This window comes from Narcine bancroftii, chromosome 3, assembly GCF_036971445.1.
Source record: "Narcine bancroftii isolate sNarBan1 chromosome 3, sNarBan1.hap1, whole genome shotgun sequence".
Lineage (NCBI taxonomy): Eukaryota > Metazoa > Chordata > Chondrichthyes > Torpediniformes > Narcinidae > Narcine > Narcine bancroftii.
This window is the reverse complement of record NC_091471.1, coordinates 122,990,687-123,062,775: the sequence shown is the minus strand read 5'-3', so window position 1 is coordinate 123,062,775 and position 72,089 is coordinate 122,990,687.

Below are 72,089 nucleotides of genomic sequence, written 5' to 3'. Positions count from 1 at the left end.
GGTGATGGCTGTCTTTGAGGATTGAGACTGTTTTTTTAACACACAGCCTCATGTGATATAACAAACCATATAAACCATATAACCACTTACAACACAGAACAGGCCAGTTCAGCCCTACTAGTCCATGCCGTAACAAATCCCCACCCTCCTAGTCCCACTGACCAGCACCTGGTCCATACCCCTCCAGTCCTCTCCTATCCATGTAACTATCCAGTCTTTCCTTAAATGTAACCAATGATCCCGCTTCAACCACGTCTGTCGGAAGCTCATTCCACATCCCCACCACCCTTTGCGTAAAGAAATTTCCCCTCATGTTCCCCTTATAATTTTCCCCCTTCAATCTTAAACCATGCCCTCTAGTTTGAATCTCCCCCACTCTTAATTGAAAAAGCCTATCCACGTTTACTCTGTCTGTCCCTTTTAAAATCTTAAACACCTCTATCAAGTCCCCTCTCAATCTTCTATACTCCAGAGAAAAAAGCCCCAGTCTTCCCTGTAACTCAAACCTTGAAATCCTGTCAACATTCTCGTGAACCTTCTCTGCACTCTCTCTATTTTGTTTATATCTTTCCTATAATTTGGTGACCAAAACTGTACACAGTACTCCAAATTTGGCCTCACCAATGCCTTGTACAATTCCATCATAACCTCCCTACTCTTGAATTCAATACTCCGATTTATGAAGGCCAACATTCCAAATGCCTTCTTCACCACACCATCTACCTTGAGGGTACTATTTACCAGAACTCCTAAATCCCTTTGTTGCTCTGCACATCTCAATAGCCTACCATTTAATGCATATGGCCTATTTAGATTTGCAAATCAAATCAAAACCTTCTCAGATATCTCACAAAATATAGCTGCTGGCAAGCCTTCTTTGTGAATGCATCAACGTGGAGACTCCAGGACAGATCCTTATCCTTATAAGTGCTATATTTATTGTAATTTTAATAATTTCTTGGTTAACTCTTTAGGTTGCAGCATAATTCATATCCATAACATCTTGTTCAGTGCAACATAAATGAATATTAAAATGGAAAGCATCAATAGGATGTAATACAAATTTACAAGAGAGAGTTCTGGATTTTTCTGTCAGAAGCAAAGTAAACGATAAAAGCTTCCTTTCCAATATTGTCCGCTGTCAGGTGTGAGTTGTAGTGGATCTGCAAATGAGCAAAAGTGATGTCAACAATCTGAACAGCCAATCGTGTTGAAGAATTCACACAGACCTAAAGATGGGAAGCAACTAACATGTTTTGAAACTATTGTTTTGCAGACCATGAGATAAATAATAAAACAAATTAAATTAAGGTAAAATATATGATTAAAGTAGAACATTCCTCCTTTTTATTCATTGATGCTGATGTTAAGAATCTGCTACATGTGTTAGGCTAGTAAAATAATGCTTTCATTAGTGTAAATGTGTATGTAACGCTTCCACCAGCGTTGTCTCTGCTCCATCCTCAACATTCATTTGAGCGACTTCATCCCTAACATCGAAGTACTCGAGAGGGCAGAGACCGACAGCATAGAATCCACGCTGCTGAAGATCCAACTGCGCTGGGTAGGTCATGTCTCCAGAATGGAGGGCCGTCGCCTTCCCAAGATCGTGTTGTATGGCGAGCTCTCCACTGGCCACTGTGACAGAGGTGCACCAAAGAAGAGGTACAAGGACTGCCTAAAAAAATCTCTTGGTGCCTGCCACATTGACCACCGCCAGTAGGCTGATATCGCCTCAAACCATGCATCTTGGCGCCTCACAGTTCGGCGGGCAGCAACCTCCTTTGAAGAAGACCGCAGAGCCCACCTCACTGACAAAAGACAAAGGAGGAAAAACCCAACACCCAACCCCAACCAACCAATTTTCCCTTGCAACCGCTGCAACCGTGTCTGCCTGTCCCGCATTGGACTTGTCAGCCACAAACGAACCTGCAGCTGACGTGGACATTTACCCCTCCATAAATCTTTGTCCGCGAAGCCAAGCCAAAGAAAGAATAGACCATGACTTCCTTTGGAATTGCTACCTTAACAGTACATATGAAATAAAATATAGAAAAGAAAGAGAAAGAAGAGAGGATGACACCAATATGATGATAGAGTAACATCCTCATCCAGTGTTGTTTTTTTTTGTTCTATCAATGTGGCATCTAAAGGGATATCCATTCAGTTTACTAATGAAAGTTCATTCGCAAACCATATCAAAAATTTGCATTTCCCTTTGTGGATTCCTATCACCATAGTGACACTGACATGGAAGGGGAGATGTTTGCAAAGCCAACAGTTCACTTTACTTCACAAGAGATTCCTACCAAGAATATTTAAGAACACTGGTCTTTCTATCAATCTCTTGGCTATAAAACTGCTTGTTTTGCCATGAAACACAATTAGCAGTGTTTTGAGGAAATTTATCTCTTTGCATTGATTATATTTGAACACTTTACTGCCATAACATATTGGAATATTATATTTATCATTACCTCTTTATCTGCATGCTACATAAGCATATATGTTTAAATATAACTTCTAGTTATGTACCACTTTCAAATTTAGTCTTCTTTCTTGCTATCTGATTCACATTGCTTTTTAGCTGCCAGCAGAATAGAAAGAAATAACATACTTCCTTATAATTTACAGAATAACAATTGCTTAGAAATGTGTTTATCTTTTTGCTCCTTTTCTCAAAAACATCGTCTAAAAAGTAAGCCCAACTTTATCAGACTATCTTTGCACTCAGAGGTACAATTGCGATATAATAATTCATTCAAGAACAGTTTGTGTCATTTGTTGCATGCTACTGTCCATGAATGAGCAAATCTATCAAAGGAAAAAAGAGAATAAAGTTAGGAATCAAATCCACAGTGGGTACAATATAGTTGTTCAAGCACAGTAAAAATAATCCCAACACAATGAACTGCAGTGTAAATATGTGAACAATCATTTATAATTGTTGTTAAACAGGAAAGTCTACAGGCACTGCAGTTGTAGTGCAATGCACAGAAGTGCACATCATACAGCAGCTGGTGTGGTTCATTCAAGCAAATACTGGCACATTTGTGGCTTTGGGGTGGTGAGTATCTAAACATGGAAGTCTGCACTTGCTGGCAGTATTCTACCAGTGAATCTGTGACTGCTGGTGTTTTAACATATTCCAATTCACTGGGGAATCTTCAAACTGATCCTGTAGCAAGTTAGACATGATGCAGAATCATAATCCTATTCATTTGAATTGGGAATCTGGAGCTGAGAGAAAGAAAGGCTTCTTTTCAAAAGCTTGTATTCAATGTATGGGTTTTAATTATGTTATTTTTTGAGGTTCATTCTTTTTTATATTTCTCTGTTTTGTTTAGATTTTATATAGTTTAATTCATTTTAAATTGATATTGAATGGTTCTAAATGTCTGAGATAGTCAGTAGCTCTGATAGACAGCCAAATTTTTATTCGGTTTTACCCACAGAGAAAGGAATTCATGTCTGTTAAGAAGTCAGGACTTGTTCTACCTCATGTATGTGTCATGGAACCCATGGCATAAAACAGCACAACACAGGACATGCCTTTCAGCTGCTATGTTAGTGCCAAACAGCACCCAAGGTGAAAGGCAACTCTGCTAGTTGACACCTATTCTTCTATTCCCTGCATATTCATGTGCTCACCTAGAATCCTCTTAAATGCCACCAGAACTCCTGACAGTCTGTTCCAGCCACCTTCCACTCTCTGGTTAAAAAAAATTGCCACACACCTTCTTGAAGCTCTCTGCCACTCACCTTAAATGCATGTCCTCTAGCATGTGGCCTGGTTCTACTAAGTTCTAGAGCCATGCCAAGGTTTCCTTTTTCTCACTGTACCCATTTCAGACCTTTGTTTTCTTTATCATGTCTTCTCGGCTTCATCTGCCAATTGGCACTCTATTCAAGATATTTTTTGTAATTGTCCATATAGCTTCCTACCATATCCCCACCATGTTTTAATATGTTAAAACACAGTGAGCCGCTATCAGTTCATTTGGAAATGGGATTGTTTGGCCAAGCATGCATTTTTATCTCTACACTTCTCCCCAGGTGTCAATGTGCAGTTGCTCACTCATTTTGTTTTGTAAAGAACCTATGATTGATTGGTCAAGTGAATCTTATTTCTAAAATATAATCCTGTCAATATCTAGGATAATAAAAATAAACTATATTATTAATGAATCTACAGTAAAATCGTGGGATCATGCATCATATTTTGCTAATTGCTTGTTCCTTGGATCAGATTATTAGTGCTGCAAAAAGTAACATCTTCAAGGTAAAACAGTCTGATCTTATTTTGTAACTCTCAAGAGCATCACACAATAAGATTCCATTGTTTAAGTAATGAAGCCTGAGGAATCTGGCATGGATTAACCATATAAATGTTACCAATTCAAAATCTCTTCATCTTTTGAACGTATTAGTGCCTCTGCAATAATCCTGTCTTCGACTGCAATTGTAGAAAGCAGTGAACACTACCTTGAGGAAGGGCTCAAGCCTGAAATGTTGGTTATACATCTTTACCTCCTGTGGATGCTGCGAGACCTGCTGAGTTCTTCCCCAATCTCAGTCCTGAATTATTTTCTAAAAGGAACTTTAGATACATTTGAGTAAGTCTTTAGGGTGTGAAAATCAAACCCAATAACTGTCATCAGATAGGGTCAGCTTTCTGGGCTGCGTGATATACTGACATGCTTTATACCTCATCCCAGAGAATAATAAGCTTGTCAGGCTCCAGACCATTTCATGATCGGTAACTAAAATGGAGCTATTCTTGGGTAATTTGCCCATGACAAGATCACCATAAACACATTTGATTTGATAACAATACCCTTCCACTGATATGAATGGAATTTGTACCCTTTGACTGAAGCATGTAAGTGGAGTAAGATTGTTTTTTTTAGATTATTAGCTGGCTAGCACTCTACTAAATTTCATCCAATTGAACTTACAATACAGCTCAATGTGCTTTTGCAACAAAAACTGGTTGGAGACCAAAACAAAATAGCTATTCCATATGCTAGTCACATTCTCACTGTCACAGAGAAACACCATGTTACACTTGACAAGCAGCTGCTTACAATTCTAAACACAATTTCGTTTTACAGTTATTATTAGACCACAAGGCCCTTGTTAAGCAATGACCTGACAACATGTAGGGCATGTTATACACTGGAATTGGATGAATATGAGTGGATGTTTGAATATGGAGGAGGATTTAATCACAGTTATACAGGTTGCTTATCACATTGACTCCCACCAGGAATCCAAGTCCCTGATTGTAATACATTTCTCACTGACTTCATAGAGAATGTTACACCTCAAAATTCACAGAGATGCCAAACTCCTATTAGAATTTGATGCTATAGCTCCCCAGAGGAATCACCAGACAACAATGTCATGGAATTTCTTCTTTAATGATATCAGAATTCTTTTCAGTAGCTCTCAGGAGATGCAGAAATGTATATAGATCTTAAGTGAACTTGAATGAGGCAATATGCACACCTATTGTTAGAATTTTATCAATTTGGTAAGTACATAGCAAAGTTTTAGAAGTAAAATATGTCTGAAAAATGACGGCTATTTCCAGATCTGAGAAATGTCAGAAGATGATGTGACATGATTAGCTTAATGGTTAGTGCAATGCTATTAGAGCATCATTGACCCAGGTTCAAATTCACCACTGTCTGTAAGGAGTCTGTACATCCTCCCCGTGTCTGCATGGGTTTCCTCCGGGTACTCCAGTTTTCTCTCATCTTTCAAAAACTTATGGGGGTTGTAGGTTAATTAGTGTATTTGGGGGGGGGGGGGGGGGAGGGGCCAGAAGAGGCTCGTAGGCCAGAAAGGCCTGTTACCTTATTTCAAAATTGAAAATTATCAAGGTTGTTGCAATGTAATTTTAAAATAGTCATTCAGAGGTTGGGAGTGGCAAAAGCAAAAGAAAGAGAGAACAGAAAACACCGGGTAACATTTTTTTTCAAAAGGGTTGTTTCTTGAAAAAGAAATGAGAATTCTGATTGACACCTTCAAGCTGAACACAAAGGTAATTTCAGATTTGCTGTAGGAACTTGGAGAAACATTAGATGAACTTTTATTGAATTTAACATTAAGCATATACTCAAATGTTACAGAATGTATCACAGCTATGGTGATATTAACGAGACTTTTCTGCTGCTTTGAATCATCCTGAAGACATGAATGCTGTTGTTAAGAACACTCACTATGCTATGTTCTGAAGAACATATGTGTCAATCAAAGGAATACCAAAGATCTGGCACAGAAGAGAAATACTGGAACTTGGTGAATAAAAAGCTCAAGTATAATAACCTACAAACATATAAGACAGAAAGATTGATTTTAAGATCTAGACAACTGTATTATGAGCTGGGTGAGAGGGCCCATAAAGTGTTGTCCTGGCAGGTGAGGGTGGAGGAGGCTTCAAGAACAATCAATGCAATCCAAATGGGGGAAGGTAAGATCTCATATAAATCAAAGGAAACAAATGATACATTTAGAAGGTTTTATAAAGAATTATATAAATCTGAATTGGTGTGTGAAAATCAAGCCCAGTAACTGTCATCTGATAGGGTCATCTTTCTGAGCTGCATGATATTCAATCGGTCCCTGTCTTTTTTGGGAATCACCGTGATAATTGCTGTTGAGAAAGACTCCAGGAGGGTATGCATCTTTGCTTCCTGATCTACCACCTTCATAAGAAGGGGCATTAAGAGATCATTGAATACTTTATAAAATTCAATGGGGAAACCATCCTCTCCCGGTGACTTGCCAGCCTGCAAAGTCATCAGAGTCCATGCTATCTCATCTTTGATGAAAGGAGCATTCAGCCTCTCTTGTTCCTCCTGTCCCAAATTTGGTAGTTCCAATGGGTGCAAGAAATCATCTATTTTGGTAGGATCTCCCCTAGTGTGAAAGTAAAGACTTACTTCAGTTACTCAAATATATCTAAATGTTCTTATAGAAAATAATTTTATGTACTGTCAGGATTATAAGAATAATGCAAAAGCATTGACCAATAGGTTGGCAGAATATTTGCCAAGATTAACAAACCCAGATCAAATGTTTTTTTGTAGTAAATAGGCAATAGGAAACCAATATAGCTAGATTGCTTAGTCTGGAACACCTGGCACAATCAGGAGTGGACCCATGTAGATTTTGAAGTGGAGAAGGTCTATGACAGATTAAAGTGGGACTTTTAGTTCAAGGTATGGAGAAATTTGGATTGGAACAAACATTTATTAATTGGGTTTGGGCACTTTACTACAAGCCTCAAGTGAAAATTATAACAAATGGGTTTGCCCATGTCCCAAGTGCTGTTCGTATTAGGCATTGAGCCACTGGCAGAAGCCATTTATTGGGATCCAGACATAAAGAGATTAAAGGCGGGCCAGGTGGAACACAAAATCAACCATTTTGCTGATGATGTGTTAGTATATTTGATGGACCCTGGGGTGGGGGGGGGAGGATAATTGGCCAGACTAAGGACCACACTGGAGGATTTTGAGAAGGTTTCGGGATATAAGGTTAATTTGGATAAAAATGGGATAATACCTTTAACAATTGGGGATTATGTGCAGTACCTTCAAGGAAGTCAATTAAAATGACCGCAAGAAGGCGTTAAATATTTGGAGATTAAAGTAGATAAAGATTTACATAACTTATACAGTCTTAATTATCTCCCATTGCTCTGGATGATTGAGGAGGATCTGGTTAGATGGAAGACTCTGCCCATAACATTGATGGGCAGAGTCAACTGTGTCAGAAGGAAGGTGATGCCAAGGGTCCAATATCTTTTTCAATCATCACCCATTTAATTGTCTTAGGGTTTTTTTTATAAAAAAGCCTTTAATGAGTGAGTCAGAAGGTTCCTGTGGAATGGGAAAGTGACTAGAATCTCCATGGAATAGTTGACATGGGATTACAACTTGGGGATTTAAAAATTACCCAATTTCACAAAGTATTACTGGGCAGCTCGGGCAAGGTTTATCACATCATTCCTTGAGGGAGGGGGTACCCCTCATGGACGCAAATTGGACTACATTTGGTAGGCGATGAGATAGCTGAAGAATTCATATATTGGTGGGATACCACATTACTCTCAAAGAACACAGATAGCTCAATCGTAAAGCATTTACTCCAGACATGAAATAGAGAAAAAAATGTATTGGATGGAAGGTGGGAATATCCCCAAAATGCCCTTGACCCAGAATAATTTAAAACCCTTAACTCTGGCTAATAAAATCCTGGACACTTGGTGCCAGAAGGGATCAGGTATATTGAGGATTGTTACAAAAGGAGGCAGCTTATGTCATTTGAGCAATTGAGAAATAAATATGATTTGTCCAACAGAACATTCTTCTGCTCTCTTCAAATAAGATCTTTCTTAAGGGAAAAATTGGGACCATCTATGACCCTACCTAAATGTAGCGACATGACCTGAATGTAGCGACATGGAGATTCTAATTCAAAAGGGGAATGTGTGTTCATGAATTTCTAAGATGTATTACACATTCCAAAGTGAGGGCCTGAAGCTGGGCTTACACAGATTGAGGAAGGGTTGGGAGTCGGACTTGGACACAACAATCAATGAAGAGTGGTGGCAAGACCTGTGTCTGAACAGTGTGATGGAGTGGGGGGGGGGGGTGGGTGTCATCCACTCCAGATACAGGTTGGTGCAGTATAATTTCTTATACCAGTTGTACCTCACAGCACAAAAATTGCACAAATCAAAGGCTGAAATTTCAGAAATGTGCTTTAGGTGTAGTGTGGAGGTTGGAACTTTTGTCCACTCCATCTGGCTATGAACAAAGGTGGACCTTCTGGGAGGACCTGGGGGATATTCTGAAAAAAATTATATAAGTGGATTTTTGACAAGATCTGGAGTTTTACCTTCTGCGAGATATTGGAGACGTGAGTTTTAAATTGTCCAAAGATCATATTCCAGAAGATTGCCTTGGCGGTAGCCAGAAAGTGTATAGTGATTTCATGGAAGCCTGACTCCTTACTAAATATTACACAATGTAATATGGAAATACAGAGTTGTTTTGTCCTGGAGAAAATAATGTACAATCTAAGGAAGAAGCACAACACATTTGTTAGAGTGTGGCAACCTTACTTAAAATATATTGGGACACAGATTGATTAGCCCCCCCCCTGCACTTTGAAATAGGGGAACGATAGCAATAAGAACAAAGTGTATATATGTGACAGAGTGGAGATCATGAGAAAGAAAGTGAGACAGATAATGGTAAACCACATGGAAGTAAAGTAAATGTTTATTATTTGAAGATGATCTGTCCAGATAAAAAATGAGATAGAGATACATGAGAATAGGGGACGAAGGGAGATAGGGAGGGACAGCGGGAAAGAATGAAGGAGGGAGACAGACTCTGAGTGTGTGTGTGTGTGTGTGTGTGTGTGTGTGTGTGTGTGTGTGTGTGTGTGTGTGTGTGTGTGTGTGTGTGTGTGTGTGTGTGTGTGTGAGAGAGAGAGAGAGAGAGAGAGAGAGAGAGAGAGAGAGAGAAAGAAATAAACAGTGCTGAAACTCTGAGGCAACAATAGAGCAGTTTCTTGAAATGTGAAATATAAGGGAATGCCAGAAAAACCCAGCAAGACACATCTAAAGAGAGAAATGCTATATTAATATCATAAGTTCTGAAACAAGAAAGCCTGCAGATGCTGTGATTCTGGTTAATACACAAAAGTGCTCTTGAATCTCAGCAAGTCTCAAGCAAGACTTGTTGAGTTCCTCCAGCATATTTGTATATTAATGTTGATGACCTTAGATTGGAATAAACTAATTTCCACCATGGATATTCGATCCATGTACACCTTCATATGATATAAGCATGATTTTCCAGCTCATGGTTTCTTCCTAGAACAACTATCCAACCACAAACATTTAAAGGGATTTTTTGGAAATACAGAATGGGTAAATTCTAATGAGGAAAATTCCAAGAGGAGGAGATATTATTCATGGTCAAAAAAGGGAATATTAGATCAAAATTAATGATAAAACAGAATATTGTGCAAAGATGGGTTACAGATCAATGGACTGGCAGTATATCTTTAAAAGAGAATGACCATAAGTTTAATGAGAAAGATTACGTTAAAGTAAGCAAATGGTAAAACCAGATAATAAAAGTTTCAATACCAACTGATAAAAGATGTTAAGAAAATATGTGTTGGTCCCACAAAAAGTGAATCTGGAAATTAATAACAGTAAATGAGGAGAAATTAGATGAATTACCAAAGAAATAGATTAATATCCCAGAAAAAAATTGCAAGTTGAGAATTGAAAATGGAGGAAAAACTTCACAAATTTATAATCCCAGGAATTAATATCTAGTAAATTGCTGAAGTTGTGACATCATCCTTCAAGATAATACTACAGTAATGACCATCAACATGTTTTACAGAATTTGAAACTAAATCCAGAAACTGCTTGTCCTCCATTGAAGGTTCTTGAAAACATCCAGGAAAATCAAGTTTAGACTGCTGTTCCCACATATCATTAAGTTTCACAATTGAAATTCAGTTGACATTCACATTCAACATCTCCTGATCATTATTCATTTTTCCTCCTAATGGTTCATTAATCGTCCATCCAAGAAACGTTCTCACAACATAAGGACTGTCATTTTGACTCCTTATTACTTCTAGAGCTTTGAGAGCTTTTGGTACATTTAATCCAATTAACATCTCAAGCTTGACATCAATCCTAGGTAAGCAAATATCTTTTAGATGAGCTCACTGTTTGATATCATCCTGATAGGGAATATTTTCCTTATTCACAGGCATAGTCTTCTGAGTATATACACTTGGAAGATCGCAAAATTAATTGTTCTTCAATCCAGCAATTTCTAAACCTGAAACAATATCAGTTTCAATGTTCATTTCATCATTCGTTGTCTTCAATAAGACCTGTGATCTTTTTTCCATGAAGATTAGTTTATTCATTAATTCAACAGTACAAAATGATGCGGCACCTCCTGGATCAAGAAATGTGTGGGTCTTCAGTATGAGGGTCCCTTTTTTAGCTTTAACCTGCACAGGAACTATTGATAGGGCTCTGTCACCGGTCTGAACTGAAGCTGAAGTATACTTTTTGACTCGTTAATCTTGGATTCAGATTGTTTGACTTCCTTCTCAACTTTACCTTGTTGAGTATATAGTAACTTGGGATGGTTTAAACTGCATACATCACAACTGAGTTGCTTATTACAAGTTTTGCTGATGTGTCCTTTACAAAAGCAGTCAAAACATATTCCATTCTTCTTTAAAAAGGTTAATTTCTTGTCATACAACTTTTTCTTAAATTGTGAACATCTTTCTAAAGCATGCTTATCTTTGAAATACAAGTAGCTTTTCTGAACAATCAGATCTTCCTTTGCCTTTGTTTCCTTGTTCTTTCCTGTGCTTGTATCTGACACAGCAGTAACTAAGGTACTTCCCTTTGGTTTCTGTTGAGGTAATGACTTAGACTTCTTTACATCTTTCGGAAATATTGACGTATCCTTAATACTGGAACAGGGTTAACATGCACATGCCATTCCAAAAATGTATAACAGGCGGAACCAGCAGAAAAGGACAAGTTCTACACCGACCTGCGCAACCTCATCCAACGCACCCCTACAGCCGACAAGGTTGTCATCCTGGGCGACTTCAACGCTCGTGTCGGCAAAGACTCAGAAACCTGGCCAGGAATCCTGGGCAAGCATGACGTCGGCAAGTGCAACGACAATGGGCGCCTCCTGTTGGAGCTCTGCGCAGAACAGCGGCTTGTCATTACAAACACCCTTTTTCAGCAGAGGGACAGCCTTAAGACCACCTGGATGCATCCCCGATCCAAGCACTGGCACCTCCTGGACTACATCCTGGTGCGAGAAAGTGACAAACGAGATGTGCTCCACACCAGGGTCATGCCTAGCGCGGAATGCCACACTGACCACCGGCTGGTTCGCTGCAAGCTCAACCTTCACTTCAAACCAAAGCCCAGGAACAATAAAGCCCCCAGAAAGAGGTTCAATGTTGGAAACCTGCAGTCAGACGAAGCGAGAGGAAACTTCCAGGCAAACCTCAAAGCAAAGCTTGACGATGCAACCCGCCTCACGGACCCGTCCCCTGAAACCCTCTGGGATCAGTTGAAGACTACCATACTGCAATCCACTGAAGAGGTACTGGGCTTCTCCTCCAGGAAAAACAAGGACTGGTTTGACGAAAACAGCCAGGAAATCCAGGAGCTGCTGGCAAAGAAGCGAGCTGCCCACCAGGCTCACCTTACAAAGCCGTCCTGTCCAGAGAAGAAACAAGCCTTCCGTCGCGCATGCAGCCATCTTCAGCGCAAACTCCGGGAGATCCAAAATGAGTGGTGGACTAGCCTCGCCAAACGAACCCAGCTCAGCGCGGACATTGGCGACTTCAGGGGTTTCTACGAGGCTCTAAAGGCTGTGTACGGCCCCTCACCCCAAGTCCAAAGCCCGCTGCGCAGCTCAGACGGCAAAGTCCTCCTCAGCGACAAGATCTCCATCCTCAACCGATGGTCAGAACACTTCCAATCTCTTTTCAGTGCCAACCGCTCAGTCCAAGATTCCGCCCTGCTCCAGCTCCCTCAACAGCCCCTAAGGCTAGAGCTGGATGAGGTTCCCACCCTGGATGAGACATATAAGGCAATCGAACAACTGAAAAGTGGCAAAGCAGCAGGTATGGATGGAATCCCCCCAGAAGTCTGGAAGGCTGGCGGCAAAACTCTGCATGCCAAACTGCATGAGTTTTTCAAGCTTTGTTGGAACCAAGGTAAACTGCCTCAGGATCTTCGTGATGCCACCATCATCACCCTGTACAAAAACAAAGGCGAGAAATCAGACTGCTCAAACTACAGGGGAATCACGTTGCTCTCCATTGCAGGCAAAATCTTCGCTAGGATTCTACTAAATAGAATAATACCTAGTGTCGCCGAGAATATTCTCCCAGAATCACAGTGCGGCTTTCGCGCAAACAGAGGAACTACTGACATGGTCTTTGCCCTCAGACAGCTCCAAGAAAAATGCAGAGAACAAAACAAAGGACTTTGTTGACCTCACCAAAGCCTTCGACACCGTGAGCAGGAAAGGGCTTTGGCAAATACTAGAGCGCATCGGATGTCCCCCAAAGTTCCTCAACATGATTATCCAACTGCACGAAAACCAACAAGGTCGGGTCAGATACAGCAATGAGCTCTCTGAACCCTTCTCCATTAACAATGGCGTGAAGCAAGGCTGTGTTCTGGCACCAACCCTCTTTTCAATCTTCTTCAGCATGATGCTGAACCAAGCCATGAAAGACCCCAACAATGAAGACGCTGTTTACATCCGGTACCGCACGGATGGCAGTCTCTTCAATCTGAGGCGCCTGCAAGCTCACACCAAGACACAAGAGAAACTTGTCCGTGAACTACTCTTTGCAGACGATGCCGCTTTAGTTGCCCATTCAGAGCCAGCTCTTCAGCGCTTGACGTCCTGCTTTGCGGAAACTGCCAAAATGTTTGGCCTGGAAGTCAGCCTGAAGAAAACTGAGGTCCTCCATCAGCCAGCTCCCCACCATGATTACCAGCCCCCCCACATCTCCATCGGGCACACAAAACTCAAAACGGTCAACCAGTTTACCTATCTTGGCTGCACCATTTCATCAGATGCAAGGATCGACAATGAGATAGACAACAGACTCGCCAAGGCAAATAGCGCCTTTGGAAGACTACACAAAAGAGTCTGGAAAAACAACCAACTGAAAAACCTCACAAAGATAAGCGTATACAGAGCCGTTGTCATACCCACACTCCTGTTCGGCTCCGAATCATGGGTCCTCTACCGGCACCACCTACGGCTCCTAGAACGCTTCCACCAGCGTTGTCTCCGCTCCATCCTCAACATCCATTGGAGCGCTTACATCCCTAACGTCGAAGTACTCGAGATGGCAGAGGTCGACAGCATCGAGTCCACGCTGCTGAAGATCCAGCTGCGCTGGATGGGTCACGTCTCCAGAATGGAGGACCATCGCCTTCCCAAGATCGTGTTATATGGCGAGCTCTCCACTGGCCACCGTGACAGAGGTGCACCAAAGAAAAGGTACAAGGACTGCCTAAAGAAATCTCTTGGTGCCTGCCACATTGACCACCGCCAGTGGGCTGATATCGCCTCAAACCGTGCATCTTGGCGCCTCACAGTTTGGCGGGCAGCAACCTCCTTTGAAGAAGACCGCAGAGCCTACCTCACTGACAAAAGGCAAAGGAGGAAAAACCCAACACCCATCCCCAACCAACCAATTTTCCCCTGCAACCGCTGCAATCGTGTCTGCCTGTCCCACATCGGACTTGTCAGCCACAAACGAGTCTGCAGCTGACGTGGACTTTTTACCCCCTCCATAAATCTTCGTCCGCGAAGCCAAGCCAAAGAAGAAAAGAAAAGATAACATCCTCAAAAGAGGTGTCCCTTCTGTGAAGCATATTAAGCTCTGCAACTTTGGTTCTCCATAAATCCTTCATCTTATCAGGCAATTTTTTTTCTTGTGGCTGTGTAACCCTGGTTCTGCTGGAAGGCTAGGTGCCAGCCTTTTGGGTATGTCACTTTGAGTGACAAATCTTGCAGAAGCCTGCGCTAATGCTGTCACTTTGGCCATATTCATAGCATGTTGTTCCTCATGCTCTAGCCTTTTCTTTTATCTATTCAATAATCTATTTTTTTCTTCAATAGCCATTTGTAACCTATTAAGTTGCTCTTCTTGCTCCAATTGTTGATTCCTCATTTCAGCTTCTTGCCTAAGTTGCTGATTCCTGATTTAAACCTCCTTATCTTCTAAAGCACACATGTCAAACTCAGGCCAGCGGGCCAAATTTGGCCCGTGATATAATTATATTTGGCCCGCAAGATCATATTAAATATGTATTAGAGCTGGCCTGCTGGCCGCCGCGCCAGTATAGCGCATGCACAGCTAATACTACAAATCCCAGAATGCTTTGCAAATGCGTTGGCGTCAGCCCGCTCATCGCCCCCACCTCCTCTCTTTACTTTCATTAGCATCTGCGACCTGTCGCCCAACTCACATGTAATAAACCCCTTACGAAAAATGGCCAAACGAAAGACAGAAAACAGGACCTTTCAAGACATGTGGGAGGCAAACTCTGACCCCAGAGTTTGATGAACTTGCATCTAAGAAGAGATGCCAAGTATCTGCATCAGAGTAAATCCAAGCGAAGCTTGGATTAATATTTTCTTTGGTTAACTTTGGACTGTTCATAGTTGAAAGATTGGATTTTCATTGAAGCAAGTTGTTATTTTTTTGACTTGTTGGCTTGTGAAAAAAAATACATTTAAAAGGAGCTTAAAGGCCATAGAGAAATATTATTTACTGAATATTTTATTTCTCATTTGTTAATGCTTCTTCTGGAAAGAGTTTAACCAAAAACTATTATTAAACATTTATTTTAATAAGAAAAAGTTTAACATTACATATGTTGAAAGAAGAGAAAACATGCAGATGTTGTTGAAAATTTTCAATAAATATTTAGTTTGGTCCACGACTTAGTCCAAGTTTTTAATTTTGGCCCTCTGTGAATTTGAGTTTGACACCCCTGCTCTGATTCTGATTCCCAACCACTGTTTTTGTGCACAGACAGTAGCCAAGTCTGTTTGTGCCTTAGCATGTATAACTGATATGCTTGAAGCATGGGAGGCTGTACTTCCTCTAGATGGCTTTGAAGACTTTGAAGATATTCCTGTGCTTATAACCTTGGAAATACGATCATCAGGATTCACATCTGAACTTTCAGATACCGCTGATTGAGCCTCTATCTTCTGCATTTCAGCACCAATTGGACTTTGCAACATACATTCACCTGTTCCAGTTCCACTAACCCTTAAACCAGTGAATGACGTCTGCAATGCCTTGACAGAGTCTTCTTGTTAGCTAGTTGAAGCCGCTTCTCTTTTGTCTACTGGCTCAGTCCACTTTGCTGGCTCAACTCATGATCAAATAGTTCCTTGAGAAGAGCTCAAGGTCTTTAGCCTGATGAGACTTTTTATCCATCCAGGGTTTTTCCACACTGCAACCTGGCTTCTACCCTTGGTTCTCCAGGTTCCTGAGAGCTGGTGCTGCTGGCTGAATTGTTTTTGTGGTTCTGCACACAATCTTTTTTATCACATTTATAATAAAATATTCTGGGCTTCCTGCCAATTCTGCTACCAAAACTCTGGCTTATCTTTTTCAAGATCGCAGTTGTCTGGCCAGACCTTGGCTCAATTTCAAACTTCGCAGTTCACAGACAAGTTCTCAAAGACTTATGGAATATTCTATTATTACAGCATGGATACCTTGATTTTAAATAAAGTTATTAATTCTTTTAGACACATTTTACAAGCTTTTATTCTGAACAAAGTTCACAATTAAATTTTTCTTTGGATCAAAATATACATGACACTTTCCTTATTGTAATGTATCCTAATTTTAGAGTATCATCTTCCAAAGTGTGAGCTGCGATATCCCAAATTTAGATCTCTTTAATCCAACAAATCAAACTTTGTGGCTGTTACTTGATATAGTTTTAATTTGTTGATAAAACAGATAAACATTTTGCATAGCTTCACATAAAGACTTTCTTAATGATGAACAATAAAGTATTTACTGTAAAATAGAGATATAAAATATATATAAAGATTCAAATGATATAAAAAAGTTTTTAAAGAGATACAAAATGGTATTTAAAGAGATACAAGAATTCATAGAAAAATTTCTCATGCTCACTCTTCCTTAATACCTTGTAGATGAAAGTGGTTATATCATAGTTACTATGGTTACATTACAAACAATAGTTGGCTTAAAGAGACAGGAACAAAATTAACTAAGAATCAAAAAAAATACAAAAATAGTAAATATAAGTTTAGAAATCAAAACTTTCAGCTTCCTGTGAAAGATAGATTTTAGTAATAGATCTATTTAAGTAACCAGTCTTGGTTTTAATCCACACTTGCCAAATGTAACCTTTCTTGTCTGGAACTGTACCAACGATTTACCCCAGCAACCAAGAATTTCTTGGTGAAGAATCGTCCATGATAATTACAATCTCTCCACATACAAAAGTGTGTTTAGCTTTAGACCATTTTTGTCATTCTTGAAAGATATTCTTTAATCCATCTTTTCAAAAATAAATCTGCAATATGTGTTTCCATCTGTGTCTTGCAGAAATATCTTCCTTTGGCATTATTGCCTTTTCTGATCTTCCCCCCTACTCTGAATACATCATTTACAAGAATAGGATTCAGCTTGTAAACATGACTTGTTTTTGTAACATTCAGATTCTTCTTCAAATTTGATATCTCATTATCAAACACTTTTTTCTGACAAAAATGAATTATCTCCAATTCAGCATTCACCAATTCATCAACTATTAGGTAACAGCTCTTTCAAGTATTCAGATTCTCTTTCTTGATATGTTTTAAAAGCATAATTTTTAAACCTAGGAATCCAAACAAAACCATGAAGTGATAGTAAACTAATTGAGTGATCGGATCATCTTCATTAGATATTTGAATAGTATTTACATTAGTATTTTGGATTCCGGGATCCTCCATTGAAATTACTTTGAACTTTTCCAGATTTTGAGGCCAGTCTTCTTGAGATTGAAAAAGAAATGCAGTACCAGACACCCATCTGTTGGCTCTTTTCAGAAAAGATTGAACTTTTGATCCACATGAAGCCATATCAGCTGGATTATCCACTGTTTTAACATATCTCCATTGATGAACATGCAAAACCTTTTCGATTTCGTTAACTCTGTTAGTCACAAAGGTATGATATCATAAGGCAAAAAAAAAAGATTTACTATCAGCAAAAATTACCCAACTCCAAAGAAAGTAAAAGAGAGTACTTGCAGGGTCATTGTATCTCTATTGCTTCGCCTCCTGCACTCCTGCAGCCACACAACCTTCACTGAACCAATTTCAACCTGAACTTCAGATGCACACTTCTGACATGATCAGGAAGCCTCCAACATCTTCTTGCATCCTACTTCTGATACCTGGTGCTCCTTCAGCCAGTCTTGAGCCACTCTCCATCAGTTTGCAGCATGGTGCAAGTTCTTTGACCAGAGTTGCCAGCAGTCCACATCCTACATGGTTACTCACCTCGAGTCACCAACAGCCTACTCCTGTGCATTCTTCAGCCTTAGAGACTGCCAAGGTCATTGTCCCATGGGCATCTCCTCTGCTTCTCCTTCTCAAATATGGTGTGATCTCTCTGTTTTCTGGTGCCCTGCATCAGTCCTCTGCTTCCCCAGAATCTGCAAATCTTTGTGGCCGCTGCTGATCACAGGCGCCACTATCTTTTGCCAGGCCCTGTGGTCGCAGGATTTTAAATAGGCTGTTCAAAGCTTGTGTGGAATCTACGGCAGTCAGACTGGGCAGTTGGATCCCACTGGAGGTGCTGAGACTTTGCTCCCCACTCTCCAGCAGACACGGTCCAGTTAAAAGAAATGTTAAAAGAAGTAACCAGTGACATAATTACTGCAATAGCTTTAATTTTCCACAATCCCCTCAATTTTGAGAAGGTTTAATTAAATTGGAAAACACCAATGTAACTCTTTTTTCCAGAAAGGGAGACAGAAAGCAAAAAACTGTACTCCAATGAACTTAACATCTGCCAGAGTTGGAAGTTATTAGTAACCTGGCAAAGTTAACATGACTTTACAAAAGGGAAATCATGTGTGTGCAGTTTATTGGAGTTCTTTGAAGAAGTGACATGTGTTGTGGATAAAGGGGAAGTGTTGGATGTAGTGTATTTTGATTTTCAGAAGATGGTCTTATCAAAAATAAATGTTGATTGATGTGACAAAGTAAGTTGATGGTGTATGAGGTAATATCTTGGCATGGATAACAAATTATCTGGCCAACAGGAAACAGAGATTAGGCAAGGTGAATTGAATTGTGTGCCATGTGGAATGTTGCTGGGCATCTCAGCTTGTTACCATTTATACATTTGACCTGGATGAAGGCATGAAAGAACCTGTTGTTAAAAGTACTGATTACACAAAGACAGGAGAATTGGAAAGAGAACTCAAAGAGGCTATGAGGAAATATGCAGCTGAAAACAAACTGCAGGTGGAACTCAATGGATCAAGCAGCGGCAATGGAGGGAAAGGAGCTGTCAATGGTTTGTGTTGAGACCCTCTATCATTCCCTTCCACAGATGCTGTTCGACTTGCTGAGTTCCTCCAGCAGTTGCTTTTTTTTGCTCTAAATTACAGTATCTGCTATCTCTTGACTCAGTTTAAAATAGATAGGGTAAGTGATTTGGTAAACATCTCGGAAATGGAGTATCATGTGGAAAATCTGAAAATGTTCATATTGGTGAGAAAAGTGAAAAAGAAAAATAATATCTAGATGATGAGGAATTGTAAAGCTCTGAGGTGTAGAAGGATCTGAATATCTTGCTACATGACTTACAAAAGCCAAAGATGAAGGTAGATCAAATAATTAGGTCAAACTTAAGAAAGTTAGCATTAATCAAAAGGGAAATTGAGTGGGAGGGATATTATGCTTCTGATACATGAGTGTTGGTGAGATCATATCTGGAGTACTGTGTAGAATCCTGTTGTTTCTCAGAAGATTTAAACGTATTGGAAGCAGCTCAGTTAAAGTTTACAAAACTGATACCTGGAATGAGTGGGTTGTCCTGTGAGGAAATGTTGGACAGGGTCATATTGCTAAATTTTAGAAAACTGAGCTGGGACTTCATGTTGTTGGTTTCTCCTACAGCTCCCTGATGAATTAATTCTCCCTGAGTATGTACAGGTAGGAACTTCCAGTGAAGTCACACAACCTGAAACCCTTTTCACATTTTTATTGAAACCTGATCGAATACTATAAATAAAGTAGTATGTAAACACAAATATGTAAAATAAAATGACATTATTTTCATGTGAAGTTGTTGATGATGGATATGATGTAACTGTCAGACTTATATGGGACTTCATTTTCTGAACCATACACATGTTTAACCCTTAACTGTAATTCCTGCTATCTTTCTCTCTCTCTCTACATGTGCCTGATTCTGTTTGCATTTTCTTTGAGAGACACATTTTTCTTTAAGTTTCACTTATTCTTTAACACTCAATAATTTGTGACAGATCACCATGGCAAACAATCAGGATAATATGTCTCTAAATCTTTGCATGATTTCTTTCAGGGGACATCTTCCCTAACAAATCTGTTGCAGTTCTTTGAGGAATTAATGGACTGGACTGAATCAATGGATGTTGATTCCTTCGATTTTCAGAAAGCCTTTGACGTGAAGCTGCCACGTGAAGGGTTTGGTGTTGGGCCCTTGACTTTTCACATGGCATGTCAATCATTCAGATGGCAGAAATGATGGCCTTGTGGCAATGTTTGTGGATGATAAGGAGACAGGTGGAGAGCTGAGTAATGTTTAGGAAGTTCCAATTCCATTGTCCATCTGTTTTGAGAGTCTGGTATGGTACATATTAACCATTGGACTGTATTAAGTGTGATTAGAACTTGGATAGTTTGGGAGAAGTGGCAGATGAAATCTAGTGTCAGAAAGTGCATGGTCATGGTAAAAGGAATATAAATATTTCCGAAATGGGGAGAGAATTCAGAAAGCAGAGGTCCAATCGGGCTTTGGAGTCCTAACGCAGGATTTCCTCAAGGTTATCTTGCAGGTTCAGTTAATATTAAGGAAGGCAAGTGCAATGTTAACATTCACTTCAAGAAGACTAGAATAGGCAAAGCTCTAATACTGAGTCTTTACAAGGTGATGGTCAGATAGCATCTGGAGTACTGTCAGCAGTTTTAGGCTCCATATCTTCAGAAGAATATGCTGATGTTGGAGAGGGTCTAAAGCAGGTTTATGAGAATGATCCCAGGGGTGAGAGGATTAACATGCAAGAAGTGTTTGATAGCTCTGATCCTGTACTTACTGGAGTTAGAAGGATGAGTGGTGCTTTCATTGAAGCATTCCAAATATTGAAAGGGCTAGATAGAGTGGACACTGAGAAGATTTTTCCAATGGTGAGAGAATCTAGGATCAGAAGGCAGAGAATAAGAAGCCTTTTAGAAGAAAGACAAGGAGAAGTTTCTTCAGTTAGTGGATGGTGGATCTGTAGAATTTGTTTCCATAGAGTGCAGTGGAGACCAGGTCACTAGGTATATTTAATTGTAAGATTGATAGGTTCTTGATTAGTAAGGGTGTCAAATGGTAATGGAGAGAAGGAAGGAGAATGGGGTTGAATGGAAACATAAGTCAGCCAGCCTCAATAGGCTGCATGGCCTAATTCTGTTCTTGCCTTATGGTTTTATAATGCCCAGCTGTCTTTATCACCCCATCTACATGTGTGGCCACAGTCGGACCTTGATCCCAGATCCCTCTGCAGATCAATACTTTTCAGAGCCCTACCATTAACTGTGTAACTTACGTTTAACCTCCCAAGGTGCAACACCTCACAATTTCTCAAAGAGCTGATCTATCTCCCTCCTGTATGCTTCCTCATTGCCATTTGAAATTCTGCCTTTCTTTGTAACTCAAGCTTCCCAGTACTGGCAACATCTTTCTGAAGTAATTTGGAGTGGTAGTTAATTACTCCAGTTGTATTGTGCAGACTATGGCACCAAACCTTTGATGCTTACAGACAATGACATTATATATCTGAATCAATAAAGTGGAAATCATGTTTGATCTGCATGCCGAGCTTGTGATGATGATTTTTTTCCCCAAACTATATCAACAACTACCTTCACCAATTTGGCCCATAACCACCCAATGGGGAAGCACTAAGCATCTTGTCTCTTTATGATGGAGTGCATAAAGGCAATACACAAATTGTAAAAAGAGTATGCAGTCAGTCTCCCCAACTACCATCTCACTGACCCCATCAAGCACCTGATGATCCCCTTGGCAAAATCTGCAAGTCCCACAATGGCTTCAGTCATCTCAGAACTCTGCCTTGAAGAACTATATAAAAAAGACAAAGAAATTTCATGTGAGGTTTCAATGAAACAGTAGATATTTACAGTGCAAAATGTACTTATAGTACATTTCCTTTCCTTGCAGAAGCACCCGTAGTTAAAATCAGTTGAATATATATGGCTTGGAAATTAAAGGCAGAACAATCTTTGAAAACAGTTAATGCAATACAATGAGGTAATAGGAAAGTGATATTTAACCACAATAAATAAATAAATGAAACTTGTAGGGTTTTTTTTTTTGACAATTATATACTTCAGAATCATTACAGGATTAAACTATTATAGATAATTATTTGTCACAAATAACATTATCTAGATTAATTGAAACAGACAAAGATGATTTGGACAGACCGTTTACTGAGCATGAAGTTAACAAAGCACTTAATTGTTTACAAAATAATAAGTCTCCTGGAGAGGATGGATTCCCAGTGGAATTTTATAAAAAAATTAAAGATTTAATAATGACTTTATTAATGCAGGCTTTTAGGTTACACGTTCTTCCAGAAACTTTTCCACAGTAATAATTATGGTTATACCTAAAATAAGATAGAGATCCATTAAAACCAGCTTCATGTAGACCTATTTCATTGTTAAAAGATGATTATAAAATTGTGGCAAAGGTATTAGCAAATAGAAAAAAAATGATTGTCTTCCTGAATTAATAAATATAGGTTTCTGTTAAAAAAAGACAAACTTCTGAAAATATATTAAGGTACCAAGTATAATTCATTTAGCCCAAAAGAAGAAGGATTTAAGTGTTTCAGATGCATTTGATGCAGAAAAAGCTTCTGATAGAGTAGAATAGGACTTTTTATTTAAGGGTTTAGGTAAGTTTAGTTTTGGACTTAATTTTGTACATTGGATCAGAGCATTTTATAAAAATTCTAAAGCTAAAGTAATTACTAATAGATAGATATCACAATCATTTAATTTTACTATATCAAGTAGGCAGGGATGTCCTTTGTCTCCAGCTGTGTGTTTTGGCTATAGAACCTCTTGCACAAAATATAACCCATTTTTAAAAAAATATATGGTATACTAAAAGAACTTCTAAAATAGGAGATTGTTATGAAAGTGGTAGATTGTTGTCATTTGATCAGTTAAGAATTAAATATGATATCCTATGTAATACCCTTTTATGCTATTTTCAATTGAGAGCCTATTTAAGAAAGAAATTAAGACCAGATATGTGGTATTAAAAGATCTTACAGATTTAGAACAATTGATTGTTGATGGAATGATGTTACAAGAGAAAGCCCTAAATTAGGTTTAATTAAGTCAAGAGAAAGATGGGAACAAAATTTAAATATATCAATAGATCAACAAATTTGGCAAAATTTATGTAAAGAGGTTATGTCTAATACATTAATGTAAGATGTAGATTACTTCATCATAATTTTTACATTATTTATATGCTACACCTCAGAAATTGAATGGATGGAAATCAAATATATTGGATCAATGTTTTAGATGTGGAGAAGATATTGGATCATTTATTCATTCTACATGGACTTGCTCAAACATTCAATCTTTTTGGATTTCTATAGTAAATCTTTGCAACAGGTTACAGGTTTTGTTTTTCCGTTGAACCCTGATTTAGTATTGATGGAAAATTTTAAACCATATCTCCTAAATTACCTTTATCAGATTTTCAGTTGAAATTTGTTAAATTAGCTTTGCTGATAGCAAGGAAATGCATTGCTGTCACTTGAAAATCAGATGTTTCATTAACATTGGGAAGATGGCAGAAATAAAAAGTTGTATTCCATTAGAAAATATTACATATAATTTGAGAGGTAAATATTCTGTATTTTTACAAGTTTGGAAAATGTACACTTGAGCATTAGGTTTGAAGTTATAAATAATTCCTTTAAATCCTCTGGACCAGAGAAGTCTTCCCTTAAAAATAAAGAATGTTTTATTGTGAAATGTTCTTGGGATCTTTGAGCATTTTCAAAAGCAATCCAACTCAATATATATTCATATTCGTTATGAATTTTAGTAATTTGGGTGTTTTAGATGTTAGTGGGGGTAGAAGGGGTTAGGGTTTGGGAGGGAGGGCTTTTTCTCTTTTTCTTTTTTTTTTCTTTCTAGAAATCAACATGTATTTAATCAATAACTTTGTAATAATGTGATATATGGTTTTTGTTGCTTGTTATATATATGATCTTTTAAAAAATATTTTATTTAAAATTTAAAATCACATAACAGCATTAATTACTTGATTCAGACATAGTGTGATTAGTTATTTATATAAAAAAACTCAACCCTCAACCATCCTACTAATGCCCTCCCTCCTCCCTTCCCCAGCTACAAAGAAAAAAAAAGATTATCATCTACTACAATCACATTTAAACTTTTGGGCTGCAAGAACGGAGGCACCTATCGGAGTGGACCGAGAGATCAAATTTTAATATCAATTATTTTCAGATAAGGGCTCCAAACTTCAGTAAAGAAGAAAAAATATATCGCTTAAATTATACATAATCTTTTATATGTATTGATCTTAAATATTAAAAAAAGAACAAACATGGAATGATGTATATTATTTTATAGGAAATGGGGAATGACTTACCATAACTGGAATTTTATTTAAGGTTATTTACACATTAAATTAATTTTGTTCTTCATTAGTAGGATCTTTTTTTACAACATAATTACTAATTTGCTTTTAACAACTAATTTGTAATGGATGGGCAATATGGTAACCCTTAGAGCAGATGAGAGTAATTAACATGTAATAATTGATTTATATTTCAGTAATGAACTTTACATCTATGAAAAGTACAGTAGAATTCAGTATAAATTGTACTGAAGGCACAACTTGGTGATGAAGTTGCTCCAAATAGATGCCCCTTCATTCAGATTACACCAACTGCATGATGATGATGATGGAAGGTCTGCAGAGAAAGTACCAGAGGTTATCTTGGAACATAGAGTTTATCTTGGAACATAGAGTACCAGAGGATATCTTGGAACATAGAGGTTATCTTAGAATGTAGAGGATATCTTGGAACGTAGAGTACCAGAGATTATCTTGGAACATAGAGGTTATCTTGGAAAGTAGAGTACCAGAGGTTATCTTGGAATGTAGAGATAGCAAAAAATAGTACTTATCACACCATGGAGTTTTGCATTGACAAAAGAAAAAAAAACTTTATGTGGTTTATGACTGTGGTGCAATCTTTTGGGGAGTCTCACTAAATTCCCAGCTCTCACAAGGTCCAGATTTGTCCAGTACATTGACAGGAGTTTTCACTAGATTCCGTAAAGAACCTATCATCATCACTGGAGACGATGAAGCAATGGTCCACCAGGTGAAAATACCAAAGGAAGACCGTTGCAATACCTTTGGTGGCCTGATGAGAGTCAACAGTCAGAACATGGTGGAATATCAAATGACAGGGCATCTATTTGGAGTAATTTCATCACCGAGTTGCATGAATTTTGCCCTTAGGCTGTGTGCTGAGGATAATAGGGAACAGTTTAGCTCTCAAGCTCTGAGCAACATCAGGAATAATTACTATGTGGATGACTGTCTCACTTATGTAACTACAGAAGAAGCAATAGCTCTTTATCATGAGTTGTGAGAGATCTGTTTCAAGGGAGGCTTTCTCCTTACCATATGGATAAGTAACAGTCATCATGTGTTGGCTGCCACACCTGAAACAGAAAGGGCAAAAGAAAGGAAGAATTTGGACTTAGACCATGACATCCTTCCTGTAGAGAGGGTGTTAGACGTACAGTGGTGTGTTCTGTGTGACGTTTTTAAGTTCAAAATAATTTTTAAGGACAGACATCTAACAAGAAGGGGGATTTTATCAACAGTCCATTCAATATATGATCCTCTTGGAATATTAGCACCAGTTGCCCTGAATAACAAGAAGGTCCTGCAAGAAATGTATTGGAAGAGGAGTGGTTGGAATGATGAGATACCAGAATCCATTGTATAAGAATGGATGTGTTGGATTCAAGATCTTCATAATCTGGAGACTTCAAGATTGACAGATGCTTCAAACCCACAAATTTTGGAAGGGTGACATCTGCTCAATTGCTGGTGCATGTGAGGACAGTTATGGAACTGTTAGTTGCTTATTACTGCATGATAACCAGGATCGGGATTTGCAATGGGAAAGGCAAGAGTGGCTCCATTGAAACCAATCCCTATTGTTACAAGATCAAACCAGCAGCCACAAAGAAGGCATATCACAAAGGGGTAAAGATGAACAATTACTTTATTAACAAAAATTCACCTTCATACATTAATTCAAAACCCCCTTTTATAACAATGCCCATTGGTTACTATGCAAATTTCTATTACAGTGTAAAACTAATAAATTTCCCAGTCTAAATATAACATATGTAATTAAAGTCTAAGTTATATATCCAACTAGCCCACAGAAAAACTTAGACACAAAACAATCACAAAACACACAAGACTCACAAAACTTCGATCTCAACTGAAGCAAAGATCATAAACAAAATTTAGTTTGTTTGGTAAAATGAAGCCAAAAGATCATTGACAGAGAAAGAGAGAGAGAGCACAAAATTCGAAGTTGTCTTCTTGTGTTGCTTGCAGAGAGAGGAACAACTGGCTTTGACCGGATCCTTCTGGCTGCCTGTGGAATGTTCATCCTTTTTGAAATCCCAACATTCTAAATTGTCCTCCAGACCATGACTCATGCTATGGGCCTTCTTCCACTCCACAGCACTGCCCAGTGGTGGTTTATTGTCCAAGTCCAGAAAATGTTTTCATTTTGTGCACATGCTCAGTCCGTCTCCCACTCTCTCAGCAGTCCACCTTCACCTTGGCTCTATAAGGCAAACTGTCACTGTTTAACATAAACCGCACAACACATAGGCCAACACACAACACAGAACTCTGCAATATCTCCCCTGCTAAAAAAGAATTTGGTCCACAAGAAATTCTTTTTAACAATTAATGGAAGTATTACATAAACAAAATAAAATAAACACTCAATTTTTTAAAGTATGTGATTAGAATCATATCTACCCAGATTAACTTCTTGACAAACAATCTGTTATTACATTATCTGTCCCCTTTATGTGTGTAATAATTAAATCATACTCTTTTAATAGTAAGCTCCAATTTAATAATTGTCTGTTCTTATTTTTCATTTTAGACAGAAAAAAACTAATGGATTATGATCAGTATTAATGGTTTTTGAGCAGTACAAATATACACATCAAAATGTTGCAATGCTAAAACAAGCGCCAATAACTCCTTCTCAGTGGTTGAATAACTTTGTTGATGGTCATTAAACTTTTTCGAGAAGTACAAAATAGTATGTTCTACTCCATCACCATCCTTCTTCTGTAACAGAACAACACCAACCACTTCATCACTTGTGTTCACAGCTAAAGAGAATGGCTTTTCGAAGTTAGGGGACACAAGTACAGGCTGATGACATAAAATGGCCTTTAACCTCAGAAATGCTTCCTGGGATGCTTCTGACCAGATAATTTATTTTTTCTTTCCAAATAGTTTTGTTAATGGAAGTGCAATTTCTGCAAAGTTTAAAAAAAATCTACAATTGTAGCCAATCATACCTAGAAATCTCTGAAGAGCTTTCTTATTACCGGGGATAGGGAACCCAGTGATAGGCAATACTTTCGCTCCAACTGGTGCCACCTGTCCCTGTCCTACCATATAACTCCGATAAATTACAGTGGCATGTCCAAACTCAGTCTTGTGCAAATTCACTGTGAGGAGTGCTTCCACGAGTCTCTGAAATAACTGCTCTAATTCAAGCATGTGTTCTTCCCATGTATCCGTACTAATTACTAAACCATTGATATAGGCTCCTGTGTGCTCTAATCCCTAAATTACTGAATTAATCATTCTCTGAAATGTGCCAGGTCCATTTTTCATCTGAAAGGCATAACATTATACTCATACAATCCTGAAGGTGTAACAAATGCAGAAATCTCCCTGCTTTTCTCTGTCAAAGGAACACACCAGTATCCTTTTAAGACAGTGGTTCCCAACCTTTTACTTTCCACTCACATACTACTTTAAGTATTCCCTATGCCATAAGTATTCTGTGATTAGTAAGGGGTTGCTTAAGGTGGTATGTGGGTGGAAAGAAAAAGTTTGAAAACCACTGTTTTAATCATTCCAAATTGATTTGTTATGTACATGGTTTCATAATGCCAAAGGAAATGGGTGAATGACAATATATCTCAAGTAAAATATTTCAGTAATAATTGAGCCTACAGCAGTGATTCTCAACCTTCCCTTTCTACTCACATACTACCTTAAGCAATCACTTACTAATCACCGAACACTTATGGCATAGGGAATAGTTAAATTGGTATGTGAGTGGAAAGTAAAAGGTTGGGAACCACTGTTTGAAGAGATCAATTTTTGTAAGAAACTTTACATTCCCCACCTTATCTATACAATCATTTATTCTGGGAATAGGGAATGCATCAGTCTTTGTCACCATGTTTACCTTTCGATAATCTGTACAAAACCTAATTGACCCATTTGGCTGAGGCAGCAGAACACAGGGTGAACTCCAATTTGAACTTGATTTTTGGATGGTAATTTTTGAGCAGATAATCCATCTCTTGATCGAACAATCTGCTCTTTTCCTGATTAACAAGGTAAGGATGCTGCTTAATAGGCTTAGCATCACTGACCACCACATCATGATAAGCCAAAATAGTTCTTCTTGGAATATATCCTTAAATTTCATAAGTAATGTATAAATACTGGAACAATCTTTGGCATCTACAAGCCACTAAACACCAGATTAACTAAATGATACATTATTTAAAAAGAGGTTACTCCACATTCACAGCCACAGGTAAAATTCTTCAATAACTTGAATGGTTATCTGCAATAAGTGAATGTTGGTATATCTTGATCAAATCTAACCAATAATAGCAAATAAAAACTAAGCTACAATTTATTGACGTCTTCCTCAATCTTGGTGTTAAACTTGTTTGTTTCACAGAAATAAAAATTAGTCTTCCAGATTAAGGATTGTGGCCCAATTACACAGGGTGTAATATGTAATGCAGTACAAGTACTAATGAATACTTTTACAAGATCAAACCAGAAACCACAAAGGGGTAAAGATGAACAATTAGTTTATTAACAAAAAATATTACCTTCAAACTTTAATTCAATATCTCCCTTTTATAACAATGCCCACTGGTTACTATGCAAATTTCTATAACAGTGTAAAACTAATAAATTCCCCAGCCTAAATATAACATATGTAATTAAAGCCTAAGTTATATTTCCAACCAGCCCACAGAAAATCTTAGACACAAAACACACAAGACTCACAAAACTTCGATCTCAACCGAAGCAAAGATCATAAACAAAATTGTTTGTTTGGTAAACTGAAGCCAAAAGATCTTTGAAAGAGAAAGCAGAAAATTCAAAGTTGTCTTGTGTTGCTTGCAGAGAGATGAACCACTGGTTTGGTTCGGATCCTTCCAGCTTTCTTTGGAATATTCATCCTTTTTGAAATCCCAACATTCTAAACTGTCATCCAGACCATGACTCATGCTCTGGGCCTTCTTCCACCCCACAGCACCTCCCAGTAGTGGTTTATCATCCAGTTCCAGAATTTATTTTCATTTTCTGCACATGCTCAGTCCGTCTCCCACTCTCTCAGCAGTCCACCTTCACCTTGACTCTCTCAGGAAAACTGTCACTTTTTAACATAAAACCACACAACATATAGGCAAATACACAACATAGAACTCTGTAACACCTCCTCTGCTAAAAAAAGATTGGTCCAAAGGAACAAATTTTTCACAATTAATGGAAATATCACACAAATTAAATAAAATAAACACTCAATTTTTTTGCAATAAGTATGTGATGAGATTCATATCGACCCTGATTAACATCTTGACAAGCAATCAGCTATTACTTTATCTGTTCCCATTATGTGTGTAATAATCAAATCATACTCTTTTAATAGTAAGTTCCAATTCAATAACCGTTTGTTCTTATATTTCATTTTAGACAGAAAAGCTAATGGATTATAATCAATATATATTATTAATGGTTTTTGAGCAGTACAAATATACACATCAAAATGTTGCAACACTACAACAAGGGCAAATAACTCCTTCTCAATGGTTGAATAATTTTGTTCATGGTTGTTAATCTTTTTCAAGAAGTATGAAATAGGATGTTCTACTCCATCACCATCCTTCTTCTGTAACAGTGCAGAACCAACCACTTCATTACTGCATCCACAGCTAAAGAGAATGGGTTTTCAAAGTTAGCAGACACAAGTACAGGCTGATGACATAAAATGGCCTTTAACTTCAGAAATGCTTCCTGGCAAGCATCTGACCAGATACATTTTTCTTTCTTTCCAAGTAGTTTTGTTAATGGAAGTGCAATTTCTGCAAAGTTTAAAAAAAATCTACAATAGTAGCCAATCATACCTAGAAATTTCTGAAGAGCTTTCTTATTACCGGGGTTAGGGAACCCAGTGATAGGCAATACTTTCGCTCCAACCGGTGCCACCTGTCCCTGTCCTACCACATAACTCAGATAAATTACAGTGGCATGTCCAAACTCAGTCTTGTGCAAATTCACTGTGAGGAGTGCTTCCACGAGTCTCTGAAATAACTGCTCTAATTCAAGCATGTGTTCTTCCCATGTATCCGTACTAATTACTAAACCATTGATATAGGCTCCTGTGTGCTCTAATCCCTAAATTACTGAATTAATCATTCTCTGAAATGTGCCAGGTCCATTTTTCATCTGAAAGGCATAACATTATACTCATACAATCATGAAGGTGTAACAAATGCAGAAATCTCCCTGCTTTTCTCTGTCAAAGGAACACACCAGTATCCTTTTAAGACAGTAGTTCCCAACCTTTTACTTTAACTGCTCTAATTCAAGCATGTGTTCTTCCCATGTATCCGTATTAATTACTAAACCATTGATATAGGCTCCTGTGTGCTCTTATGCCTGAATTACTGAATTAGTCATTCTCTGAAATGTGCCAGGTGCATTTTTCATCTGAAAGACATAACATTATACTCATACAATCCCGAAGGTGTAACAAATGCAGAAATGTCCCTGCCTTTCTCTGTCAAAGGAACACACCAGTATACTTTTAAGAGATGAATCTTTGTAAGAAACTTAGCCTTCACCACCTTATCTATATAATCATCTATTCTGGGAATAGATGGTTTACCTTTCGATAATCTGTACAAAACCTAATTGAGACATCTGGCTTAGGCACCAGAACACAGGCTGAACTCCAATTTGAACTTGATTTTTGGATTATGTCATTTTTTATCATATAATCCACCTCTTGATCTAACAATCTGCTCTTTTCCTGTTTAACTCAGTAAGGGTGCTGCTTAATAGTCTCAGCATCACCCGCCTCCACATCATGACAAGCCACAGTAGTTCTTCTTGCAACATCTGGGAATATATCCTTAAAAGGAGGGGCAAAAGGTTTGAGAGAGCCATGGTTTTCAAGGAATATTGGAAACTTGGTTCGAAGAAAAAGGGAGGCATACATTAGATATAAGAAGCATGGAGTTAAGGAGATGTTTGAAAGATACATTGAATGTAAGAGGAATCTTAAGAGAGGAATTAGGAAAGCTAAAAGAAGGTACGAGGAAACTATGGCAAGCAGGGTGAAAACTAATCCAAAAGAGTTCTACAAATACGTTAATGGTAAAAGGAAAGCTAGAGACAAAATTGGTCACTTAGAGAATCAGAGCGGAAAACTGTGTGTGGAGCCTAGAGAAATGGGGGAGATATTGAACAGTTTATTTTCTTCGGTATTCACTAAGGAGAAGGATATTGGGAGATGTGGGATAAAAAAAGCAAATTGGGTAAATATGGGGAATATAGAGATTACAAAAGATGTAGTTTTAGGGCTTTTGAAGAATATAAAGGTGGATAAGTCTCCGGGACCAGACGGGATCTTCCCCAGGACATTGAGAGAATTGAAGGAGGAAATAGCAGAGGCTCTGGCGGTAATTTTCCAAATGTCATTAGATATGGGGATAGTGCCGGAGGATTGGCGCATTGCGCATGTGGTTCCGTTATTTAAAAAGGGTTCAAGGAGGAAGCCTGGCAACTATCGGCCTGTAAGTTTGACGTCTGTGGTAGGTAAATTAATGGAGAAAATTCTTAGAGATAGTACTTATAAACATCTGGATAGACAGGGTCTGATCAGGAGGACTCAACATGGATGTGTGGGAGGAAGGTCATGTTTGACCAATCTGATTGAATTTTTTGAAGAGGTGACTAGGAATGTGGATGAGGGTAGCGCAGTGGATGTTGTCTATATGGACTTCAGTAAGGCCTTCGATAAGGTACCACATGGAAGGTTAGTTAAGAAGGTGCAGTCTTTAGGTATAAATTTTGAGATAGTCAAATGGATTGAACATTGGCTGAAAGTGAGAGGCCAGAGAGTGGTAGTGGATAATTGTCTGTCAGGTTGGAGGCCGGTGACCAGTGGTGTGCCTCAAGGATCTGTATTGGGTCCATTGTTGTTCGTTATATACATTAATGATCTAGATGATGGGGTGGTAAATTGGATTAGTAAATATGCAGACGATACTAAGATAGGTGGAATAGTGGATAATGAAGAAGGTTTTCAAGGATTGCAGAGGGATTTGGGCTGCTTAGAAAAGGGCTGAAAAATGGCAGATGGAATTTAATGCTGATAAGTGTGAGGTGCTTCATTTTGGTAAGAAGAATCAGAACAGGACATACGTGGTAAATGGGAGAGCATTGATGAATACAGAAGAGCAGAAAGATTTAGGAGTAATGGTACATCATTCCCTGAAGGTAGAAACTCACGTGAATAGGGTGGCGAAGAAGGCTTTTAGTATGCTGGCCTTTATCAATCATTGCATGGAATATAGGAGTTGGGAGGTGATGTTGAGATTGTATAAGACGTTGGTGCGGCCTAATTTGGAGTTCTGTGTGCAGTTCTGGTCGCCTAATTATAGGAAGGATATAAACAGAGTGGAGAGAGTGCAGAGAAGGTTTACCAGAATGTTACCTGGGTTTAAGCATCTAGAGTATAGGGAGAGATTGGACAGATTAGGTCTTTATTCTTTGGAGCGTAGAAGGTTGAGAGGGGATTTGATAGAAGTATTTAAGATTATGAAAGGGATAGACAGAGTGGATGTGGATAGACTATTTCCGTTAAGAGGAGGAAAGATTAAAACAAGAGGACATGAGTTAAGAATTAAGGGGCAGAGGTTTAGAGGTAACATGAGGGGGAACTTCTTTACTCAGAGAATGGTAGCCGTGTGGAATGAGCTTCTGGGAAAAATAGTGGCGGCGGAGTCAATTGTATTATTTAAGAAAAGGTTGGACAGGTATATGGATGAGAAGAAGATGGAGGGTTATGGGCATTGTGCAGGGAGGTGGGACTAGAGAGGGGTGTTTGGTTCGGTGCGGACTAGAAGGGCCTAATGGCCTGTTTCCGTGTTGTAATTGTTGTGTTATGTTATATAAATTTCACCATAAGTTATGTCTTCATTTCTTCCCTTTCTGATTTAGTCAAATGCATTAACTTGGTGTCTAAGTTTTGCAAAACTATAGAATTTTCCAGCCTGGGCCTTATCATTTTCTGTGCTCCATGACCTGCAAAAAAACTTATCACCTCCTTTATATCTAGCAGCTTGGTTGAAATCTTAGTCTCCTTCTCAGTCATTTTCTCAAAGTAAGGTTTAAGCATGTTCATGTGACAAACCTGTGTCTTCCTTCGATGATCAGGTGTCTCAATGACAAAGATGACCTGGTTATTTTTTGATTTCACCTTATATAGTCCTGGACACTGAGCTCTCAAAGGGTTTGACTGCATTGGAAATAAAACCAATACTTTGTGGCCAGGTTTAATGTCCCTAATGTTTGCTTTTTTATCATACCAAATTTTCATTTTTCCCTGAGCAATTTTTAATTTTTTTCCTTGCCATCTCGCAAGCCTGATGTAATCTGTTTTTAAATTTGAAAACATAATCCAACAGTTGTAATTGTATATTATTATGTATCCACTGTTCCTTCAACAATAGTAATGGATCTCTGACTTCATGACCAAACACCAACTCAAATGGACTAAAGCCAAGAGACTCCTGAGTTGCCTCTCTAATAGCAAACAATAACAAATGGATCCCTTCATCCCAATCCTTATTATTTTCCATGCAATAAGCACTCATCATATTTTTCACATTTAAATGGAACCTTTCCAAGGCCCCTTGACTTTCAGGATGAAAGAGAGACGACATAATTTGATGGGCTCCCAAATGATACACCACCTGTTGAAATATTCCAGACATAAAATTATTCCCTTGGTCTGATTGAATGTACCTTGGTAGGCCAAACAGTGTGAAAAATTTTAGCATAGCCTTCACAATTGTCTTTGTTTTAATGTTTCTCTGGGGAATAGCCTTTGGGAACCTTGAAGCTGTGCACATGAGAGTTAACAAATATTCATTTCCTGCTTTGGTTTTTGGCAATGGGCCAACACAATCCAGTATCACTTTTGAAAAGGGCTCCCCAAAAGCAGGGATGGGTTGTAAAGGTGCCACTGGTGGTCCTTGATTAGGCTTGCCCACCAGTTGACAAAGGTGACAGGTTGTATAAAAGTTCACAACATCCTTTCTTAATTCTGGCCAATAAAACTTTTTCCTTATCTTTTCTACCATCTTCGTCGCTCAAACATGACCTCCTAAAGGTGTACTATGAGCCAACTTTAATATTTCATTCCTGTAAGTTTTGGGAATTACAACTTGCCTTACTGTCACCCAATATTCACTGGCAGGTATCACTTGTGTTCTCCACTTTCTCATCAATATTCCATACTAAACAAAGTAACCTACAGGCACAGTTTCAATTTCCTGGTTAGACAGAATCTTATGTCTTATCCCAGCAAGATCAGGATTATGCTTTTATCTAGCTATTACTTCTTAATGCTTCTCTCAACAACAGCAATGCTGGATCCTTAGGTTTGTCCTCAATGCTTGCCTCCACTACAGGATCATCTCAGACTTTCTCTACCTCTACCTTTTTTCTAGATATGTCTCTAGTAATGGCACATGCAGGGTAGATTTCCAAATAATTTTTGGACTCATAAATCAATGGCTCACTTGTGAGTTTCATGGCAGGTATAACTTTAAATCATTTCTCTGTTAAATCATTTCCTAACAAAAGAGAAACTCCATCCACCGGCAGACTTGATCTTACCTCTATTGTAACTGGGCCATTAACTAAGTCTGATTTCATCACTATTCTATACAAAGGTATAGGCTCTGCTTCACCACCAATGCCTTTAATTAAATTCACATCTCCAGTAATGGTCTCCTCACCAAAATTCAAAATGTTGCTTAATACAAGCGATTGGGCTGCTCCAGTGTTCCGTAGGATTTTAACTGGCACTTGATTGGATCCTTCTTTAACCGAAATGAAACCTTTAGTCATTAATGATTTAAAAATATCCCTAACATTCTCACTCTGTACACAGGCAGTTGGTACCACCCCTTTCTCTTTCTTCCTTTTCAGTACAGGACAATTTTTTTATTATGTGCCCTGGCTTCTTAAAATAGTGGCAAATAAGACTCAAAAATATTTCGTTCACCCATTTCTCTTCCTCTCTTCCTTTATCCTCACTTCTAGATTTTCTTTCTCCTCTACTTGGTTTATCAGCAGTATTCCTTTGAAAGGTTTTCCCTGGTGTCCACTTAGGCTTGTGGATTAAAACATATTTTTCTGTGAATTTAACCAATTCTTGCCAAGTTTTTATATTTCTCTCTGCCAAATACACTTGAATATCAACAGGAACACAATGTTTAATCTCCTCAATCAGAATGAATTCCCTCAATAAGTCAAAGTTATTTTCTACTTTCATTGCGGCACACCAGCAATAAAACACACAACCTCCCTATAAGCAAAATCCAGGTAAGATTGGGTTGTTGCTTTTTTTAAACTCCTGAACTTTTGTCCATAAGCCTCTGGACTAGTTCATAAGATCAGAGTATAGCCTGCTTTACAAATTCGTAATCAGCTGCTTGTTGTACTGTGAGACACGAATACCCCCTTTGGGCTTTCCCTTTAAGAACACTTTGTAGCAGGTGTGACCTCTGGTCTGGTGGCCATTTTAAATTTATAGCTACTTTCTCAAAATGCTGAAAATACTGGTCTATTTCAGCTTCCACAAATGGAGGAACTAACCTCCACTGACCAGAAACCTCTCCTCCTTACCAGCACATGTGTTTTGGGCTTCTTCCTCTCCTTGAGTTAGGGTCTGCCTCAATTTAGCTAGTTCTAGCTCATGTTTCTGTTCTTTCTCCCTCTCCTCCTTTGTGAGTGCTCTCTCCTCCCTTGCAGCTGCTCTTTCCTCCATTTCTGCCTGCCTTACTGCTTCCTGTTTGGCTTTCCTTTCTGCCTCTCTTTTTTCCTCCAACTCTAATTTTCTCAAAGCCAATTTTACTTTCTCTGAAGTTTTCTCCTTTGGAAACTGTTCTAATGCAGCTTCTTCAAATACCCCCTTTCATACATAGTGCTTAACAATCTTTTGGGCAATTTTCTTTTTTTTCAACTTGCCAACTATAACCATCAGTTCTGACTTTTTAGCCATTTTAAAATTAACCACTAAAGGTTTACCTATGAACTGGTCAATATTCATAGTTGCTGGTTTATCATTTATTTTTAATTTCAAGCTGGAGGTTGAGTCAAATTCAGACAATTGATAAATAAGCACACGTCAATTGCCCCTAAAGCTTCCAAATTGGTTTGATCCTGATTGATTTCCCCAAATTATGTTACAAGATCAAACCACCAACCACAAAGAAGACGTATCACAAAGGGGTAAAGATGAACAATTACTTTATTAACAAAAGATTCAGCTTCAAACTTTAATTCAAAACCCCCCTTTTATAACAATGCCCACTGGTTACTATGCAAATTTCTATAACAATGTAAAACTAATAAATTCCCCAGCCTAAATATAACATATGTAATTAAAGTCTAAGTTATATTTTCAACCAGTTCACAGAAAAACTTAGACACAAAACAAACACAAAACAAACAAGATTCACAAAACATGAATCTCAACTGAAGGAATTATCATTAACAAAATTTAGTTTGTTTGATAAACTGAAGCCAAAAATGTCGTGAATGTCTGCTAAACTGCCTGTCTCCCCCCTTTGGCGATCTTTGCTATACTAACATTGGCTGTACATTATCTCTACTGCTTAGGACACTCCCCTTGGATATAGCTGTATATGCATCTATTGTCTTTCATTATTGTTCCATGAGTTTCTGCTAATAAAAGCCATGATTATTGTTTGACCACATCGTCTTTTTCTACTTCATCAACTGGCACTTCTTTGAGAGAGAGCACAAAATCCGAAGTTGACTGTGTTGGTTGCAGAGAGAGGAACAACTGGCTTGGTCTGGATCCTTCTGCCTGCCTTCGTAATGTTCATCCTTTTTGAAATCCCAAAATTCTAAACTGTCCTCCAGACCATGACTCATGCTCTGGACCTTCTTCCACTCCACAGCACCACTCAGTGGTGGTTTATCGTCCAAGTCCAGAAATTATTAGATCATTTTCTGCACATGCTCAGTCCATCTCCCAGTCTCTCAGCAGTCCACCTTCACCTTGGCTCTCTAAGGCAAATGGTCACTTTTTAACATAAAACCACAAAACACAAAGGAGTCACGTGATGGAGTAGTGGCCGGACGGTGAACTCCAGCCCTCTCCAGAAAAGTCGGGAAAAACAAGAGAAAACACAAAGGCACAGAAATAAAAGTTACAGAAAAGTGAGTATAAAGGTGGAAAGAAGATGGCGACAAAAAAAGAAAAGTCGAAAGCAACGGTAAGAAGAGAGGAAGAGAAGACAAAGGAGGAAAAAGGTGAAGGCCTTACCTGTCCGAAGAGGCCCGCTGCGGAGAGAGAAACCCGCTCCCTCAGGTCGGTAAATAATGGACTACAAAAATGGCTCGCAGAGCCGAACAAAAGTGCGCAAACGCGCATGCGCGAAGTTTCGCGCATGCGCGATGCGAATGAAAAAAAACACACCGACGGGAGGGGGGACCAGCTGGGGAGTCGATCTCCACAGCCGGCAACGACAGCTGCAGAACACCTGCAGCAAGAAGAGACCACAGAAGACAATAGAAACAAGATAGAAGAGGAGGAAAGGGCAACAAAGAAACAACAGATGGTCAACTCAGAGGAAGAAGAAGAGGAAGAGTATGGTGAAATAGAAGAAGAAAAGAGAGGCAAGGTAAAGGATATACTTGCTCTTATTAGAGGATACATGGAATCATTTAAAGAATGGCAAACACAGGAATTTAAGGATTTAAGAAAAAGAATAAACAACACAGAGGAGAAAATAATTAAAATGGAGATGACCTTAACAGAAATGGGAAAAAAAATGGACAAGATGGAAGAGCGGGCAGTAGCAGCAGAAATGGAGGTAGAAGACTTAAAAAAGAAATTGGAGAAATCTAATAAAAAAACTAAAGAGACACAAGAACTACTAGCTCAAAAAATAGATACAATGGAAAACCATAACAGAAGAAATAACATAAAGATAGTGGGCCTTAAGGAAGATGAAGAAGGCAAGAATATGAGGGAGTTTATAAAAGAGTGGATCCCTAAGACCCTAGGATGTCCAGAACTACAGCATGAAATGGAAATAGAAAGGGCACATAGAGTATTGGCCTCTAAACCACAACCACAACAAAAACCAAGATCTATTGTAGTAAAATTCCTAAGATATACTACAAGAGAAAAGGTACTGGAGAAGACAATGGAAAAAGTAAGAGAGGGCAACAAACCACTGGAGTATAAAGGGCAAAAAATCTTCATTTATCCAGATATAAGTTTTGAACTCCTAAAGAAGAGAAAAGAGTTCAATACAGCAAAGGCGATTTTATGGAAGAAAGGGTATAAATTTATACTAAAGCATCCAACGGTATTGAAAATATTTATTCCAGGACAGCAAAACAGACTATTCTCGGATCCAGAAGAAGCACGAAAATTTGCAGAACAATTACAAAAATAGACTGAGGGAGGAAGACGGGTAATGAGAGTTAAAATGATCACGACTGATATGTATGTGGGTAAAGACAAAAATAGACTGAGGGAAGAAGACGGGTAATGAGAGTAAAAATGATCACGATTGATATGTATGCAGGTAAAGAGGTATAAGAGTGAATAGAGACAATGAGCATACATGAATGTATCTGTACTTAGAGGAAAATATAGATAGTATAGACAAGAATTAATAAGGGAAGGTAATGGAATAGAGAGAATAAGGAGGGAATTAAAAGAGGGACCTTTGTGACATATGAAAAGTGAAATCTTTTCTGGGGGAGGCGGGGTGGGGGGAAATAGCGGTCACTGCACAATCAGTTGACGCTTGCGAGTGGATTCGCAAATCCAAATGGAGAGGGGAGATGTGGTTGTCCGACAAGGGATAAAGGACAACTCAGGAGGTGAAGGGGAGATTGGGGATAAATAAGATAGAAATAGGAGAATAAGGAAAATGTTAGATGTTGTAGGAATGTTGTCTTATGAAGAGTTGAAAATAAGAAAACAGAAATGGAAAAGGAGGAAAGGTAATGATGGAAAAACGGAAAGAGAAGATAAACAAAATATAAAAGGGCTACGCTGAACTATATGTCTTTAAATATTAATGGAATACATAACCAAATTAAAAGGAAGAAACTACCAAATTTAAATGAATAAATGTATTCCATTAGAAAAAAAAATAACATATTGGTTAAGAAATAATATTGAAATATTCGAACAAGTATAGGAGCCTTACATTAAATACAATAGCGAAAACCTACCGGGGACAAACATTACCTAAGTTGATAGAAGGAGAAGGAAAGAAAAGAATGGACTCAGTAGAATTTCTGGTGTAATTTTGTTGAATGACAACATTGTCTGACTGGATTAATGCAACCTAGATTGTATACCTAAAATGGATGAGAGGGGGGGGTGGGGGGGTGGTTTGGGAGGAAAGGGGGGGGGGGAGAAAAAGTCACTGTATATGTGTGAAAAGAAATAGTGTATATCATGGCTAATGTGATTTATGGTGTGAAAAATAAAAAAATTTAAAAAAAAAAAAAACCACAAAACACATAGGCCAATACACAACACAGAACTCTGTAACACTTCCCTCAAATAGAGTTGACGTCTGCTACCATGGCAAACAGAATGGACAAAATGTTGAAAAGAGAGTTTCAAATGGAAATAACTCCATAGTTTGGACTGATAGCACCTCTGTGGTCAAATACATCAACAATAAAACCAAAAGGTTTTGAACTTTCATGGCTAACATAATCACTGAAATTGATAAAGTATCACATCCAATACAGTGGAGATACGTTAATGCACTTAAACCTGCCAATCTGGGTTCCTGAGGTTTAAAAAACCAGTCTTCTATGAAAAAAGATACGTGGGTATAAGGGCCTCAGTTTCTTCTACAGCCTCAGAAAGAGTGGCCTCAAAATCACGATAAGTTAGAGGAAATCTTACCAGTTGACACTGAAATCAGGAGTAAGACTGCAAATACTGTTCAGATAATGTCTGAATAAATGCATTCAAACCCACTTAATCCATTCATTCTCATCCTGGAATCAATTGAAAAGGGTATCAGCATGGATGCTCAGACTTAAAAGACTGCTTCTTAATCATAGCAGAAAGAAAAAAACAAGCAAGCGGTGTTTCTGCACAATTTCAAATGGATACCATCTTTCAAAGTGATCTACCACAACAGGAAACATGAAATCTTGAGACTCAAGAAAACAGAGGTCTCACAGTTGAAGAGTTGGTTAAAGCTGAGTAGGAGATAATCTGCTTTTGCCAGAAGAAAAGATTTGCAGATGAAATTTCAAGTCTGAGAAAGAGAATGAATATTAAAATGACAAGCCACATTCATAAATTCAACCCAATTCTGGAGAATTATATATTAAGAGTTGATTGGTCTAGATCGGGTGAGATGTGAGGTAGTTTGGGTGACAGGCAAGAGGAGCAGCCTCGAGGAGGAGTATGGAGTGAGCAACAGGACCGGTAAGTGAAAAAGGACTGTTTACAAGTCTCGGGCCTAGTTTGGGCAAGAGGTGAGAGGAGCAGCACTGAGGAGGAGTGTGGAGTGAGCGACAGGGCTTGTAAGTGAAAAAGAGAGAGGGTGGGACTTTTAAAAAATAGGTCATGGTAGGCATATGGTTAAGTTGAGTATTTTTTTGAGGAGTGAGTAATTGGGGTAATTGATTTAATTGGCAGGGGGAAATAAAAGGAGGGGAAGTCAGGGAGTGGTCCAGTAAGTGAGTGGTACAGACAAGGAGTAGGACTTAGAGGCTTTGGCTCATGAGGCTTTGGCGAGCAAAGGTTGAGGCCAAGCTTGATCGCACTAAGGTAAGCCTGGTTAGTTGTTTGTTTCTTTATTTTTTTTCTTTCCACTGCATTTGAGGAAAGGGAGAAAGGAAGTATGTGTGTGAGAACAGTTTGCTGTTCTCAGTGTCAGATGTGGGAGGTCCTGGAGTCTTCTAGCTTCCTGGATGTCCATATCTGCGCCAGGTGTGTTGAGCAATGGCTTCTCAGGGGCTGTGTTAGGGAACTGGAACTGCAGCTCGATGACCTCACTCTGGTCAGGGAAAATGAGGATGTCATATGCAGGAGTTACAGCCAGGTGGTCACACCAGGGCCATGGGAGGAGGACAAGTGGGTCACAGTTAGGAGCGGGAAGGGGAAGGGTAAGGTGGTCGAGAGGATCCCTGTAGCTGTAACCCACCCTAATGTAACCCTCTTTGAGTACTGTTTGGTGGGACATCGTAGCTGGGGAAAGCAAAAGTAGCTGTGCCTCTGACACACGGTCAGCCCCTGCGGCTCAGAAGAGTAGAGAAAGGAGGAGGAGAGCAGTAGTCATAGGGAACTCAATAGTTTGGAGGACAGATGGGGGATTCTGGGAACACAGTAAGGAGAACTGGATGGTGGTTTGCCTCCCTGGTGCCATTGTCTGGGATGTTACTGTTCATGTCCAACATTTCCTAAACTGGGATGGAGATGAACCAGAGGTCATGGTATGTAGGGGAGAAAGAGAGAAGAGGTCCTGAAAAGTGAGTTGAAAAGAAGGACTGCAAAGGGAGTAATCTCAGGATTACTGCCTGTGTCATGTGACAGTGAGAGCAGGAAAAGAATGAGGTGGAGGATGAATGCATGACTGAAGGGGTGGAGCAAGGGAAATGGATTCAAGTTTCTGTATCACTGGGACCATTTTTGGGCTAGGTATGACCTGTACAGAATGGACGAGTTGCACTTGAATCCCAAGGGGACCAGGACCCTGGCAGGGATGTTTGCTAGGGCTACTCAGGAGACTTTAAATGAGAATTGTTTGAGGGAGGGAACCAAATGGAAGAGAACAGCAAGGAGGAGGTTAGATTGCAAACAGAGAAAGCTTGTAGACAGTGTTTGAGGGTGGAAAGGCAGGTGATAGAGATGGAAGATGCTTTGTACGAAGATGGAGGGGAGATGATAGACAAAGAACATAACAGAGTTGTTTGTAAAGATAGGGGCAAACAGAGAGTAAGAAATGGGAAATCTATGAAATTCATATATTACAATGCTAAGAGCATAGTAAGGAAGATGGATGAGACAATTGGAAGTATGGTGTGATAATGATTAGTGAAACATGGTTGCAGGAGGGATGTGACTGCAGCTAAATATTTCTGGATTTTGTTGCTTTAGATGTGATAGAATTGAAGGGATAAGAGGGGGTGGTGTTGCATTGCTTGTCAGAGAAAATATTACAGCAGTACTTAGGCAGGATAGATTAGAGGGCTTGTCCAGGGAGGCTATTTGGGTGGAATTGAGGAATGGGAAAGGGGTAGTTACACTTAAAGTGGTGTATTGTAGATCACCTAATGAGGAACAAGAACTAGAGGAGCAAATTTTTAGGGAGGTAGCAGATATTTGTAATAAGCACAGGGTTGTGATTGTGAGAGATTTTAATTTTCCACATATAGATTGGGAAACCCATTTTGTGAAAGGGCTGGATGGGTTGGAGTTTGTAAAATGTGGGGAGGATAGTTTTTTTTCACAGCAATACGTAGAGGTACCAACTAGAGAAGGGGCAGTGTTGGATCTTCTGTTGGGGAATGAGATAGGTCAGGTGATAGAGTTATGTGTTGGGGAGCACTTTGGGGCCAGTGATCATAGTGCTTCAATGTAATTATGGAAACAGGTCAGGGCCTAGGGTTGAGGTTTTCGATTGGGGGGAAGGAAGCTAGATTTGAGGAGATGAAGTAGGATTTACAAGATTGTGAAAATTTGTTTTATGGGCAGGATGTAGTAGAGAAATGGATTTTGAGGTACAAAATCTTTATGTTTCTGTTAGGTTAAGAGGCAGGGTCAAAAGTTTGAGAGAGCCATGGTTTTCAAGGGATATTGGAATCTTGGCTCAAAAAAAAGAGGGAGACCTATAATAAATATGAGAAACAAGGAATAAAGGAGATATTTGGAGAATACATTGAATATAAAAAAAATCTTAAGAAATAAATTAGAAAAACTAAAAGAAGGTACGAGGTGGCTTTAGCAAAGAGGGTGAAAATAAATCCCAAATGTTTCTATAAATATGTTAATAGTAAAAAGAGAGTGAGGGATAAAATTTGTCCCTTAGAGAATCAGAGCAGACAACTGTGTGTGGAACAATTTCTTTTCTTTGGTATTCATTAAGGAGAAGAATATTGAATTGTGCAGGGTAAAGGAAGCAAAGAGGGTAATTATGGAAACTATAGTGATTAAGAAAGAGGTAGTACTGGAGCTTTTGAAGCATATAAATGTGGATAAGTCTCCAGGTCCCAACAGGATTTTCCTCAGGACCTCGAGAGAAGTTTGTGAGGAAATAGCAAAGGCTCTTACAGTGATTTTTCTAATGCCATTAGAGATGAGCATAGTGCCGGAGGATTGGCGTATTGCACGTGGTTCCTTTATTTAAAAAGGGTTCAAGAAGCAAGCCTAGCAATTATTGGCCTTGAAGTCTGTGGTAGGTAAATTAATGGAAAGCATTCTTAGAGATAATATATATAAGTATCTGGAGAGACAGGGTCTGATCAGGAACACACAACACGGATTTGTGCATGGAAGGTCATGTTTGACTAATCTTGTTGAATTTTTTGAAGAGGTGATGAGGAATGTTGATGAGGGTAGAGCAGTGGATGTTGTCTATATGGACTTCGGTAAGAGCTTCGTTAAGGTTCTGCATGGAAGGTTAATTAAGAAGGTTCAGTTGTTAGGCATTCATTTTGAGATGGTCAAATAAATTCATCAATGGCTCTTGAAGCAGAACATTAATGACTTCAAATTAAATTGGCCTTAGAAAAGCAGGAGGAACAATTAAGGAAGAAATGGGAGCAGCTACAGGTGGAAAAGAGCTTCAGGAGGAGCAACTAAGGAGGGAGGAGGTGCAGATAAAGGTGCAAAAAGATCATCTGGCACTGGAAACAAAAATAGCTGTTATTAAGGCCAACTCGAGGGTACTAAAAGGCTTAGATTTATCTGGTGTTTGAAGTAAATTATCTAAAATGTTTAATGTTATGGAGTCATATTTTGCGGGAAGGCAACAGACAATATTTAATGCCAAGGAAAAGCCAGTGCTACAGTTGTGAGACGTGTATGTACCCAAACAAATCATGTTGAGGCACAAGTGCCAAACTTCAAACCCCTACAATGACCCCAGTGGACAGAGATGTGAGCCAAATACCATCTTACGAGGAAAAATACTTGATGCTCCCATCAGATTTCAAAAATCCAGGTGAATGAAGTAACATACATGCAGACATGAGAAGGTAAGATGAAATGGCTGCATCATTTATCCAGTTATAGCCTCTCTTTTCTTTGCCCAAGAGAGAGATTCAAATGGTGATCCATTTCAGTCCCAAGAACTTTGAATGCAGTATTGAAAGAAGAGCCAAAACTAAGGGGACTGTCTATATTATTTGGAACAGTTCACGAGTGGACAACCACAGGACTTGTAAGGGGTTGCCATCATATGCCCTTAAAAGAAGGATTTAAAAAGGCTAATCTTTACTAAAGAAACATTTTGCTCACAAGCATAAAATTGCTACAACTTGTATACAGAAGGCTCTTTCATGGTGATCAATAAAACTTATAACATGAAAATTCTACAAGCTTACGCCCTCTTTCTAAGAGAATGTTGCAATGTTATGGCGGAGGTTGGCTATCTACAAGAGCTTGACATGTTTACTAATATGCTGTCTCCTAACAACATCTTTGAGCCAAGCTTGTTTCTTGGCTTGTTAGGGAAATAACCTTTTCAATTTAGTCCTTTTGTTCTGTGAAATGGAGGATCTAGAGAAATGTTCTGACATTTCCTATTGACCATCTAGCAATGTTTAATGGATTGCAACAACATGTAGCAACTTATAATAACATTAACAATGTTTGATATCATTTAATAAGCATTGGAAAGCTCAGCTTGATTTTAGTCTTTAGACTGTAGTTGAGTTTAAAGCTGCTTTTAAATTTGCTTTATAAACCCGATTTCACTGTGCTTGTTGAATATTTTCAAATTTTGTATAATATTCATTTATTAATTTGATGCTTGAACAAATTTTGTTTACTTGCTTTCAAGCTGCAGGTTTCCACAACTAAGTGGCACTGAGATACAAGGTATTAATTGGTTTAAACAAACAGGTAAACGTTTTAGAACACAAGAGGTCTCTCTCCCAGATGTTATATTTATAAAAATATTATTTTATTTGCAAAGTACAGATTGAATTGGCTATCAAGATGATAAAAACTGTTAATTATTGTGGACATTCTTAACCCATCTGCTGATCATAATGCGAGTATCACAAATTACTTTCATGATAATGACCCAAATTAACAGTTCTGTTAACATCCGTGTTCTTTATCTGTTCATTCACGGGATGTGGGCTTCCCAGGATGAGTCACCATTTAATTGTCCATTTCTAATCAGCCCTGCTCTACTCATTATACACCATGACTGTGTGGCCAGGCATAATTCCAATGTCATCTACAAGTTTGCCGATGACTCTGGCAGAATCAGAAATTGTAATGAGGAAGTGTACAGGGGGGACATAGATCAACTCGTTGCATGGGTGTAATAAAATAACCTTGCGCTCAACATCAGCAAAACCAAGGAGATAATTGTGGACATCAGGAGGAAGTCAGGGGAACTCGACCGTCCTCAGTGAGGGGTCAGTATTTATGGCTTATCCTTAATGACCCCTGAGAAGGTGGTGATGATCTCCCTTCATGAACAACTGCAGTTCTTCTGCTGAAGAACTTCAAATTCTTAGGTGTCAACATCTCTGAGGATCTGTCCTGCAACCACAAAGAAGGATCACCAGTGGCTATACTTTGTGAGGTGTCTGAGGAGATTCGATATGTCACCAAAGATTCTCAAACCTCTACAGGTGTACTGTGGAGAGGATTTTGGCTAGTTGCATCTTTTCCTGGAATGGAGGTGCCAACTGTCTGGACAAGAATAAACTCCAGAGGGTTGTTAACTTGACCTGTGATATCACAGGCACCAGACTTCACTCCATCGAGGACATCTACTTGAGGCAGAGTCTTAAAAAAAGGAGCCTCTATCCTCAAAGACCCGTGGGGGAAAAGGTACAGGAGACTAAAGATGAACACTCAACGACACAAGGACATCTTCTTACCCACTATCATCAGATTCCTGAATAGTTAATGAACCATAGACACTGCCTTACTTTTTATGCCCTATTACTTTAACTTTTTTAAAAATCATGTTGGAAGATGGTGATAATATGAATGTTTGCGCTATGACGAGGCCTCAAAATACCGAATGTCATGACAATAAATTATGATTCTGATTTACTAGACCCCAGCATCTGCAGATTTCTTGTTCACCTCTCCACATCCATCCTGTCAAGGCCTATAAGAATCTTCTCAAAAGCTCTCAGAATCATGCATTTCCATGAAGCTCTGATTGTTGCTTCTAAACTCCTGTAGATCTAAGCCTCGCTTGTTCCACCTTTACTTGTGAGAAATCCGCACCATTCATTACATGAATCTGGTAAAATTTTTCTAAATTGCTTCCAATGTCTTAATATGGTTCCCAGAATAAGGTGGCCTGTACAGTACTCCAGACATGTCTCATCAGTGCTCTATATAATTGAACCCCTAGCTATAAACAATTATACACCTAATTACCTTTGTGACATGCATGCTGTGCTTTTGAGAATCGTGCATAGGATTCCCAGATCTGTATGAGTGCGAGTGTATCTCTACATAATCAAATGTAAAATGCTAATATGTGAGGGGAACCAAAGTTGAAGTATTTTCATTTTCTGGTCTATCCCAGTGGCACAGACGCATAGCTTGTAGATCTACTGGCTTATAGCTCTAATCACATGTTCAATCCAGACCTGGAGCTGCTTATTTTAAAAAAATGTTTAAATTAGACATGCAGCATGGTAACAGGTCTTTTCAGTCCACAAGGCTGTGCCACCCAATTACACCTAATTGACCTACAACCCCGGTATGTTTTGAATGGTGAGAGGAAACCAGAGGCCCCGGGGAAAACCCACACTAACACGGGGAGAACCTAGAAACTCCTTGCAGACAGCATGGAATACAAAACCTATTCCCGATCACTGGCACTGTAACAGCATTGCGCTAACTGCTACGCTAACTATGCCACCCTCAATGCTAACCTTGCCACCCATTTGTGTGGAGTTTGGATGTGATGGATCTTTTAGTATGTTGGTTGCTTTTTCTTGGAAGAAAGGATGTAGATAGAATCCCTGCAGGAGAGGGCAGTTTGCATTATGTTCTGAGTTGAAATCATCACCTTCTGCAGTATTTTCCGATTTGAATAAACCAGCTCCCATACCATGCTGTGATGCATCCATTAAGTATACCTTTTGAAATGGCACCTGTACACATTTTTGAGGGACATCAGGGCTTGCTGAACTACCTTATTCTTTCAAGAAAGCAGAAAGGAGGAAGAGTCAAAAACAAGATCCTATGTGTGATGTTTCTTTTATTATAATAAGGAAACTTGGGTTCTTTTTTAAACTAGATTTATTAACTAAGCAAACAGCACTAAAAACATATCATACACATGCAGACCTCATGAGATGGCACCCATCTTGAATCTACTGAAGATGTAACAACATTCGCAAGAAGCTACACACTCCATCTACAACTCCTTCTGGTAGCAATCTATTCCTACATCCCCTTTCCTTTAGACATTTAATCAAACATGACACATGAATACAGTATTATTTCAACTTAAAGTACAACACAAATGTAAAATGAACAGCAGCAGCATCAAACTTTTAAGTGAGCAGTTCTTTAAACACAGCTCACAGCTTGAAACTATCCTGTCAATGTCAGCATTTGTCCTTGGCCAATAAACAGCAGTTCTAGCCCTCCTCTTGCATTTTTCCATTCCAGGTGCCCCTCGTCCACCCTTTTCAGTATCTCTTGTCATAGTGATGGAGGAATGACAATTCTGCTCTGTCTGACAACACTCAGCTCTGCTCTCATGTTGTAGTATGGCTGACACAGATCTCTAGGCCATTCTTCATTCAGATTCTTGAGGACCTTCTGTAGAACTGTGCCCATTGTTGTTTCAACTGCAACCTGCTTGGATTTCATGTCAGATACGGGAAGAGATTCGGTGATCAGATTTGCGTGGAGATTCACATCTGCCTCTGTGGAACTCTCATTGTGCACTTTACTCTACATCGTTGCCCTGGATAATGCGTCAGCTAACACAATGATTCCCTGGTGTGATCACCAATTCAAAGTCATAACATTGTAGCTTCATCATCAGCCTTTGGATTCTATAGCCTGAAGTAGTACAGGACCTATTCCATCTTATGAAGCATCTGTGGATATTTTTGTATTTCTGGATGTGTCAAAGAATGTCAAAAGTACAGGTTCTGTAGTTAGAATGGTCTTCAATCATCCCCATTCTTCTTCATGGTTGTCTGTCTCCTTGAATTCACATTTGTCCGGTAACAACTTCCTCAGGTACATTATTTTGGAAGACAGGTTTGGTATGAATTTACCAATGAAATTGATAATTCCCTGCATTCTTAATATGCCTTTTTTGTTAGTGGATCTGAGCATCTCTAAAATTGCTTTCACCTTTCTCTTGTCTGGCTCTATACCTGCTCTGACAGTTTATCTCTCAGAAAGGTGATTTCCTTCACACCAAACTGACATTTTGTTCTATTTAACTTTAATCCATACTTCTGGATGCATTGTAGCACTTTGAAGAGCCTGTGCTATTGTGCTGTTTTTGTGTGGATCCCAATAGGATCATGCCATCCATGTATACACATACCCAATTTATGTCTTCTATGATGTACTTGATAGTCCTGTGGAACACTTCCAGAGCTGAGGAAATTCCAAAAGGCATCCTTAGACAGGTGTATTGGCCAAATGGTGTATTAAAATTACAGTGTTTTGTGCTATTTTTATTTGCCAGAAGCCCTGGGATGCATCCAATTTAGTGAATAACTTGGCACCAGGCATCTCACTTGCAATTTCATCCCTGCAAATGGATTCTGGGCTTCTTGATTCAAAGACCACAGCCTGTCAAAGTTGAGAGCAAAACCTTAAGCCCCACCATGTGCAAATCAGGGCTGTGTGCTCAGGTTGGTTCTGTTCATGGACTGACTCAGGACTGTGCTGCCAGATTCAGTTCCAACAAATCATCACGTTTTCAGGTGATACCACAGTAGATGGCCTCATCAACAATGATATTGAGTCACTTTACAGAGAGGAGGTTGAAAAGGTAATAAAATGGGGCAAGAACAACAACCTGATGGTGAACTTCAGGAGGACAAAAGTCAACCATTCTCAAATATACATTAACGGTTCTGTCATGGAAGGAATGAGGAACACAAAGTTCCTTGATGTGTGTATAAGGGAGTACCGATCTGGACTCACAACACCTCCCATTAGCCAAGAGGCTGAAGAGGCCAAGACTTACTCCCATCTTGACAACCTTTTACAAGAGCACAAGTGTCCTGTCTGATGCATCATTAGTAGCTGTAAAATGTGAAACCTGAAACCCATTTAGCGGATTGTTAAGACAGCCGAGAGGATCACTGGGATCTCCCTTTCCTCTATAAATAACATTTACTGGGAGCACTGTGTAAAGAGGGCTTAAGGAATTATAGAAGCCCTTTTCCATCCAGCTCACAGTATCTTCAACCCACTGCCATCAAAAAGAAGGTACAGGACAATCAAAATCCCAACTGCCAGGGTGGGAAATAGCTTCTTTCCACAGGCAGTGAGACTGATAAAGAGTATCTTGAAATGTGAGCATCATCTCACATATTGATATATATATTTTTATGATTTATATAATCTTTATGTACTGTGTATTGTGTGTTTTTGTGGAAAGATGCTGTTTCATTGGGTTGTCTATGCACAATCAGATGATAATCAATGAGTTTGAACTTAAAGCAGAGGTTGATAAGTTATTGATTAGTAATATTATCGAGGATTACAGGGAAAAGGCAGGAAAACTGGGGTAAGAAGGAAATGCTGTGCATGGTGTGTGCATATGTGGGCACCATTTCCAGAGAAATACTGTTTCATCTGGTTGTATATGTAGTCAGATGATTATAAAATTGAACAAACTTTATCGAATGGCAGAGCAGAATGAATTGGCCAAATGGCCTAATTCTGATCCCATATCTTCTGGTTATGTTCATGGTTTGGTGGTCTGCAAAATGCTTTAAACTTCACCCTCATCTTTTCCATATGTTCCAGCTTCGCTGAGTGAGGGAAGCAAACTGCAATTGTCACTGAACACGTTAATGAATTGTGACTATACATCTGATTCACTGTCTTGATTAACATTAGAGAAAGATTAGTCCATGTTGTCCTTGGATCAGGGGCTGCTAATGCACGTAGGTGTAGGTTGCAAATGGTGAATGGCCACAATCTCCCAAGCCAACATAACATTATGATCCACATGACACCCAAGAAACATGGCCAACAACTTAGCTTCAAGTGCATATGCATTTCGATTTTAGAAAGTGCAATGAGAATGAGAGCTCGGGCATCACCAGGCATTGCATGGTGCTCTGTGGTATGTTGCCCTCTGCACTGAGAGTTGCAACAATTTCTTTGTGTCTGATCAAGTTGGTACTTCTCAAAAGCTTCTTTTTTGCTTTCTCAAAAAACCTTGTCTTTTTCAACTCCACTCAATCTGGCCCATTTCTCTGATATCATCAATCCTTCAATGTATGTAAGAATTTGCCTTTCTTTGTATTTAAAAAATACATTAAAACTCCTGCATCCAACACCTATGGTGCCAGGAAAGTGAATTTTCTGGTTGCTTGAGATTGCGTGGTGTATGATCATCAAACTGGCTGCTAGGGAGCACCAATTTTAAACTTTTGTACTATTTATTTTCCATGATGTTTTGCCAGTTGCTTGAGGCTGTCAATAATTCTGATAACAGGGATTTTGCTGTATATTATGTGCTATCTCAGGCTACCTGTCCACTTCAGTTCAAAAAATGTGGAAGCAATTTCTTATTCTTAACATTGAAATGAAATTAGTCAAAGATAATTAACTCAGTTTTGTCAGTGCTTGCTTTACAATTTTTTAAAAAAATACATCCTTCTAAAAACATTTTTAACTCTTGCAAAACTATCCACATCACATTCAACTCTGCTGCTATCAATGGCTGTTGCTTTTTGGCCCTGTACATCAGTTCCAGGGTGTGTCTCTTCCTTTGGCATCAACATGGCTGCTCAGTGGTGTGTTGAGATCTTTGAGCTGAATTCCCCATTGTACCTTGTGTAAGGAATGTTCTTTTAGTCAGTGAGTTTGCAAGCTATAAGTGCAATCTCAGGCCTGGGAGATAATGGGGCCTCAGGACGTGGGTCAAGACTCGGGAGATCTCACCATTAAGATTTTTCAATTGGACATTGTGATCCAATCATTGCAAACATAGCTCATGATTGTAAAAGCAGAATGAACCCTTTGAAGAGGAGATATAGTTACTTATATAGATTTTCAAAAGATATTTAATTAAAAAATCAAATCAGATTACATTGAAGCTCATGGAACAGAGTGAAAATTATTAGCCGGTTCATAGATTGACCAAGCGGTGGGATAATGAGCAGAAGGTCTAATTGGTTCTGGGTGATTAACAGCATCTCCCAGGGATCTCTTTTGGAACCAAAGTGTTTGTTAATGACTTGGCTGGCAAGATAATGAGCTACCTATTTGAAGTAGCTAGGCGCAAACAACATTGGCTTTATAAATTTCATAGGAATACAAAAAGAGGTTATTAAGTTAGTTTGAATGGACCAGATTTTTTCCCACATCAGAGGGGCTGTGCATTTATGGAAATATATGTGAGTGATGTCCTGCCTCCAAGGGTTAAATGATGAAGAGAGATTATACACACCAAGGGTCATTGTCCCTAAAATTTAGGCCTAAAGGTCATTTGAATAAAGTGAATCATTTTGAGAAATTGATTACTAACTTGGTGAGCAGCAATCTCCAAATGTTCTCTCGTGAAATGTATGTTGATAGGTGCTTTGGCATAATTTTGGATGCTATGTGGATTAAGGAATGATATTTCATAGCGGTTTATAAACTAAACATTCTGCACTGCAGTTACTTAAAAAACCCCCGCTGATCAAGATTGTTTTTAGTCTCTCCATGGCGGAGTGATGTGAAGACTGATAACTCATTACTTGGCATTCCATACAGGGATCTGATGGAAGATGCTGTGAAGATTCAATCCAGACTGATCTCCTTTCCACATTCAGTTAATGAACTAAATAAACACACTGGGTGTTGCTCCATATGTAAGTAAGTCCTAAATTAATTTAGCAAACTGGAGTTAGCCAAAATAATGCTGATAAAGTGTTTGGAACTGATGAAGGAATAAGACATGAAATGGCATTTGTGGTGGTTCTTACCACTCTTTCTCTTTGGCTTGGCTTCGCGGATGAAGATTTATGGAGGGGGTAAATGTCCACGTCAGCTGCAGGCTCGTTTGTGGCTGACAAGTCCGATGCGGGACAGGCAGACACGGTTGCAGCGGTTGCAGGGGAAAACTGGTTGGTTGGGGTTGGGTGTTGGGTTTTTCCTCCTTTGTCTTTTGTCAGTGAGGTGGGTCTTCTTCAAAGGAGGTTGCTGCCCGCCACAAAGCAAATACTCAGCAAATAAACTGGTTTCTTGCCCCCAGGTTTACCATTGTCCATGGCAGAAGACATCTGCCTTTCAGTTTGGACACAAAGAAATTTTACTGTGTAGCAGCCCGCTAACAGGGACGTGACCTGGTACACAAAATGGTAGACGAACATGTGACCACACAGACCCCGTGGGGGGTCAATCACCTTTGTCCCAGGTGACCACCCGCATGGCGTGAGACAGCAAGCAACAGCAAGCAAACTGCCCAGTTGGAGATCGGCGTTGCCGTGATGTCACTCCCGACGTCAGCAGCGAGGAGTGAATATAAACAGAGCTGCCAGTTCAATAAATCAGTCTTCGACTCCTTGAGTGTATGCCTCCTTTCCCCATTTCACAATAGAGCATATGCTACAAGTGCAACATTGATGGTCATGCATTCTGCTTGAAATGGTATCTTTTAGAATCCGTGATAGCTCCTAAATATGTACATATTGTAAGACCAAATAGAAAACAATATTGCTAAACAGAAGTATGTCACATTTTACTTGTCATGTCAGATCATGCTTATTTAGTTACAAAGAGAACTCATTGTACTGCTCAGCATAATACAAGGAATGTGACTGGAAGAATAAACAAGTTGTTAGCCACAAATTTTAGAAAGAAAATTGGATTAATAAATAAAATGCAATCTGGTCACAGTGGTTAAGTGTGTGGGGGGAAAAAAAAGATATATTAGAGGACAGGTATGAGTGCTGAATTTTAAAAATCCCAGCAATTTCTCTTCCTGTTTTAGCACCGGCTAGTGGTTATTGCCAGCGATTATGTGTGAGGATTGGTTGTGACCTCTTCTGCAAATTTAAACAAAAAGTGTTAAATAACATTCATTGGTTTTCTCCACAGCAGGTAATGAGGATAAAGTCATTATATCCTTCAGTGAACAGGAGAGAAAATATTATATCTCTTCAAAAGTAGGGAAATAAGAAGGAATTTTTAAAAAAAATCAGGTGTCTTAAAAATTGTAAAGGAAATTTTACAAAGGCATTATGCGATTAATTTTTGGTTTTGTATCTGTAAAGTGTTCAATGCCAACATGATAATTGTAGGGCAAAGTGCTTGGAATGAGGTACTATTTTCCAGATGTGTTGGGCTGCTGAATAAGAAGGCCTTTTTACAGACATGTTGCTTCTGTTTCTAAGATATATGCCTTGGCCAATGGTCACAAGAGGCAAGATATTATGGGCTGGCACCACAAGAGAGATAGAAAAGTACTGGGATAACAATTATGTTAGCTTTTAAAGGGTAGAAAATATAAAATTTAAATGTGTGATCCTTCCAAATTGTGACATGTATGGTATCATATAACTAATGTGGGTAATTCAAAGAAATGGGTCATCTGAAGAAATGAGAAGAAATATTTAGTAATTTAGGTTGAGGCCCCATCCAGTAAAATCAGCATAATCACTCAATGTTAAAGGTACTGTCTGGATGTAGGGCTACGTTTAATCAAGAGACGATAAAAAGGGACTATTCCTTTGTGTAGTTGAGATTCATCTTGGATTTGGAATTCTACTACAAGTACTCAGAGTGAGCGCTAACAGGCTGAGAGAGAGAAAGAATGAGAGAGAGAGTGAGAGAGAGAGTGAGAGAGAGAGTGAGAGAGAGAGTGAGAGAGAGAGTGAGAGAGTGAGAGAGAGAGTGAGAGAGAGAGTGAGAGAGAGAGTGAGAGAGAGAGTGAGAGAGAGAGTGAGAGAGAGAGTGAGAGAGAGAGAGTGGGAGTGAGAGAGAGAGAGAGAGAGAAGTAACAGCAGGAAAAAGGGCTGTGAAACTAGGGTTTCCCATGATATTGAACTGGAGTATTGCAACATTTGTTGAGGATACAAAGGTGTAATTGCAGTACAAATGCAGAAGTTTGATGGAGTATATGATGACATGCCAAATCTCCTCAGATTCCTTAGAATGTAAAGGCATGGGTGAGCATTCTTCATTCTTCATTCTTCTTCGATATGTTGACTTGAAGGAACCTGATAGAACTCTCCCCATCAAAGAGGAAATATGTGTGGTCCTGTGGAGACCCCTTCTGAAAGTTCTTAATAAGTATCTTGTTGATTTTGAGAGCAAGATTCTTGTTCTGGTGCCACCCAACCAGATTCTTGATCTCCATCCAGTATTCTGACTCATCACTTCCTGTTATTTGGCCAACATCAGTGGAGTCATCAGAGAATTTAAAGATTATGTGGTTGCTGAACTTGGCTACGCAGTCATGAGTATACAATGGATTAAGCATGTAGTCTTGGGGTCCCCCTGGGTTGATAGTGAGAGGGATGGAGATGCTGATAATTCACTCTCATTTGGATCTAGTGATGAGGAAATCAAAGATCTAGTTGCAGAGGGATCACAAGGTTTGAAGGTGTCGAATGCTGAGCTGTAGTCAATGAACAACAACTGGATGTAGGTGTTCTTGTGGTTCAGGTGATCAAAAGTAGGGTGGAGGACCAGCAAGATGGCATCCGCCATTGACCTGTTGTGATAATAGGTGAATTGGAGTGTGTCCAGGTTATTCCCGAGACCAGAGTTTATTTGCTCCATAACCAATTTCTCAAAGCACTTCATCATTGTCCATAGGTACTACTGATATTTGTTGAGGCAGGTCATCTTGCTCTACTTGGACACCAGTGTGATGAATGCCTTTTTGAAGCATGTGAAGACCTCAGACTGTGATAGTCAGAGGTTGAACATATCAGTTGGTCTGCACAGGTTTTAAGGTCAACCAATAGACCTACTGAGCCAAGTGCTTTTTGAAGACTTATTCTCCTGAAGGTTCTTTTCACATCAGCCTAAGAACCTGGGAGCTCAGAGTCACCTGGAATTGTGGGGGCTCATGGGGCACACCATTGTTTTTCCTTTCAAAGTGAGCATAGAAGGCTTTAAACTCTACTGAAGGGTTATATCACAGTTGATGATACTGCCTTGATTTGCCCTGTAAGATTGTGGTGCACTGTTCAACAGAATCAGACACACACAAGGTAAAGACTGTTCAACAGGCTTTAATCCACAAAGACTTCCACGGAGCCAGGCTGGCTGTAGCTGCAGTAACTCTGAGAGACTTCGGAGGCTGGTGCAGGCTTATATCCTGGAGGATGATTGACACCCAACTGGGTGGGGCTTGATTCATTCAGGTCGACTAATTGACAGCCGGCCAGGTGTAGTCCTGTCCCCTTTACTCTCCTGCATGTACAGAGATTACCCCCTGCAGTAGGCTGCTAGTGTACCACCAGAAGGATATGATAGCATGCAAGTCCTGCCAAAGCTGCTAAGTGTTTGTCTGACATTTCAGCTTGGTCTAAAATTGTCTATTTGTATTGTTAATGACCCTCTGGAAGTTGTACCTACTCTTTTTATAAATTTCTGAATCTCCCATTCTGAAAACCACACATTTGCTCTCAATCTCTTGGATCGTTCATCTCTTCTGGTTCAGATACATCGAGATAGGCTTCATCGGAACACCCATCTACACCTTTTTTTGATAAAGTCAGAAATGTTGTGGCATATCTATTCATATCCACTGATGAATCCTTGAATATTGCACAGTATACTGACTCTAGACAGTCATGTAGCCACTCTTTTGACTCCCCAGACCATCTCTGTTCTATCTCTTCTTCCGGTTCTGCCTATTTGATGGAAGGAGAAGCACATCCAGATGGACCAGCCTTCCCAAATATGGGCACAGAATGGAGCCATGGGTGTAGCAGTGGTCAAGAATGCAAGTTTCCATAGGAGACATGCTTAGTAAATGGGACATCAACATAAACAAAAATATTGCCAACCTGAGCAGAAGAATGACAATTTGAGGAATAGCTGACAATATGCCACTGAACAATGACTCATTACAAAGGGAAATGACAACAAAAATGTCAATAAAATGGAAATATAATAGTTGCAGCATAGGTGATATTAAAGATAGGAATTTTTGTCATAGGAACAATAAATGAATCGAAATAGATCATACAAGTCAAAGTGGAAATGAAAAAGAATTAGGAATGCTGTATACTGTAAAAATACAAATTATTTAGTTTTTGTGTATTGTTACAGAGTTCTGTGTTGTGTATTGGCCTATGTGTTGTGTGGTTTTATGTTAAAAAGTGACAGTTAGCCTTAAAGAGTCAAGTTGAAGGTGGACCGCTGAGAGAGTGGGAGATGGACTGAGCATGTGCAGAAAATGATCTAACAATTTCTGGATTTGGACGATAAACCACCACTGGGTGGTGCTGTGGAGTGGAAGAAGGTCCAGAGCATGAGTCATGGTCTGGAGGACAGTTTAGAATGTTGGGATTTCAAAAAGGATGAACATTCCGAAGGCAGCCAGAAGGATTCGGACCAAGCCAATTGTTCCTCTCTGCAACCAACACAGTCAACTTTGAATTTTGTGCTCTCTCTCAAAGAAGTGCCAGTTGATGAAGTAGACAAAGATGATGTGGTCAAACAATAATCATGGCTTTTATTAGCAGAAACTCATGGAACAATAATGAAAGACAGTAGATGCATATACAGCTATATCCAAGGGGAGTGTCCTTAGCAGTAGAGATAATGCACAGCCAATGTTAGTATAGCAAAGCTCGCCAGAGGGGGGAGACAGACAGCTTAGCAGACATTCACATTTTGTTTATGATCTTTGATTCAGTTGAGATTAATGTTTTGTCAATCTTGTTTGTCTTGTGCTTGTTTTGTGTCTAAGTTTTTCTGTGAGCTGGTTGAAAATATAACTTAGACTTTAATTACATATGTTACATTTAGGCTGGGGAATTTATTAGTTTTACACTGTTATAGAAATTTGCATAGTAACCAGTGGGCATTGTTATAAAAGGGGGGTTTTGAATGAAAGTTTGAAGGTGATTTTTTTGTTAATAAAGTAATTGTTCATCTTTACCCCTGTGTGATATGTCTTCTTTGTGGTTGCTGGTTTGATCTTGTCACATAATTTGGGGAAATCATCCAGGATCAAACCAATTTGGAAGCTTTAAGGGTAATTGACTTGTGCACATTTATCAGTTGTCTGAGTTTGACTCAACCTCCAGCTTGAAGTTAAAAATAAATGATGAGTGTATAAGTCACCAACAGATAAACCAGCAACTATGAATATTGACCAGATCATAGCTAACCCTTCAGTAGTTAATTTAAAAATGGCTAAAAAGTCAGAACTGATGGTTATAGTTGGCAAGTTAAAACTTCTTGCAGTAAGAACTGCGATTGGAAAAAAAGAAAATTGCCCAAAAGATTGTTAAGCACGATGTAGGAAAGGGGGTATTTGAAGAAGCTGCATTAGAACAGTTTCCAAAGGAGAAAAATATAGAGGAAGTAAAGTTGACTTTGAGAAAACTAGAGTTAGAGGCAAAAAGAGAGGCAAAGAAGAAAGCCAAATGGGAAACAGTAAGGCAGGCAGAAATGGAGGAAAGGGCAGCTGCAAGGGAGGAGAGAGCACCCACAAGGGAGGAGAGTGAGAAAGAATGGAAACATGAGCTAGAACTAGCTAAATTGAGGCAGACCCTAACCCAAGGAGAGGAAGAAGCCCAAAGCTCATGTGCTGGTCAGGAGGAGAGGTTTCTGGTCAGTAGAGAAGTGAGGATATTTCCTTCATTTGAGGAAGCTGAAATAGACCAGTATTTTCAGCATTTTGAGAAAGTAGCTGTAAATTTAAAATGGCCACCAAACCAGTGGTCACTCCTGCTACAAAGTGTTCTTAAAGGGAAAGCCCAACAGGTGTATTTGTGTCTCACAATACAACAAGCAGCTGATTAAGAATTTGTAAACCAGGCTATACTCCGATCTTATGAAGTAGTCGCAGAGGTTTATGGACAAAAGTTCAGGAGTTTAAAAAAAGCAGCAACCCAATCTTACCTGGATTTTGCTTATATTTTGTGTGTTTTGATCAATGGTGTGCCACAATGAAAGTAGAAAATAACTTTGATTTATTGAGGGAAATCATTCTGATTGAGGAGATTAAAAATTGTGTTCCTGACGATATTCAAGTGTACTTGACAGTGAAAAAAATAAAAACTTGGCAACAATTGGCTAAATTCACAGAGGAATATGCTTTAACCAACAAGCCTAAGTGGACACCAGGGAAAACTTTTCAAAGGAATACTGCTGATAATTCAAGTTGAGTAGAAAGAAAATCTAGAAGTGAGGATAAAGGAAGAGAGGAAGAGAAATGGGTGAAGGAAATATTTTCGAGAGTTATTTGTCACTATTGTAAGAAGCCAGGGCATATAATAACAAATTGTCCTGTACTGAAAAGGAAGAAAGAGAAAGGGGTGGTACCAACTGCCTGTGGTCAGAGTGAGAAAGTTAGGGATATTTTTAAATCATTCATGACTAAAGGTTTCATTTCGGTTAAAGAAGGATCCAATCAAGTGCCAGTTAAAATCCTACGGAACACTGGAGCAGCCCAATCGCTTGTATTAAGCAACATTTTGAATTTTGGTGAGGAGACCATTACTGGAGATGTGAATTTAATTAAAGGCATTGGAGGTGAAGCAGAGCCTATACCTTTGTATAGAATAGTGATGAAATCAGACTTAGTTAATGGCCCAGTTACAATAGAGGTAAGATCAAGTCTGCCGGTGGATGGAGTTTCTCTTTTGTTAGGAAATGATTTAACAGAGAAATGATTTAAAGTTATACCTGCCATGAAACTCACAAGTGAGCCATTGGTTTATGAGTCCAAAAATTATTTGGAAATCTACCCTGCATGTGCCATTACTAGAGACATGTCTAGAAAAAAGGTAGAGGTAGAGAAAGTCTGAGACGATCTTGTAGTGGAGGCAAGCATTGAGGACAAACCTAAGGATCCAGCATTGCTGTTGTCGAGAGAAGCATTAAGAAATAATAGCTAGACAAAAGCATGATCCTGATCTTGCTGGGATAAGACATAAGATTCCGTCTAACCAGGAAATTGAAACTGTGCCAGTAGGTTACTTTGTTTAGTATGGAATATTGATGAGAAAGTGGAGAACACAAGTGATACCTGCCAGTAAATATTGGGTGACAGTAAGGCAAGTTGTAATTCCCAAAACTTACAGGAATGAAATATTAAAGTTGGCTCATAGTACACCTTTAGGAGGTCATGTTTCAGTGACGAAGATGGTAGAAAAGATAAGGAAAAAGTTTTATTGGCCAGAATTAAGAAAGGATGTTGTGAACTTTTGTAGAACCTGTCACCTTTGTCAACTGGTGGGCAAGCCTAATCAAGGTGACAGGTTCTACAAAAGTTCACAACATCCTTTCTTAATTCCGGCCAATAAAACTTCTTCCTTACTTTTTCTACCGTCTTCTTCACTCCAAGATAACCTCCTAAAGGTGTACTATGATACACCGTTAATATTTCATTCTTGTAAGTTTTGGGAATTACAACTTGCCTTACCACTGCCCGACTTTCACTGGAAGGTATCACTTGTGGCTTTAGTCCATTTGAGTTGGTGTTTGGTCATGAAGTCAGGGGTCCATTACTATTGTTAAAGGAACAGTGGATACATAATGATATACAATCACATCTGTTGGATTATGTTTTCAAATTTAAAAACAGATTACATCAGGCTTGCGAGATGGCAAGGAAAAAATTAAAAACTGCTCAGGGAAAAATGAAAATTTGGTATAATAAAAAAGCAAAAAATTAGGGACATTAAACCTGGCCACAAAGTATTGGTTTTGTTTCAAATGCAGTCAAACCCTTTGAGAGCTCAGTTTTCAGGACTATATAAGGTCAAATAAAAAAATAACCAGGTCATCTAACATAACATATATAACATAACAATTACAGCACGGAAACAGGCCATTAGGCCCTTCTAGTCCGCACCGAACCAAACACCCCTTTCTAGTCCCACCTCCCTGCACAATGCCCATAACCCTCCATCTTCTTCTCATCCATATACCTGTCCAACCTTTTCTTAAATAACACAATTGACTCCGCCGCCACTATTTCTCCCGGAAGATCATTCCACACAGCTACCACTCTCTGAGTAAAGAAGTTCCCCCTCATGTTACCTCTAAACCTCTGCCCCTTAATTCTTAACTCATGTCCTCTTGTTTTAAACTTTCCTCCTCTTAACGGAAATAGTCTATCCACATCCATTCTGTCTATCCCTTTCATAATCTTAAATACTTCTATCAAATCCCCTCTCAACCTTCTACGTTCCAAAGAATAAAGACCCAATCTGTCCAATCTCTCCCCATACTCCAGATGCTTAAACCCAGGCAACATTCTGGTAAACCTTCTCTGCACTCTCTCCACTCTGTTTATATCCTTCCTATAATTAGGCGACCAGAACTGCACACAGAATTCCAAATTAGGCCGCACCAACGTCTTATACAATCTCAACATCACCTCGCAACTCCTATATTCCATGCAATGATTGATAAAGGCCAGCATACTAAAAGCCTTCTTCACCACCCTATTCACGTGAGTTTCTACCTTCAGGAAACGATGTACCGTTACTCCTAAATCTTTCTGCTCTTCTGTATTCCTCAATGCTCTCCCATTTACCATATATGTCCTATTCTGATTCTTCTTACCAAAATGAAGCACCTCACACTTATCAGCATTAAATTCCATCTGCCATTTTTCAGCCCACTTTTCTAAGCAGCCCAAATCCCTCTGCAATCCTTGAAAACCTTCTTCATTATCCACTATTCCACCTATCTTAGTATCGTCTGCATATTTACTAATCCAATTCACCACCCCATCATCTAGATCATTAATGTATATAACGAACAACAATGGGCCCAATACAGATCCTTGAAGCACACCACTGGTCACCGGCCTCCAACCTGACAGTCAATTATCCACTACCACTCTCTGGCCTCTCCCTTTCAGCCAATGTTCAATCCATTTGACTATCTTAAAATTTATACCTAAAGACTGCACCTTCCTAACTAACCTTCCATGTGGTACCTTATCAAAGGCCTTACTGAAGTCCATATAGACAACATCCACTGCGCTACCCTCATCCACATTCCTAGTCACCTCTTCAAAAAATTCAATCAGATTGGTCAAACATGACCTTCCTCCCACAAATCCATGTTGAGTGCTCCTGATCAGACCCTGTCTATCCAGATGTTTATAAGTACTATCTCTAAGAATTTTCTCCATTAATTTACCTACCACAGACGTCAAACTTACAGGCCGATAGTTGCCAGGCTTCCTCCTTGAACCCTTTTTAAATAACGGAACCACATGCGCAATGCGCCAATCCTCCGGCACTATCCCCATAACTAATGACATTTGAAAAATTACCGCCAGAGCCTCTGCTATTTCCTCCTTCACTTCTCTCAATGTCCTGGGGAAGATCCCGTCTGGTCCCGGAGACATCCACCTTTATATTCTTCAAAAGCCTTAAAACTACACCTTTTGTAATCTCTATATTCCCCATATTTACCCAATTTGCTTTTTTTATCCCACATCTCCCAATATCCTTCTCCTTAGTGAATACCGAAGAAAAGAAACTGTTCAATATCTCCCCCATTTCTCTAGGTTCCACACACAGTTTTCCACTCTGATTTTCTAAGGGACCAATTTTGTCTCTAGCTTTCCTCTTACCATTAACATATTTGTAGAACTCTTTTGGATTAGTTTTCACCCTGCTTGCCATAGTTTTCTCGTACCTTCTTTTAGCTTTCCTAATTCCTCTCTTAAGATTCCTCTTACATTCAATGTATCTTTCAAACATCTCCTTAACTCCATGCTTCTTATGTCTAATGTACGCCTCCCTTTTTCTTCGAACCAAGTTTCCAATATTCCTTGAAAACCACGGCTCTCTCAAACCTTTTGCCCCTCCTTTTAACCTAACAGGAACATAAAGCTTTTGCACTCTCAAAATCTGATCTTTAAAAGACTTCCATCTCTCTACTACATCCTGCCCATAAAACAAATTGTCCCAATGCACACCCTGCAAGTCCTTTCGCATCTCCTCAAATCTAGCTTTTCCCCAATCAAAAACATCAATCCTTGGCCCTGTTTTCTCTCTTTCCATAATGACATTGAAGCTGATGGCATTATGATCACTGGATCCGAAGTGCTCGCCAACACTAACCTCCGTCACTTGACCCATCCCATTTGCCAACAGTAGATCTAACACCGCTCCTTCTCTGGTCGGCACCTCTACATATTGTTGTAAATATGTCATTGAGACACCTGATCATTGAAGAGAGACACATGAACATGCTTAAACCTTACTCTGAGAAAATGACTGAGAAGGAGACTAGGATTCCAACCAAGCTGATAGTTATAGAGGAAAGTAAGGAGGAGATAAGTTTTGTGGCAGGTCATGGAGTACAGAAAGTGATAAGCCCCAGGCTGGAAAATTTGCAAAAACTTAGACACCAAGTTAATGCATTTGACTAAATCAGAAAGGGAAGAAATGAAGACATTACTTATGAAATTTAAGGATATATTCACAGATGTTGCAAGAAGAACTACTGTGGCTTGTCATGATGTGGAGGCCGGTGATGCTAAGCCCATTAAGCAGCATCCTTACTGAGTTAAACAGGAAAAGAGCAGATTGTTAGATCAAGAGGTGGACTCTATGCTAAAAAATGACATAATCCAAAAATTGTTCAAATTGGAGTTCAGCCTGTGTTCTGGTGCCTAAGACAGATGGCTCAATTAGGTTTTGTACAGATTATCGAAAGGTAAACATGGTGACAGAGACTGATGCATTTCCTATTCCCAGAATAGATGATTATATAGATAAGGTGGGGAAGGTAAAGATTGATCTCTTAAAAGGATACTGGTGTAACATTTGTTACACCTTCGGGATTGTATGAGTATGATGTTATGCCTTTCAGATGAAAAATGCATCTGGCACATTTCAGAGAAGGATTGATCCAGTAATTCAGGCATAAGAGCACACAGGAGCCTATATCGATGATTTAGTAATTAGTACGGATACATGGCAAGAACACATGCTTGAATTACAGCAGTTATTTCAGAGACTCGTGGAAGCACACCTCACAGTGGTTTGCACAAAACTGAGTTTGGACATGCCACTGTAATTTATCTTAGTTATGTGGTAGAACAGGGACAGGTGGCACCGGGTGGAGCGAAAGTATTGGCTATCACTGGGTTCCCTATCCCCGGTAATAAGAAAGCTCTTCGGAAATTTCTAGGTATGATTGGCTACTATCGTAGATTTTTTAAAAACTTTGCAGAAATTGCACTCCCATTAACAAAACTACTTGGAAAGAAAGAAAAAAATTATCTGGTCAGATGCATGCCAGGAAGCATTTCTGAAGTTAAAGGCCATTTTATGTCATCAGCCTGTACTTGTGTCTGCTAACTTTGAAAACCCATTCTCTTTAGCTATGGATGCCAGTAATGAAGTGGTTGGTTCTGCACTGTTACAGAAGAAGGATGGTGATGGAGTAGAACATCCTATTTCGTACTTCTTGAAAAAGATTAATAACCATGAACAAAATTATTCAACAATCGAGAAGGAGTTATTTGCCCTTGTTTTAGCATTGCAACATTTTGATGTGTATATTTGTACTGCTCAAAAACCATTAATAATATATACTGATCATAATCCATTAGCATTTCTGACTAAAATGAAAAAAAAAATAAGAACAGACAGGTATTGAATTGGAACTTACTATTAAAAGAGAATGGTTTAATTATTACACATAATGGGGATGGATAATGTAATAGCTGATTGTTTGTCAAGATGTTAATCTGGGTCATCACATATTTATTGTAAAAAAATGGAGTGTTTATTTAATTTAATTTAGGTGATATTTCCAATAATTGTGAAAAATTTGTTCTTGTGGACAAAATTTTTTTTTAGCAGGGGAGGTGTTACAGAATTCTGTGTTGTGTATTGGCCTATGTGTTGTGTGGTTTTATGTTAAAAAGTGACAGTTTTCCTGAGAGAGCCAAGGTGTATGTGGACTACTGAGATAGTGGGAGTCGGACTGAGCATGTGCAGAAAATGAAAACAATTTCTGGACTTGGATGGATGGCTGTGGGGTGGAAGAAGGCCTAGAGCATGAGTCATGGTCTTGAGGACAGTTTAGAATGTTGGAATTTCAAAAAAGATGAATATTCCAAAGGCAGCCAGAAGGATCCGGACCAAGCCAGTGGTTCCTCTCTGCAAGCAACACAAGACAGCTTTGAATTTTCTGCTCTCTCTTAAAGATCTTTTGGCTTCAGTTCACCAAATAAACTGAATTTTGTTTATGATCTTTGCTTCGGTTGAGATCGAAGTTTTGTGAGCCTTGTGTGTTTTGTGTCTAAGTTTTTCTGTGGGCTGGTTGGAAATATAACTTGGGCTTTAATTACATATGTTATATTTAGGCTGGGGAATTTATTTGTTTTACACTGTTATAGAGATTTGCATAGTAATCAGTGGGCATTGTTATAAAAGGGAAATATTGAATTAAAGTTTGAAGGGGATATTTTTTGTTAATAATCTAATTGTTCATTTTTACCCCTTTGTGGTTTCTGGTTTGATCTTGTAACAGTATTAATTAGTATTTGTATTGCATTACATATTACACCCTGTGCAATTGGGTCACAATCCTTAATCTGGAAGACTAATTTTTATTTCTGTGAAACAAACAAGTTTAACACCAAGATTGAGGAAGATGTCAATAAATTGGTTAGATTTAATCAAGATATACCAACATTCACTTATTGCAGATAACCATTCAAGTTATTGAAGAATTTTACCTGTGGCTGTGAATGTGGAGTAACCTCTTTTTAAATAATGTATCATTTAGTTAATCTGGTGTTTAGTGGCTTGTAGATGCCAAAGATTGTTGCAGTATTTTGAAACTATAGATTACATTATACACTCTATTGTAAAACCCCTGCAGTACACTACAGCTATGTGATGACCTGATTACATGAATTTGGAATGCTGCTATATATAGTTTCTTGATGCACTGAGGATTATATATGATGAATTAGATCCTTACCTGCATTTAGCACTGTGTGGAAATTCATCCTCATGGTTTCAATGCCACTGCCATGATGTGTGTTTACTTTTCCAATTGTACATTAACACTGCCATGCAATAATTATCCTTTGCGATGCATATCCTTTATGCATGCTGCCCTACTTTATGAGATTATAGATTGATTTATACAGGAGGTCTCAGGATTAATGTAAATGCCTGTTATTAACCAAAGAATAACTGACAGTTTGCACATTGATGAAAGAAGAAATAGAGCTGTAAAATTGATAATTAATTTGTATTTAACCTTGAACTCAACACCGCATGATTATTCTGCTTTAGCCATTAATTGAGGGATAAAGCTTGGCCAGGATAATCATGACTTGTGTTTCTTTCTAGTGTGCTGAGAGACTAGGTCATACTGTCATGCACTTTGATATACAACAGGCACTGGTGAAGTCTGACACAAAAAAAATGTTTGGTAATTAAATCTGGGGCAGTGGAAATAAATGGTTAATTATGAGATTTGTACGAACTAGCAGTTACTTGTTGGCAAGGTTTGCATCTCATTGCTCACCACTGGAACTACAAATATTTCTGATTGATCTATCAAACAATAAAAATGTTTTTAATCTCTTTAGTTTTACTTAATCTTGGTTTTAATTGTAAATTTAATTGATACAATTATTGCACACACCTCATTCAAGGTTGCATTGGTAATGGTGGTTTGACTATTATTAGAGTTATATGGAAAAGCTCATAAACTGAATTGTTTATTGCCAAAGAGAATATCAAAAATTGTTTGCATCATCATATTTGGCAATACAAATTAAAAAAAAGATACATTGGCAGCTTCGTGACCTACAAGTAGAAAGGCACAGCACAGCCTAGAAATCTATGTCTGCAATTAGATTTCTACCTGCTACTTATTCAGTTACACAGATATGCTACGTCTATTTTTGGTAAATAATTTATTTCTTCTTTACAATCTGACTCAAAAATGAAGTAGTTGCTTGCGTGATACTGTTGCTGCTGTCACGGACAAGTATTGTTGTTATTGCAGAATCCTTTTAGGTGAGAATTTGCCTTGTCCACTATTCTGGAGCATTACTTTCCAATGCCAACAGTTCTAACATACAATCATCCTGTACTTATTCACAGGTTGACTTGCTGGGAAGTATACAATATGAACTTTTTTCCCACTTGACAAACCAACTTTCATGAAGTTTCAAGGTGAATCTAGGAGTTTTGGTAGAATAACAAATGGTAAAGACAGTGGAATATCGAATACACAACAGGGATGAATAAAATGATCCAGGGGTGGCCAACCTTTTAATTTTTAATTTAGACATACAACATGGTAACAGGCCATTTCAGCCCAGTAGTCCAGGCTGCCCAATTAACTTACACCCCTGATACAGACTCATGGGCCGAAATGGCCTGTTACCATGCTGGATGTCGAAATTAAAAATTAAAAGGTTGGCCACCCCTGAATTCTAACCACAACTTGCATACTACATCCAGATCTAGTGGCAAATTCTTTAATCACCATAAGCACCTTAATTGTTATTCATTAATTTTACATAATAGTCCATTTGTTTTCTAAATGAAATCATTTAGCTTTGCTATTACTCTGGTAAATCTGCTGTATGCATTCTGAGATGTAGTGCCCAAGACTGAATGGATGGATCTATCCCCAACCTTGTAGAATTATAACATATTTTCCATATATTGATTCTTACCTAATAAAGCAGACCCAACATTTCATTAGCTTTGCTCAAATCACCCAAAAGGACAGGCAGCATCTGTGGAGAACGAAAGAGAGCTAACATTTCACATAGTGCCTGATCTGCGCATTTGCAGCTTCTGATGTTTTAATTTCAAATTTCTGGCATCTACAGGTTTTCTTTGCATTCCTAGATTTTATTAGCTCTTTTATTAGTGTCTATCTTCATGAATCAACTGTTGGTAAGTTCCATATATGCCTTTATGATTTCATTTTGATTTCATCTTTTTGCTCATTCATAATTCCTGACTGCTCAAAATTTGGAAGCTATCTGCCCAAGTGCATGACTTCATATTTTTTCATATTAAACCCCCCATGCTAAATTTCAATCTACTCGCATAATCTATTATTGTCTCATTACAAATTTATGCTTCCATTGACATGATCTACTGTTCCCCAATGTCAATACATTTAAATATGTGACTATCGGTTTCTTCAAACAAGTCATTTATAACTCTAATGGAAAGTAATGGCTCCAGCGCAGATCTACAAGTTCCATGCTTCAAATACCTTTTATCTTTTGGCTCTTAGTACATTTTGTAATTGAGCTACTAAATTGCCTCCCTCTCCATGTTACCTCCTATGTCATGTTTACCTTCGTAGTTCCTTCTGCAGAACCAAATTGAATGTCTTCTGGTAGTTGATAAGCAGCTTCTTACAATGGGCCTTTTGCTGCTTATCTCTTCAGAAATATTCTGCTGCAGTGGTTCTTCATTAAAAAGTCATTTGTACTGAGAGAGAATAACCCATTATTGGAGTTAGGGAGGCAAAGAAGGCTGTGGAGGTTTTGACCTGTTGTATCTCAGTATGTCATCACTAACCTGTGTCCTGCCTTGTCCTATTGGTCCCATCATTTCCTTCTAGCATTATGCATTGTTTTTTCATAGCATAAATGAATAATTATGTTTGGAGCAACTTTTGTGGAGTATATTCCAGGTGACATTATTAGCATAAGTAAAGATCATCCAGTCAAAATTTCTCAAAGGAAAGCAAAGGGAATGAATATGGTTGAGACAAAGGTAACTCTATTTGTTTCTGAATAAGTAAACCAATCTCCAGAAGGCAGTGTAAAGTATTCATTGCTCAGCTCTCAATGCTAGAGAAGAACAGTGTTTCATGTTCACAAAAGAAAAGGGGCACTAGTTTGCTTATACTTGTCAGGCCATTGAGCAATTTCTAGCTCTGGGCTCAGTCTTAAGATGAAAGACATGGGCCCAGAAATTAAAGAGTGTCAGAAAAGGCATATTAAATGACTGGTGTAACCAAATACATGAGAAGTAGGAGCTGGAGTAGGCCATCTGGCTTCTCAAACCTGGTCGACCATTCAATAAAATCATGGTTAATCTGGTTGTGGTTTGACTCCACCTACCCACCTTTCTCCGTAATTCTGATTATGTCAACTACAAAAATCTATCTAATATGCCTTAATTATATTTAATAAGGTAGCTCCCATTGCTTCCTTGGCTAGAGATTTCAGTACTCTCTGGGGAAAACAGTTCATCCTCATCTCCTTCATAAATCTACTCCCCCAAATCTTAAACCTATGCCCCCTAGTTCTAGTTTCACCAACCAGTGGAAACAATATTCCTATCTCTATCTTACCTATCCCTTTCAGAATTTAACGTTTGATAAAATCCCCTCTCATCCTTCTGAATTCCAGAGTACAGACCACCCAGGTGACTTAATCTCTCCTCATACGTACACTCCCTCATCTCTAGAATCAACCACCAGTACCCTGTCCAGTTGCAGCAGAACTTTTCAGTTCTTAAATTCAATCCCTCATGTAATGAAGGCCAATGTTTAAAATGATTCTTAATTACCTGTTGCACCTGCAAACCAAACTTTTGCGTTTCATGGACAAGCACTCCCAAGTCCCTCTGCACAACAGCATGCTGCAATCTTTCACCATCTAAATAATGACCTGATCTTCAATTTTTCCTTGCAAAATGAATAAGCTCACAATTAACATTGTTGTACTCCATCTGCCAGATGATTGCCTACTCACTTCACCTATCCATATCTCTCTGCAGACTCTATACATCGTCTTCACGATTTGCTTTTCCACTTAATTTAGTGTCATCAGGAAACTTAGATACGGTACATTGGCCTCCTCTTACAAATCGTTAACATATCTTGTGAAGAGTTGGGGGCCTAGCATTCCACTCACCACTGGCTGCCTACTGGGGAAACACCCATTTACCCTAACTCTCTGGCTTCTATTGGTTAACAAGTCCTTTATTTATACTAATATATTATCCCCAACTCAATGCATCTTTATCTTAGGCATAGGTCTTTTAAGTGTCACCTTATTGAATTCCTTCTGGAAATCCAGGAATACAATATCCATCTGTACCCCTCTATACATTGGACTTGTTATAATCCAGGAATTTTGTCAGACAGGACCTGCCCTTCCTGAATATGTGCTGTGTATGTCTGATGGAACAATTTTCATCCAGATGTCTCACTTTTTCTTCCTTAAAGACACCTTCAAGCATTTTCCTGAATACAGACATTAAGTTAACTGACTTTTTGTTGTCTGTCTTCTGACTACATCTTTTCTTAAATCATGGCATGACTCTGTCTTCAAATCCACTGCGACCTGCCCAGAGACCAGAAAACTTTGGTAAAGTTTCACAAATGCCTCTCTTATAACTTTCACCATTTCTTTCAGACCCTGGGATGCATTCTTCATTACTGGGACTTGTTTACTTATAGGTCCATTAATTTGCACAGCACTTCCTCTTTAGTGAAAGCGATTGTATCGAGGTTTTCACCTCCCATTGGATCCATGGCATTCATAACATATCTCTTTGGGATGTTAGATGTGTCTTCCACCATGAAGAATGACATAAAATAGTCCTTCCAAACCTCTCATTTCTGCATTACCCAATATAAAACCCCATCTCATCTTCCAAAGAACCTCTGCACATTTCATCCACTCTTTACTGCTTTATGTAATTATACAAAAAGTACAATTTGTTTTAATATTTTGTGTTAGTCTACTTTCATGAACAATCTTCCCTTTATTTATTGCTTTCTTAATTATACTTTATTACTTATAATGTTTTCACAACCTTTTAGTATCTCCCTATTCTTTGCTAGTTTGTTACATTGCTTTATTTCCTTATTTATCCAAGCTTGGTTCTCCCCACCTTTATGGTCTTTGCTTTTAATTGGAATCTACCTTAGTTGAGCACTGTACCTAAAATATCTCACCACATAACCTGTATTTTCCGTCTTTGCAAGCCAATTTCTCCCACATACTATTATAGTCTCCCTTGTTTAAGCATAACACTACTAGTTTTAGATCAAAATATTTAACTCTTCATTTGTATGAAAAATTAAATGTTATTGTGATCAGTCCTTCCAAGAGCACCCCTACTTCAAGATTATTAAATTTACCTGTCTCAGATTTGTAGGCTCGGTAAAATGCTGTTCAAGAAAGCTATCATGGGATCATTCCATAAAGTCCTTCTCAAGACCACCTTGATTCACCCAATCAATGTGCTAGTTACATTCCCCTATGACAACTGCTACCCAAATGGATTCAACATTCTGGTCCTTAGATCTTCTATCATTTCTCACTATTGGCCTGATCTCATCCTTAGTTCAGAGTGCCACCCAACCTCCCTTGCCTTCCTGTCAAATTACCTGATACCCTTGGATATGTAATTCCCAGTCATGTCCTCCTACAACCATGTTTCTGTAATGGCCCCATAGTGCCACAAGTTCATTGACCTTGTTTTGAGTATTACAAGCATTTAGATAATGTGCTCTCGCTCTCACTATCCTTTCACAATACTGCCAAATTAGTTTTAACCCTCCCTATCAGGATGAGCAAACAATCCCTCTGGGACATTGATCCTGATCCTGCTCAGGTGCAGACCATCCAGTTTATAAACCTCACCCAGAACTGGTTCCAGTGGCCCAGGAATACGAAACCTTCCTTTCTGCACCACTGCTCAACAATTCTGGCATAGGTAATAATTCCAATGTTACTACTTTTTAATTTATCTCCTAGCTCCTTAAATTGGGCCTCTAGGGCCTCATCCCACTTTGCTCTTATATAATTGGTATTTCCATGCATCATGGCAACTTCCCTTTCACCCTTCCCTTTCAAATTGCCCTGCAGCCACTC